The sequence below is a fragment of the Enhydra lutris genome, unplaced genomic scaffold (genome assembly GCF_002288905.1).
Source record: "Enhydra lutris kenyoni isolate GAN:26980312 unplaced genomic scaffold, ASM228890v2 scaffoldscaffold68, whole genome shotgun sequence".
In the NCBI taxonomy this organism is placed as follows: domain Eukaryota; kingdom Metazoa; phylum Chordata; class Mammalia; order Carnivora; family Mustelidae; genus Enhydra; species Enhydra lutris.
The window spans coordinates 8884481-8955139 of record NW_019154152.1 but is presented as its reverse complement, the minus strand read 5'-3'; the positions used below and the strand labels follow the sequence as shown (position 1 = coordinate 8955139).

General features: G+C 44.3%; 8 protein-coding genes across 8 annotated transcripts; 1 reads left to right on the top strand and 7 right to left on the bottom strand.

The window, feature by feature from the left end:
- The first annotated feature begins 8339 nt into the window (after positions 1-8339).
- LOC111159294 (olfactory receptor 52D1) lies at positions 8340-9296 on the top strand. The gene has a single exon (XM_022521707.1). It carries the CDS (start codon positions 8340-8342, stop codon positions 9294-9296), a length of 957 nt encoding a protein of 318 aa, XP_022377415.1.
- Positions 9297-13218: 3922 nt separating this feature from the next.
- LOC111159368 (ubiquilin-1-like) lies at positions 13219-14862 on the bottom strand. Its single transcript, XM_022521776.1, has one exon. The coding sequence runs from the start codon at positions 14842-14844 to the stop codon at positions 13219-13221; it is 1626 nt and encodes a 541-aa protein (XP_022377484.1). The 5' UTR covers positions 14845-14862.
- Positions 14863-24036: 9174 nt separating this feature from the next.
- LOC111159601 (ubiquilin 3) lies at positions 24037-26270 on the bottom strand. The gene has a single exon (XM_022522139.1). The coding sequence runs from the start codon at positions 26268-26270 to the stop codon at positions 24303-24305; it is 1968 nt and encodes a 655-aa protein (XP_022377847.1). The 3' UTR covers positions 24037-24302.
- A 4192-nt stretch (positions 26271-30462) lies between these two features.
- On the bottom strand, positions 30463-32721 carry LOC111159634 (ubiquilin like). The gene has a single exon (XM_022522182.1). It carries the CDS (start codon positions 32506-32508, stop codon positions 30664-30666), a length of 1845 nt encoding a protein of 614 aa, XP_022377890.1. The 5' UTR covers positions 32509-32721; the 3' UTR covers positions 30463-30663.
- A 2026-nt stretch (positions 32722-34747) lies between these two features.
- LOC111159557 (olfactomedin-4-like) lies at positions 34748-40471 on the bottom strand. The gene is made up of 7 exons (XM_022522087.1): positions 40345-40471; positions 39577-39639; positions 39176-39328; positions 38142-38264; positions 37804-37957; positions 37255-37414; positions 34748-35656 (listed from the first exon to the last, which is right to left on the bottom strand). Exons 1-7 carry the CDS (start codon positions 40411-40413, stop codon positions 34996-34998), a joined length of 1383 nt encoding a protein of 460 aa, XP_022377795.1. The 5' UTR covers positions 40414-40471; the 3' UTR covers positions 34748-34995.
- A 1972-nt stretch (positions 40472-42443) lies between these two features.
- On the bottom strand, positions 42444-43464 carry LOC111159353 (olfactory receptor 52Z1-like). Its single transcript, XM_022521749.1, is given in 2 exon segments — positions 42444-43388; positions 43390-43464. Coding segments are annotated over 2 exon segments (1020 nt in total).
- An 8869-nt stretch (positions 43465-52333) lies between these two features.
- Positions 52334-53293, bottom strand: LOC111159473 (olfactory receptor 52H1-like). The gene is given in 1 exon segment (XM_022521980.1): positions 52334-53293. A coding segment is annotated over 1 exon segment (948 nt). The 5' UTR covers positions 53282-53293.
- A 5771-nt stretch (positions 53294-59064) lies between these two features.
- Positions 59065-60001, bottom strand: LOC111159293 (olfactory receptor 52H1-like). The gene is given in 2 exon segments (XM_022521706.1): positions 59065-59488; positions 59490-60001. Coding segments are annotated over 2 exon segments (936 nt in total).
- Between the last annotated feature and the right edge of the window lie 10658 nt (positions 60002-70659).

Genomic DNA, 70659 nt, shown 5'->3' with positions numbered 1-70659 from the left:
GCTCTCTATTCTGTTCCATTGACCTATGTGTCTGTTTTTGGGCTGGTACCATACTGTTTTGATGATTACAGCTTTGTAACAGAGCTTGATGTCTGGAATTGTGATGCCACCAACTTTGATTTTCTTTTTCAACATTCATCTGGCTATTCAGGGTTTTTTCTGGTTCCATAAAAATTTTAGGATTATTTGACCCATTTGTTTGAAGAAAGTTGATGGTATTTTGATAGAGATTGCTTTAAATGTGTAGATTGCTCAAAGTAACATAGACATTTTCGCAATATTTGTTCTTCCAGTCTATGAGCATGAATTTTTTTTTTCCATTTCTTTATGTCTTCCTCAGTTTCTTTCATGAGTACTTGATAGTTTTCTGAGTACAGATTCTTTGCCTCTTTGGTTAGGTTTTTTTCCTAGGTATCTTATGCTTTTGGGTGCAATTATAAGTGGAATCGACTCCTTAATTTATCTTTCTTCTGTGGTCTATAGAAATGCAACTGATTTCTGTGCATTGATTTTATATTCTGACACTTGACTGAATTCCTGTATGAGTCTGGCGGTTTTGGAGTGGAGTCTTGGGTTTTCCACATAAAGTATCATATCATCTGCAAAGAGTGAGAGTTTGATTTCTTTGCCAATTCAGATGCCTTTTATTTGTTTTTGTTGTCTGATTGCTGAGGCTAAGACTTCTAGTACTGTGTTGAATAGTAGTTGTGATAGTGGACAGCTCTTCATGTTTCTCAGCTTATGGGAAAAGCTCTCAGTTTTTCCCCAGTGAGAATGATATTTACTGTGGGTTTTTCATAGCTGGCTTTTATGATACTGAGTATGGACCCTCTATCGCTCCACTGTGAAGAGTTTTGATTGAGAAAGGATGGTGTACTTTGTCAAATGCTTTTTCAGCATCTTATCATATGGTTCTTGTTCTTTCTTTTATTAATGTATTGTATCACATTGATTGATTTGTAGATGTTGAACCAACCTGGCAGCCCAGGAGTAAATCCCACTTGGCTGTGGCGAATAATCTTCTTAATGTATTGTTTGATCCTATTGGCTAGTATTTTGGTGAGAATTTTTGCATTCATATTCATCAGGGATATTGGTCTGTAATTCTCCTTTTTGATGGGGTCTTTATCTGGGATCAAGGTAATGCTGGCCTCATAAAATGAGTTTGGAAGGTTTCCTTTCATTTCTGTTTTTTGCAACAGTTTCAGGAGAATAGGTATTAATTCTTCCTTAAATGTTTGGTAGAATTCGCCTGGGAAGCCATCTGGCCCTCGTCTTTTTTTGGGTGGGGAGATTTTTGGTTACTGCTTCAATCTCCTTACTGGTTGTGTGTTTGTTTAGGTTTTCTGTTTCTTCCCGGTTCAGTTTTGGTAGTTTATATGTCTCGAGGAATGCATCCATTTCTTCCATATTGTCAGATTTGCTGGTGTATAGTTGTTCATAATATGGTCTTATATTTATTTGTATTTCTTTGACTTTGGTTGTGATCGCTCCTCTTCCATTCATGATTTTATTAATTTGAGTCCTTTCTCTTATCTTTTTGATAAGTCTTCCAGGTGTTTATCAATCTTATTAATTCTCTCAGAGAACCAGGTCCTAGTTTCATTGATCTTTTCTACTGTTCTTTTAGTTTCTGTTTCATTGATTTCTGCTCTGATCTTTATGATTTCTCTTCTTCTGCTGGGTTTAGGCTTTCTTTGCTGTTCTTTCTCCAGCTCCTTTAGGTGTAGCATTAGGTTGTGTATTTGAGACCTTTCTTCTTTCTTGAGAAAGGCTTGTATTGCTATAGACTTTCCTCTCAGGACCACCTTTGCTGTATCCCACAGATTTTGAACAGTTATGTTTTCATTATCATTCATTTCCATGAATTTTTTCAATTCTTCTTTAATTTTCTGGTTGACCCATTCATTCTTTAGTAGGATGCTCTTTAGTATCCATATATTTGAGTTCTTTCCAACTTTCTTCTTGAGGCTGAGTTCTAGGTTCAAAGCACTGTGGTCTGAAATATGCAAGGTATGATCCCAATCTTTTGGTACTGGTTGAGAGCTGATTTGTGACCCAGGATGTGATCTACTCTGGAGAATGTTCCATGTGCACTAGAGAAGAATGTCTATTCTGTTGCTTCGTGGTGGAATGTTCTGAATATACCTGTGATGTCCATCTGATCCAGTGTGTCATTTAAAGCCTTTATTTCCTTGTTGATCTTTTGCTTACATGATCTGTCCATTTCAGTGACAGGGGTGTTAGTGTCCCCTATTATTATTGTATTATTACCCATGTGTTTCTTTGATTTTGTCATTAATTGGTTTATACAATTGGCTGCTCCCCTGTTAGGGGCATAGATATTTAAAATTATTAGATCTTCTTGTTAGGCAGACCTTGTTAGACAGACCTAGTGTCTTCCTCATCTCTTATTATAGTATTTGGCATCAAATCTGACTTATCTGATATAAGGACTGCCTCCCCAGCTTTCTTTTGATGTGCATTAGCATGGTAAAATTTTTTCCACCTCTTCACTTTAAATCTGGAGGTGTCTTTGGGTCTAAAATGAGTTTCTTGTACGCAGCATATTTCTGGGTTTTGTTTTTTTATCCATTCTGATACCCTGTGTCTTTTGATTGGGGGATTTAGCCCATTTACATTCAGGGTAACTATTGAAAGATATGACTTCAGTGCCATTGTATTGCCTATGAGGTGACTGTTACTGTATATTGTCTCTTCCTTTCTGGTCTGTTACTTTTAGGCTCTCTCTTCACTTAGAGGACCCCTTTCAGTATTTCCTATAGGGCTCGTTTGGTGTTTGCAAATTCTTTTAATTTTTGTTTGTCCTGGAAGCTTTTTATTTCTCCTTCTATTTTCAATGACAGCCTAGCTGTATATAATATTCTTGGCTGCATGTATTTCTCATTATTGCTCTGAATATATTATGCCAGTCCTTTCTGGCTGGTCAGGTCTCTGTAGAGAGGTCTGCCGCTACTCTGATATTTTTACCATTGTATATTACAGACCTCTTGTCCTGAGCTGCTTTCAGGATTTTCTCTTTGTCACTGAGACTTGTAAGTTTTACTATTAGATGATGGGGTGTGGACCTATTTTTATTGATTTTGAGGGGGATTCTCTGTGCCTCCTGGATTTTGATGCTTTTTTCCCCCTTTGCCGTATTAGGTAAATTCTCTACTGTAATTTGCTCCAGTACACCTTCTGCCCGCCTCTCTCTTCTTCTTCTGGGATCCTAATTTTTTCTAATATTTTTTCATCTTATGGTATCACTTATCTCTTGAATTCTCTCCTCATGGTCCAATAGTTGTTTGTCTCTCTTTTGCTCAGCTTCTTTACTCTCCAGGATTTGATCTTCTATGTCACTAATTCTTTCTTCTGCCTAATTTATCCTAGCAGTAAGAGCCTCCAGTTTTAATTGCACCTCATATTGATTAGGTCCTCAGCCATTGGTATTGCCTCTTGTTCTTTTTTTTTTTTTTTTTTTGAGGTGAGTTTTTCTGCCTTGTCATTTTATACAGATAAGAATAGATGAATCAGAGAACAAAACACTAAAAGGATAACAATGAACCCAGAAAAATATACAGTAACCAAATCAGAAGAGACATGAAACGGGAGGAAGAAAAAAGTAAAGAAAAAAATATAGATATAGATATAGATTGGATATAGATATAGATATAGATATAGATATAGATATAGATACTGGTGAATAGAACAGAGCCACACACTTGATTTTGGGGGTATTTTGGTCTGTTAGAAGAAACTGCTTTCCAAAATTCTAAAGAAAGAAATATATATATATATATATATATATATATATATATACACACATATACATATATACACAAAAAAAATTAAGGTAAACACAATGAGGTGATGCAATATGACTGTAAAGATGAAAATTTAAAAAGATTTTTAAAAAGGAGTTGATATGATAAGAAGTTGGTTGAAAAAAATGAAAAAAATTAGGAAAGAATGTAATCAGACTGGAGACTAGAACAAAGCCATAAGTGAGATTTAGGGTATATTTTGATCTGTTAGAAGAAACTGTATCCCAAAATTTTAAAGAAAGAAAAACGTATATGTATACAAAAAATAAGGTTAAATACAACAAAGGGATAAAATGAAAATTTAAAAACATTTTTAAAAAGTTATTGATAAGATAAAAAAGTTTAAAAATGTTAAAATGGAAAAGAGTAAACATTTTTAAAAAATAGAATAAGAAAAAAATAAAATTTAAAAAGTTTAACTTTGAAATATTAAAGAATCATGGGGAAAAAGCCATGAATTCTATGTGTTGTATTTCCCTAGCTCTGAAGTTTTGCAGTTCTCATTGATCAGTGCACTTGATCTTGGCTGGTTGTTCTTGCTGATCATCTTGGGGAGGGACCTGTTGCAGTGATTCTCAAATCTCTTTGCCAGGGTCCAGGTTAAGCAATCTGCTCAGTTTTGCTCTTGGTAGCTTTTGTTCCCTGAGTGCCTTCTGTACATCTTTGGAGGACAGGAATGAAGATGGCGGCCTCCCAATCTCTGGCTCAGAGGAGCTGAGAGCTCAGGCCCCCTCTTCAGTGAGCCCTCAGAGAAAAGCAGTCAATCACTCCTGTCTCTCTGGTCTCCAGCCGCACTCCAAACTCACTTGGCCTATGATTGAGCATTTCTATCTCTGGTGCATAGCCCTATTTTGAGTCTCCAAACCAAGTAGATTCCTGCATTGCACTCCCACGCCACTCCCCCTAGGGGAAGAAGGTGAGTCTCCCCAGATCTGCCACTTGTAGTGTCCCTGCTACAACTGTGCCAGGCATCACTGTTAAAAGTAACCCTGAGCTGAAAGCCCCCTCCTTGGTTCTATCTCTGCAGATGGCTTCCCTGCTTCTTTACCCAGGAGCTCTGATGCACTTAGGCACCCCAAGTCTTTCTGTGACCCTGAGGGTCCGGAGACCACACTGTCCCCACGAGGGCTCCACCCTCCCCTGCCCCCGCTTAGCCTTTGGAGTTACATCCCTCAGTGAAGCAGATTTTTAAACATTCCAATTTTGTGCTGTGCTGTGCTACTACTTCCCAGGAGCCATCCATCCCCTCTACCCACATTCTATCTTCCCATATATTGCCTGAGATTCACTTCTCCACCCGTCCTACCTTCCAGAAAGTGGTCGCTTTTCTGTTCATAAAATTGCTGCTCTTCTTCTCTTCAATCTCCTGTGGAGTTTGCAGGTGTTCAGAATGATTTGATTACTATCTAGCTGAACTCCTGGGATGGATGATATTTAGATCTACTCCTCCACCATCTTGCTCCTATCTGTTGTTCAAATACTTTAAATGGGTAATGATGAGTTGGAAATTTCTAGGGCATAGAGTTTCCATAATATAAATTTAAAATTATCATATAGGACTTCTATTTTTAAATGACAATATTTACAGTATACTAGAAATTAAAACTTTTCTACTCTTTGAACTTTTAATGATAATTCTTAGACTCAACTCAAAGTTATGAAAGGGGAATGTAATGTTTTGAAAATTCTTTTAGGAAATCATCACATAAAATTATTTTTTAAAGATTTATTTACTTATTATTTTAGAGAAAGAGAGTACATAGGGGTGGAGAGGGGCAGTGGGAGATGGAGAGAGGATCCCTAGCAGATACCAAGCCCAGTGCTCCTAGTGCATAGCCCACTGAGGGGCTCCATCTTATGAACCTGAGATCATTACCTGAGCCAAAATCAAGAAGAGGATGCTTAACTAATGCAGGCAACTGGGTGTGACAACAACATAAAATTTCTGAAGAACATTAAATTGAAATAATTTGAGAGGAGGGAGGTATGTTACAAGGGAAGAGAATAGTGTACTCTCAAGTCATAGAAGAAAAATCAGTTAATCCTGGAAGGTGCTTTACAGAGGGAATCTTTCATGTAGGGACCTGATGGATGGCTGAAGTTCAGGTATCTGAGGGGATCCACCTAGAGTATGGTTAACATTTCTTACCAGGTCTGATTCCATGGCAAATGAAGGGGGCAATTGCATAGAACCCATGCAGAGAAGGGCACTGTGCTTTCCTTAACACTCTATGGTCACCCTCATGAAATTCTTGATAATTTCATTTTTGAGCTTGTGTTTTGTAGGTGAAGCCTATATTGCAACAATGTATGCATGAGCCCACCACCATTGTTTGCTGCCCATGAGCACAGAAGTCTGGCGGATTCACAGTGAGAGGAAGTTCAGCAAAACACACAAAATAAAGAGAAGAGAAGAAATGGAGGAAACAAGAAAAGAAAAGAGAAAGAAAGAGAGGAGAAGGGAGGATAAAACCTAAAACAAAATATACCAGATGTTTCAGTTCCTCTTTCCTAGAAAAGTCATCAAGGAAGATTTTCCATAATATTCCTCATGTTATCAATGCTCCTCCTCATTCTTTCTCTCAAAATGTGCATCACAGACCAAATCCCTGGAGGAGGCCAATTTGGTTTACACTCCTGAGCATCACAGACAGAGGCAATAAATAAGCTTGTTTATCAAGCCCATTCACCAGCGGAGGCTGGGACACAGAGCTGAGCTGAAGACAATCATTGAGCCCTGAAATCAGAGGGCAAACAAAGATCAGTCATTTCAGCCCAGATTACACATTCAGACCCTTCTGTTCCCTCCTACCACACCCACCTGATCCTGCACTGAAACACAGCTTTCACCTCCTTAACTAACTCTTTGTGTTCAGATACCCACCTTCTGCACAAGCTGTCACTCAGGCACCCTCTACCCACACAGCCTCACACTCAGCACACCCTCTCACAGAGCTCCAACTTCAGCGGGCTCCACCTGCAAATGCATGTCTTCCATACAGGTATGTTCTTCAAATCGGGTTGCCCAACAACTGTGTTCTATGACAGAACACAGAGTTAAATTTTTGGGGTCTAGGTCAGAGATGGGGACCTCAAAGGCCAGACCCTGAGACCCTGGGATGCTCGCATTATGGACCAGAATGGCACTCCCTCCGTATCCATATCCCATTGTTTCCTAGGGGAAAAAAAATTCTAACTCTACTCTAACCATAGGTTTTCTGTCCCTCACATCCCAGATGGTCACAGAGTACTAGTACCTTATAATTCCACTTGGAAACTTCCTTAATGGGCAAGAATGGGCTGGAAAGAATAGGGAAGGGAAGATGGTAGTGATTCCAGCTCTCTGCCCACCACCATCCAAGCCTTTCTCCCCGCTGCAGTCAAAGCATGTGTCAAGTCCAAGCCCAAGACCTTCATCAGTGAAGGTCTCTATACAAATAGGAAGGCCTCCCTAATTCTCTTTACATTTGGAATTCAGATAATTAGGAAAGTGTTTGCAGCCTTATGAATTGATATTTGACAAAATGCCTTGTTTGAGAGAGAGAGGAATTCAGATATTGGTCATAGTCATGGACATCTGGGTCAGGTAAAACTTGAAACTCGAATCAGGACCCCTAATTTCAGGACCCCCGGCAATGAACATGCTTTGTGATCTGGATGACATCAGTTTACTTCTCTGGACATTGTCTCCCTTCGATTAAGGGTGCAAAGGATTATGACACTCTATTTTCTCCAGAAGAGTGTTAGTAGATAAAGAGCTTGCCAAAAAAGGGGGCAATGATTTCGGGTGTTGAAATTTTTAACTCATCCAGACTACTTTTTGGTCAACTATAAACTTTGTGAAGGTAATAAACCATATGATGTCATTTCAAATTTAGAGTTGGAAAAAAGAAGTCCCAAAGAGGTTGTGGGATTATTCCAATGCCACATAAGGAACAGATGGGAAAGGAGAGAATGATTATAGAGTCATTGATTTTTTTTTTTCAAATTAAGACAAGCCAAAGAAGTAGAAGATTTATTCTCATTCACAGAACAATTTTGTTAAAGAATTAGGACCAAAATTCAAGTTTCTTAGAATCCCACACAGGTTTCTTTTAAGTAGACAGTGTGCTTACTAAAGGGGAATTTTTTGAATAGTAGCTAGCCTTCCACAGCAAAACCAGATTCCCTTCCCAGAATATCTTCACTGTGTCCCCAGGACAATAATTTTCTGCCTTAATCAGTTTCTGTCAGCCCTTGGTATGCTCATCAAGCCTCGGTATTCAGCCATCACACTGCTGGGCATGCAGGACCTTTAGCTGCCTTTGCCACAGTACTGACTGCTGTCTCTCAACTAGACTGTCTGATAGCATCTTTAAGATTCTTGAACAAGTTAATAACAAATAATTTTCTCAGCCTAAAAAATATTGTCTCACAGAAATATCATCATTTTATGTGAATGAACCAAAGAACTGATGTGGCAGGGCAGTCATACCATGACCCTTTGTATTGAGCCCTTTATTTCCATGCAGAATGGCAGCTTCCAACCTCAGTGATGATGGTCTCCCAGCCACTCTGTTCCTGACAGGGATCCCAGGGCTGGAGTGGGCCCACGTCTGGATTGCCATCCCCTTCTGTGCCGTGTATCTGGTAGCTCTGGCTGGGAATGCTGCTCTCATCCTGGTCATTGTGACAGACCGGGCTCTTCATGCACCCATGTACCTCTTCCTGTGTCTTCTCTCACTCACTGACCTGGCTCTCAGTTCTACCACTGTGCCCAAGACATTAGCCATTTTGTGGCTCCATGCTGGTGAGATTTCCTTTGGTGGATGCCTGGCACAGATGTTTTGTGTCCATTCTATCTATGCTCTGGAGTCCTCAGTTCTTCTTGCCATGGCCTTTGATCGCTACGTGGCTATCTGCAACCCACTGAGATATACAACCATTCTCAACCATACCGTAATAGGCAAAATTGGCTTTGCTGGGCTTTTCCGTAGTGTGGCCATCGTCTCCCCATTCATCTTCTTGCTGAGGCGACTGCCTTACTGTGGTCGCCATGTCATGGCACACACGTACTGTGAGCACATGGGCATCGCTCGCCTGGCCTGTGCCAACATCACTGTCAATATTGTCTATGGGCTGACTGTGGCTCTGCTGGCCATGGGTCTGGATTCCATCCTCATTGCCATTTCCTATGGCTTTATCCTCCATGCTGTCTTCCGCCTGCCATCTCAAGATGCCAGGCACAAGGCTCTGAATACCTGCGGTTCCCATCTCGGAGTCATCCTGGTCTTCTACATTCCTGCCTTCTTCTCCTTCCTCACCCACCGCTTTGGGCAGCACCGAGTCCCCAAGAATGTGCACATCTTTCTGGCAAACCTCTATGTTCTGGTGCCTCCTGTGCTTAACCCAATCATCTATGGAGCTAAGATCAACGAGATTCGGAGTCGCCTTCTGAGACTGCTTCACCTGGGGAAAATTTTAACGTGATATTTGAGCAGTTTGGAGATAAGGAAAATAAGTGGGTATGGTAGCTGTCTAGGTGCATTTACATGGATGGAGATCTCTGATATACCAGAAATGTCTTACAGGAGATGAAGCACTGGAAAAAAGGAGAAAGTTAGATGAATTGAAGGTTTCAAAAATTATATCGAACATACCATAATCCTGAGGCTCCCAGTATAACTCTGAAGAGCTCAGAAAGATGATAGTATTTTTACTCTTGGGAATATTTTACAATTAGGAATAAGCACGCCTTGGAGAAAACTCAGCAACTATGATATGCCAGTGTAGAATGTGCCTAACATTTTTTTCTTTTGCTGCAAATGTTTCTGTGACTTACTAAAGATCAAGTCAATTCCTCTTCTTAATTGAGTCCGGGCTTCATACTGGAATATTCTTCTGTGAGTCCAAGTTTTTAAAAAAATGAACATTTGAGGTAAATTTCATCTGATTTCCAATGCTTTGGGTAGCCATGAAGAACACAAAGTCTAAAGTTAGAGTACCTGGGTTTGAGTCCTTGTTCCTCTGCTTACTAGTTTTCTGGCCTTGAACATGTTGCTCAATCTTTCTGTGTCTCGAATTAACCAACTATCAAAAGGGTGATGTTAATATCTGACTCTTTTTTTTAAATATCTAACTCTTAATGCTATTTCTAAGATTAAGTAAGTTAACAAATGTAGGAAACTCAAGATAGTGGATACATGTAAAATTATCAATCAATAAATAAGAGAATCTTATATAAACTTGGAAATTATTAGCAAACTCATAAGTTATTTAGGACTATTTTTCATTACATTATTTTACAGGGTTATTATAATAACTATGTTATACAACATCTCTAAAATATTTAGATAGCGCTTGGGATATGAATAGTGATCATTAAAACTGTATTTCTCCCATCCCTCCTCTGGTCTTCCATTTGGAAGTCCCTTTCCTTTTAGCCATAAAGTTATCCCTCATTCAGGAATCATAGAGACTTGGTCAAAATCCAAATTGCTTTTTTGATAGCCCTCCTTTGCCCTAGTTACCTCAGTTCTAAAATACCCAAGTAAGTCCCCAATTACTGCTCCCAATAATTCAAAATGTGATTATCACCTGCAATTTAAATTAAGAGTCTGTGACTCAGAGAGGCTACTATTCCTAAGGTTATGCATCTATATGAGCCATAACTCATGCATTATCCAGAATGCAGTATGTGTGAGGACACCAACCTGCACGAACACAGAGCAACAAAAGTGAAGACCCTTTGTCTCTTGAGGTAGTAAATGGTAAAGAGACCCAGCAGTGTAATGATTTCAGGAACAGAGAAAAAATATATAAAAAGAAACTGAAGGTGGAGATGGGCAAGGGCACGGCTGTTCTGCCCTTGGAAATGCTTCTTCGTGGGTCTTGTGCCTGCTCCCCTTAAGATGCTGGCTTCATTTGATCAAAAGGTCCCCCTCAAAGGCAACTTGTCACCATTCACACTAATTATCTGTCATGAAACTCACATTTTCCTTAGAAGAAAGTGGGGATCAGGAACCCAGGAAGTTAGTATCAAAGGCAGGGCCAGGATTCAGGACTCTGGACTCCATAGTAATATTTAAAATCCTACCTGTGGACTAGATTTCCAGGACCACAGACCCATAAGGGACTTGATGGACTGGTAAGGAAATTCAGGTGCATGAGTAGGCAAATGATGTGTCTGGTATTGGGCCACAAGTCCCATAGCTTGCAACCTAGTGCTCCCTCATCTCACCTACAAATTCATTAACCATTCATCATAACTCTTGGGCTATCCTCCTCTTCTAGCTATGTCTGTGGCCTCAGAGGAGGTCAAAGGAGAAAGGCCAAATGGATAGCGCAGAGACAAGAAGAGGAGAGGTGCAGGATCCCACAGAGGATGACACCGTAGCACAGGGATCTAGCTGCGACCTATACTCTGGACTGATACCCTGTGGATACAGCACAGGGCCTTCTTCCCCATGGTTTTCCCTTATTGACCAAACTCCAAGTTTCACATACCATAGATAACAGACAGGTGGAGGATTCTGTAGCCCTGACAGCAAGCTCCACTCCCTAAAGCTCTGGTTTAGGCTTTTTTATCATCCTGAAGCTAAAATGCAATAGTTCCTAGAAGAGAAGGGTGATGTGTAGAAGCCAATAGGCCTTCTAGACGACTGCAGGTAGCAGGATCCAGTCCCTAGGAAGACTATTAACCTTATTGCCAAGATCTCCCATCCCACTCAGGTGTCTAGCTACAGGAGCCCACATGATAAAGGAGAAAGCATGCTTCTAGAAGCCCAGGAGACTGCCCTGCCCATTACACCCACTTCACCCCCAGACTCCTTCTCTTCCCTGGGAAGAATTAGCGTACAACACTAATCTCAGAAATTAAGACCAAGATCCTGGTTCCACAGGAAAGTGAAAATTAAACTGTGTATCAGGATCATTGATGGGCCATGCAGTCCCAAAGATATTTTATGCGCGGTCCCTGACTGCCACAATCTTCAGGTCTCTGGGCTCATGCAGTGTCACAACAAAAGTCACAGTGTGCAGCTCAGAGATGTCCATCTTTCCAAGCCCCCAGGAAGCATGAGATTCAGTTGTTTTTCAGCCCAGGCTCCTAAGGCTGGCTCTGAATCTACGGTCTCTGGTGTCCCCAAAGTAATGTCTCCAATATGCTTCCCACCTCTCTTTCATCAGGTGGTATCCTGCTATAGTTTCACATGGCCCTTGGTCCTCTGGGGCACATTTTGTGTGCCTGTACTGTGAAGCACCTCAATGACTGATCAGAGTCTACAGAAGAGACTGGGTGGATTGGGAAAATATTGGGAACTTTCACCAAGACACAGGGACCCCAGAATGTAGAGTTGGAATGGGGCCCGGGGAAAGATGTTGAACTACATCTGGCCATGCTGAGCAGAAGTTCCTCTGTGACACCCAAGAGAAGGCTGGTAGGCCTTGGAAAGTACAAATAGACTCAAAGATGAAGGAACCACGAACACAGACATTAAGAGTCACAGCCAAAGATATGGTCAAACTCCCTGAAAGATTAATAGAGAAAGAATCAGTGTAACATACTCTCAGGAAGCACCGCTCTATAAAAATAAAACCAAAAAATGGATAAGAAAATAGATTAAATAAAACAGCTTAAAGAAATACAGGTCAGTATGTCAGATTCTGTAGAAAACTGAAAAAAAAAAAAATGGGAAGACAGGGAATGAGAAAGTTTTGAGAAAGCTTCTACACCATCCTGGGGGTGTCTGACTACAGAGGATGGGGAGATGGGGTCACTTTTGAGAAATTCAGGGATGAAAGGAGAGAGAAGTTCGGTGGCTGAGAGGGCAGCAGAGTCAAGGATTTTACAGTGTGAAAGGAAGAAGCCTGCCCAGGAGGAGAGGATGGGGCTTCAGAAGTGGTGGGGGTTCACCTCACAAAGCACGGATCCTGACACAAGTAGGTAAGAGAGAAAGAGTCCGAGCTGAGACGGGGGTTGGCCAGGCTTTCTATAATATGGAGAGACTAGGTCTGAAGATGGAGATATTTGGTGAAAGAGAGTGTGGCTTCCTGGGGGAACAAAATCCAGGATTCTTTCAGAGTCGTTCTGGAGTTGGACCAGAGGTGGCTTGTGATGATGATGACGATGTTGGTGAAGAATTAGATTGTTGAAAACACTCAGAACATCCCCACCTCACATTTAAATTTGGAAAACACTCTGAGATTAGGCGTATGAGAATATGTGCAGCCCAGACCCAAGACCCTATAACAGGATCAATCTCTTTCCCAAACAGCATTCTCTTCACCCACCTACCCCCAAACTGACATCACACATGAGATCCAAGCAATTTTTTTAATGTAGAACAGGCTTGGGCAGTGAGGGAGGGGGCTGTTCAAGTGTGCACATGATCTAAGAGGAATTCAAAATATGTTACTTCCCCTCCCCTCCAGTTCCCCTTCCTTTTCCTCCTTCTCCACTGTGGGCATCCACTGGAGGGACCTGGGCCTCTGGTACACCCAGCAGCTTCTCAATGGCAGCATGAATGTCTCCTGTGGCCATGAGGGCCTGTAGATTGGCATCATGATTAGCAAAACCCATGGCCTTCAGATGCTCCAGTTCTTGCTGGTAGCAGCCTTCAATGAGGAGGGATGAGGATAATGAGGCTTGTGTGGACTGGGAGCAGGCATTGGACAATGCATGGAGAAGCTGAAGAATGGCCAAGGTGGGCTGCACAGAATCTGCTCTCTGAATCTGCCCTCCACCCCTGGTTTTAAGGGGTTCTCTAGTCCCATGTGACCTACCTGGGCCCCATAAGCAAGGTTCCAGCCCAGGCACCTCCTTGGACAGTGTCTGCAGGCCCTTTTCTATCTGGATCAATGCCTGCAGTGCACGTGGGTTGGTCAGGATGGGAAGTAGTGGCATATGATGTTGCAGGGGGCTTCCACTTGCCAACTGGTGTAGCAGAGCTGGATTTTGCTGCAGGACATGCAAGGCTCTACGCAAGGCAGAGGGTGAGGGTCTCAGCTGACTGGTGAGAGGGGCTCTCCCTACAGGCTGCTGAATCTCCTGGGAGAGAAGATCCTGACTTGACTTGACATCTGGCACACCAGTCTCACATCCTGAATTGGCCTGATTTGAGGCCACGCCCCTGGCCTGGGTAACATCTCCTACCCTGACCTTCTGCACCAATGGCCTTGCTGGGGCCAAGGCTGTGGGGATGGTGGCAGTAGTGTCAGTATCGATGTGAGCACTGGCCACCTCTTTGCAAAGCTCTGAACCTGGGTTGTGGCCTTTGGAGGTAACCAGTGGGGCCAGAGTGAAGAGCATGAGCTGCTGGATATCAGAGCAGACTGGACGCATGGCATTGTCACCTCCTGGCACTACCTTCAGTGCCTCTAGCCCCCGCTTATCTTCCTGCAGGAGTTCCTGTTGCCGGGACGGGTCCTGCAAGGTTTCCAGAGCCTTAAGAGCTGGTTCAGGTTTCTGTACTAGCCTTGAGGATTGGGGAGTATGGCTAGTATTGGCTGGTTTCTCATTTGCCAGGCCTTGAACCACAGGGCTTTCCAAGAACTGCACCACAGACTCAGGTGCGGCCATCAGGAGTTGAGCCAACTGGCCAAGAAAGTCGGCCAGCTCAGGAGAGCTACGGGCCAGCCGGCCCAGCCTGGCCAGCATCCCAGCGCTCTCCGAGGTGGATGGTTCAGAACGATGCATGCAGTGGCCAGCAGGGCCTGACAGAGTTCCAGGACCAGGCAGAGTTCCTTTCAGACGGGTCCTCACCACCAAGTGGACTGTAGTGCCATCCAGGATGCCACGCTGGCTCAGGATGTCTTGATCCCGGAGGATCTTTCCAGTGAAGATGAGCACCAATCGGTCGGTGTCACAGTGAAGGCGTTTGGAGATCTGTTTCTTAAAGTGGTGGACACTGCTATTTTCTGCCAACATAAATTCCTGGCAGTCCCGTGGGGTCTTGACAGACACTCTGATGATGTGTGAGGACAGCTCCCTACCAGATACCAGCCGGCTGTCCCCTGCTTCTTCCCTAGCCTGAGCCATATTTCTTCAAAAGAGGAATGCAGGACTGCAGGACCACTCGAGGACCTGTCGAAGCCCAGGTGCAGGAATAAACACACCTTGGTGCAGGGACCAGTAGGTGTTGAGGAAGGTCCACTCACCCACGACCTCCAGACACTGCTTCCTAACGTAGCCTCGAGGTCACCTGGCTCCCAGAGAGGTGTTGGCTGTCCTTCTCCAGGGCCAGACTTAAGGGATATGACATCAGTGATGATGTCACAGTTAAGAAGTAGACCCTCATGGGGGAAGGGCAGAGGTCTCTCCTACCTGCCAGAGGTTGGCTCTCTTCACAATTTGACTTCAAGAGCAATAGAGAAAAATTAAATGTTTCTGTCTAGAAACCTGCTGTGCACCAGCCTATTTCACTGTTGAAAATCATACCACCTGAGATTGGTAAACGAGTATAGCTAAGTAGGAAAGTACGGGTCTGAGAACTGGCTCAGGAAGTGCTGGTTCTAGTCACCTACCTTGCGATGAATGGGCTGTATACTGACCATGGCCCAGTCAAGGCCACAAGTTCCCTTGTTTCCATATGAATAGAATGAAGATGTGTACAGTTAGTCCATTCAGCTTCAGCGGGAGCTTGAGGGCAGCTTATGTCTCCAAGGCCCACCAGGCTGAGTAACTCATCCACGCAGTTCTAAGGAAAACAGCATCATGTTCCCAAAGAAATTCTGGACTAAGTTGTTCTCAAAGACAGAAACTATGATCTCAAGTCTCCGGGATTAGAGCTAAGGCAAAATAAGTTATAAGAAAGTAATAATTTTACTCTAGGTCTTTATGACTTAATAGTGGTTAGATTTAAGATCTATTTGAAGAGAAAAACTGTCGCTTGGAAGCTGACATATTTCAGCTGCAAAAGCAGAAAAGTGATGATTTTCTAAGGCATTGTTTTGGCCACTCCAAGCAGGTGGGACTCCAAGTAAAGTCTGTCAAATCTGCACCAACTGTATTTTTTTACATGAAGATGGATACATCAGACTGCCAGGCATTTGCCATTATATCCTTGACACTTCTTCTGGTTCTGGAATTTCCAAGAACTACAAAATTAGCACTTGGCTGTCTACAATAGCACCTTCAGAAGGTCGTGCAGGATGTGGAAAACACGAGCCTCTAGAGCCCTTTACTACAAGGTATTGATAGATGTTCTTAAACCTGGGCCAGTCTGAGTCAGTGTCTCCTGTACCCAACTGATATTAAGACTCTGATAAGTTGTAATTCCTGAGTCTAAAAGACCTTCTCAGTCTGAGGAAACTTCATAGAGTGAGCCTTGGGGCAGGCTGGCAGCAAGCAGTCTAGTAGGCCTTTCCCAGAAGGCCCAGATCTCAGAACAACTTCTACCACACAAGTATTATTAGCAAAACCAATTCCTTTGGGGAATTTTCTGAGTTTCACCCAGCAGAACTGGATTTTCAAACTAATGTTCCTGGCTTTTCATTAGTTAATAAATTAATACATAACAGGAGTTGAAGAACATTCCAGGGGAGAGTTATCCAGAATCGCTTTCTCATATCTCGAGTTTCCAGGGTGGTGTTGCCTCCTGCATAACCTGTGAGGTGAAGCATCCCTTCACTCCTCTCTTTCAGGCTCTATTGTCAGGACCTGGAATGTCTCCTTCCCAAGCACCCACTGACAGCCCTTGCCAGTCCATTTACACCCTGTGTCTCAGGGAGGGAGCCCTGCACATGCTGTCCACTGAGTTCTTCAACACAAAAATCTCCTTCATCCTTCCTGAGAAGCCAACATCACTGGAATGTTTTATATTATACCTAAATTCCTTTCATAATTGGAAAATAAAATAAAACAATCAACTTGCAATTTATTTAATCAATTGAAAACTTACCAGTTAGGACAAAAAAAGGGGGAATGCAGACTCGCTAGAGGAAAATAGTCCTGGTTTAAAGCCACTCCTACCACTTAATAACTTTCAACTAGTCATTTACCCCTTTTAAGCCAAGATTTCATCATCTATAAAATGGTAGTTCTTCACAGATTTGTTTGAAGATTGAAAGAGATAATGCATATAAAGTTCAATCCAAAGTATTTGACACAGAGCAGACATCTGTCAAATATTGAGTATGATTTCAACAGTAGAGTCACTGCCAATCCTCAGCACATCCTGTGGTCAGGTCTGTAACTAGACTGAGAGACATGGAGAACAGATGTTGCCTGTCAGGATTGACCAAATGTCCAGAGACATGTTCAGCTGCAGATGCTGGAGAAAATTCCAAGCAGACTGGGGAGGGGAGTGTGGTATCTTTTTTTAGACCCAGGACTCCCAACTAGATTAAACGCTGACTTTATGCACCTGATTTAAAGTTTATTGTAGTAAGATCTAATTTCCAGGAAACATATTATATCCCCATATTTTTCAGAGATTGACTAACGTTTTCTCATTCCGAGAATGGTTTTATTAGACATCAAACTACATGAAAAGCTCAGCATTTTTTAAAGATTTCTTTGACAGAGAGAGCACAAACAGGGGGAGTGGCAGAGGGAGAGGGAGAGAAGCAGACTCCCCACTGAGCAGGGCGCCCGACATGGGGCTCAACTCCAGGACCCTGAGATCCCAGGACCTGAGCCAAAGGCAGACACTTAACTGACTGAGCCACCTAGGCTCCCGGAAAAGCTCAGTATAATATGCAGTTACAGTGTTTCTTGTCAGCAGTTTGCTTCCGAAAGATCTAGTGAGAGTTTAATTTTTTTTTTTTTTTTTTAACCAGAACTGTCACCTGGGAGAAGATGGCTCCTGGTGGCCAGGCTAACTGAACAGGAAGTGCTATAGGGATTCCCATTAAAAGAGAAATGCCTGATGGGGAGCCTGAGAGGCTCAGTGGGTTAAGCCTCTGCCTTCAGCTCAGGTCATTATCTCGGGGTCCTGGGATTGAGCCCCGAATCGGGCTCTCTGCTCAGCAGGGAACCTGCTTCCCCACCTCTCTCTCTCTGCCTGCCTCTCTGCCTACTTGTGATCTCTGTCAAATAAATAAAGTCTTTAAAAAGAGAGAGAGAGAAATGCCTGATTCTGTTAGTGAGCTGTGCTTTCCCTCCTAAATACACTGAGTAGGTTTGAGCCAAGTATGGTTTGTGATAATCTCATTTCTTTAATTAAACCAAAAAGACCCTCTGATGGGAGTAACAAAGACTACCTCCATGTTACTTTTGCAATAAAATCCAAACTCCTTATCCAGCTACAAAGCCTCCCCTGGTTGGATTCCTGCTCATCTCCTGGACTTCCTGCTGATGATTTTCTCCTTTTCTACAAAACTTGGCCACACTGACCTCCCTTTTATAAATACACTGGCCTCCCTTTTATCTCTGAAACAGACCAAGTGCCTTCCCATCCTTAAAGCCATTGCAATTGCTGTTCCCTAAGGCTTTAATGCTTGTCCACCTAATCTTTACAAGGCTCATCCTTCTTACCTTTCAAATCATCTCTTCACAAAGCCCTTCCCAACCATTTTGTATCTTATCAGTCTATTTTAGTTATCTGCATAGAACTTACCATTATGTCATTATTTCTTCTTTACTGTTCATTTATGTTTCCGTGTCCCTTTACTAGAATATAAGCTCCACAAGAACAGGGACCTTATCTTATTTGCTTTTGTAACCCCATTGCTAGCAAACACTAAATAAAAAACATATAGGAAAGAAGAAAGAGAAGGTGGGAAGGAGGGAGTTAAAGAGGGAGAAAGGGAATTTGAATTAAAGACACAGACCCTAATTTATTGTCATGGCAGTTCATGGTGTTTTGCTCACCTAAATAAATGTCCAGCAATAGGTGAACGTGCAGCAAGCATATATGACAATCCTTGGTTGTCCTGATGAATGGAATCACATAAGACAGTGAATGAACTCCTGTCTCTCTCTCCACAAACCTGTTTCTCCCATAGAATTCTCTATCTCGGTTAGTTTTACAATCAAGACAGCTCATGGCAGATAAGAAGCTCCACTTACCACTCCCCCCAGCCCCTTCTCCCTTCTCAGACCATCATTCATTTAGTTGTTCAGGCCAGAAACACAGGAATTGCCCCTGAGTCCTTTCTTTTCACACAACTAATTTATCAGTAATTATTCAGGACTCTTTCTTCGACACGTGATCCAACTCTAATCACCTCCACTCTTTTTTTCTTTTTCATTTTTTTTCTTTCTCTTCTCTCTCTCTCTCTCTCTCTGTCTCTCTCTCTTTCTTTTTTAAAGCTCCACACTGGGTGTAGAGCCAAATGCGTGGCTTGAACTCACAACCCTGATATCAAGACATGAGCTGAGGTCAAGAGTCAGCTGCTTTACTGACTAAGTCACCTAAGTACCCCACCTTGACGTTTTAAATATCCTCCTAGCTGGTTTCCCTACTTCCTCTCTTGGTCCATTAAAGTCACTACTTCCCATAGTAGCAAATACAGATCAATTAACCTCACCTTTATACACAAAACCACCAAAGGTTTTCCTGTGATACTTGGATTCATCTAAATGCCTTACCAAGTCTAGAATGCTCTGATAATTTGGCCCTGGGCTGACTCCCTGACCCATCTCTGAAACACCCTGCCCTGGGCACAGCACCATTCCTATATTCTGGAACACACCCTGCTCCTGTCTGTTTTTTTTTTTTTTTAATAAGATTTTATTTATTTATTTGACAAAGAGAAAGAGATAACAAGTAGGCAGAGAGGGAGAGGGGGAAGCAGGCTCCCTGCTGAGCAGAGAGCCTGATGTGGGGCTCCATCACAGGACCCTGTGATGATGACCTGAGCTGAAGGCAGAGCTTTAACCCACTGAGCCACCCAGGTACCCCCTCCTGTCTGCTTTTTAACTGACATCCCATTCGTCTGGGAACTTGAGGTCCTGACTTTCACTTGCTCACTCCCTTTATTCATCAATGTGCTTAAAGGCTCTCTGGAGTGATGTGCTTGGTGATTACAATCCTGGAAGGGTCCACCTGTCAATCTCTGTCTCCTTACTCTGTTTCTTAACCTTCTCTTTTCTTGAAATTCCATTATGTAGTGTATCTGCCTCCTCTCTTTTGGTTTCACAAGGCAGGGCTGTGATCTAGAATACCTCCCATCTCTAGCACCCAGGACAGAACCTGCCAGAGAGAGAGTGTTCAATTAATGTTAGCTGGATAAGTAAGTGAGTCCCTGATTCTTCCCTTTCCTTAACCTTGCACATCTAATCTTATCACAAGGGTGTGTCAGTGCTATCTCCAAAAATTCTTCAGTTGTCCACTTCTTGCCATATGCCCTTGTGGACGGCATCAGTCTAAGGGCAACCCCATCCCCTACCTGGATGAAGGCAGGATCTTCTGTCTTTTGTTTTGTTTTGTTTTTTAAAGATTTTATCTATTTATCTGACACAGCAGAGAGAGAGATAGCAAGAGACAGAATACAAGGGAGGATGGGCGTTTGGAAAAGGGAGAAGCAGGCTTCCCGCTGAGCAGGGAGCCTGATGAGGGACTTGATCCCAAAACCCCGGGATCATGACCTGAGCTGATGGCAGACGCTTAACGACTGAACCACCCAGGTGCCCCTAGGATCTTCTGTCTTGACTTGCTTTCCACCGCTACCAGCTTCTCATTCATGCTCCACAGAGAGGAGAAAGAAATCCACACTCCACCTTTGGTGCAAGGCAACAGAGTCCTGCAGCATTCTGTCTGCTCTTTCTCCCACCTCACTTTGAAGAATTCTCTCCCCATCATTCTCACTAATCTGGACACACTGGCCTTCTTTCTTTTTTCTTCAAATGTGTTGAACTCTAACCTAACTCAGGGAACTCCTTTACACTTTCCCTCTGCCTGGAACATTCTTCCCCCAGCTCTTTGAATGTCTGGCTTCTTCTTATTCTTCAAGTCTTTGCAGAAACACTCCCTTCAGAGAGATACACTCTGACCACTCTTTTTTTTTTAAAGATTTTATTTATCTGACAGAGCAAGATCGCAAGTAGGCAGAGAGGCAGGCAGAGAGAGAGAGGAGGAAGCAGGCTCCCTGCCGAGCAGAGAGCCCGATGTGGGACTCTATCCCAGGACCCTGAGATCATGACCTGAGCTGAAGGCAGAGGCTTAACCCCCTGAGCCACCCAGGCGCCCTCTGACCACTCTTCGAAATAAATATTCCTCGTCCCTCTAAGTGCACTATAAAATTACCTGGTTTATTTCCCACATGAAATTTATTGTAATTCAAAATTTATTTTGCAATGGAATAGAGATTAAGAGTGTGGCCTCTAGAAACATGGGTTCAAATCCCAGCTCCAACTCCACATCCTAGCTGTGCAACCTTGGGTTAGACATGTAACATTCCTATGCCTTCCTTTACCTATCTGTAAAATTGGTTAATACTACCAACATTATAGGGTTGTTGTAAGAATTAAATGTTAATAGGCACAAAGTTTATTGAACAGTGCCTTGTTCTCAGTGAGTGCTCTGTTAGCTGTTACTTCTATCTCATTTGTTTGTTGGAAGTCTCTTATCTCCACTATTACTGTAAACAACTTAGGGCAAGAACCATATCTATCTTGCTGACCATTGAATTCGTAGCACCAAGCATAGTTTCTGGCATGTAGGAAGTATTCAGGAAATATTGGTTAAACTAATGAGTTGCAAAAGATTCCTTCATAACTTGGAAAAAAAAAAAAGAACAGGTGCATAAACTCACTTCCTGTTGTTTGAATAACGCCTTGGTCTTAACTTCTTGTCCTCCTGCCTGGCTGGCTATGTGATATAGCATTACAGACAGCAATGCTTCTCCTCTGCCTTCTCCCCCTCCTTCTTCTTCTTCTTTTTTTTTTTTCCTTTCTAGCACATCCCTTGGTGTGAAGAAAGGTACATCTTTTTTGGTGGGGAGCCAGCCACTAGACCCAGTATCACCCAAACTGACCCTGCTTCTCTTCTGCATGTACACAATGCCCGTTGTGGGTCCTTCCCAGGCGGAGGTCCTGGATTTCGATCTCCTGACAGAGGGTGAGAGTCACAGCAGGGAGCAAATGGGACATCTGGAGAAGCCTGCTGTTTTAGTCACATCAACCTTCTTCCCCAAACTCCAGCAGTCCCCGTTTCCCCAAGCCCAATCCCCGTCCTGGTCTACACTGTACCAGTTCACATCTGCTTCGTCTCCGTAACCACTTTGTCTTTTGGTTGCTTGTCTCCCCACTCATAATTCGCCATTCATTCAGTCAGTCTTTACTGAGTGCTTCCCATGGGCCAGGCCCTACATTAGGTGGAGCCCTAGGCCGATGACAGTGGCCTTCCCCATCCTGGGAACCCTCTTCTCCTGGACACCACCATGGAGCCAGAGATGCGGCTGAGTTCAGTCTCTGATGAAGCTAGAGTGAAGATTCCAAACACCCAGTCCACTGTCCATGGCTCTCCTGACATATGGCCTGAAAACATTCAGTGAACACTCTCCTCCCTAGTCAGGATTCCCACTTGCTTAGACCCAGATTCCCAACTGATGCCTGTCCTGGGATTTACTTCAAATGAGCCCTCATACATTCTTTGGCCCAGAGGAAAGGTGAATGAAAGCAATCTTTCCCTGAGGCTTTTTCTCAGACCTACCTGGCCTTTGGAAGATCAAAATTGGAGATTGCATGGTACACCTTCCCCAGTCAGAGGCAGTCCCACAGCAGCTACCTTACTGGTTCCAGGAAACAGAGAGGCAAGACTTGTCCCCTGCCTTCCCTACTAGCATTGCCATAAACAGCAGTTCTTTGATCTGAACAGCTCCCCTCACTGAAGTGAGGGAGGGAAGAGGTGGTAGAAGGGGAGGTCGAAGCATCCTGCTTTACATAGAGATTAAGACCCAAAGCAGTGGCAAAAAGTTGCCCCCAAAGCTCATTTCATCTCTGATGCATGCTGACCACTGACAGGTAAGACAGGTTGGTGCAAGTGTCCTGGGTCCTGGGTGGAGACTGTCTCTCCAAGTTCCTAAAAGAACCTCCAGCCCTGAGTCTCTGATGTTTAAGCACACACCATGACCACTTTTACCACAGCAGTCCCCTCCCTCAAAGCCCATTTTCTTCCCTGGACAGCAATAGAAGGTTGTTTGTGTTTACATCTCCATTCTGAGATCAGCCTTTAGCAGACCGTGTTCTGTGTGGATGCTTGAACACATATACAGAGCTGGGTCATGTCAGGGTGTATTTAAGTATGAATATGCCCTCTATGCTTGTGCATTTCTCCGGAATATTTATTCCTGTGGGTGAGGCCTGGTTTGCTCACTTGATTCATGAATTGTATCACTTTTACCCTGGAAGTACTCGGATCATAGGAAGCACCCCTGAATGCAAACAAGACTTTAGTCTGAGAGGCCGAGAGCACCTCCCGTGTGTTGAACACAGCTTGCCTCAGCACTTTTGCTCCTTCTACCTCTTCTCCTAGGATGCTCTCCCTTCTCCTATCACATGTCTGGCCACTTCGTTCTTACCAGTTTTAAGATTTCGGCTTGGAGCGCGGACTCAGGAAGCCTTCCCTGTCTCCCCAGACAAGATCAGGCCCACGTGCTTCTCCTCAGCTCCCGCTCTTTGCAGCACCTTTCACAGCTTGTTTTCTGTATAATAAGGAGTCTTCACATACGGTTTGAAGGCTCTGTGTCCCCAGACCATCGCCTCCTGAAGGAGGATCATGTCTCTGTGTCACATTGCCTCTCTAACTGCGAGCAGAGTGCTGAGCACGGGGTGAGTACTCCGTTTCTGAGTCAGCAGCTGCAAGAAAGATGACATCCAGGACAAACTGTGTCCGTCAGGGACAGTAATTTTGTAACCTTGGCGAGATTAAGGTATCTTAGAGCTCAGCCTGAATTCTTGAGGCTCCCTATCTACTCATGAATCAACCCCCGATCCAGAAAGTGAGAGGCACCTGTGGGATCGTCTTCAGGGGTGATAGAAAGAACTAACCATGCTTACTTTGCAGGGGCACTCATGTTCCAAGAATAGAGTATAGGGTGGGAGCTCCTACAGGACGCAAGATCTGGGGGACCTCTGGAAGGACGCAAGGGGAGCTGCGGGTCTCAGCTCACCCTCCTTTGTTCTCCATGAATCTTTGAACCTCAAACCTTTGAACTTTCCCTCCCACCCATGCAGACCTAGCTCTCATTGCTGTTCTTCTCCCATAACATCCCCCTCCCCCCGCTCCAGCCCACAAAGAATTGGGACTCAGGCTGCAGCACACACTGGAGATTGGATGTAATTGCATCTCAAGATAGGCATAAGCAGAGCTCAGACTGGGGTTCCAAGATGGTACAGTGGCAGGGGTGGTTGGGTCACTCACAGCACCCCCACCCTGTTTCTGGCTCTCATTCTTCCTCATTGACTCTGGAACAACATTGATTCCGCAGTAAAGGGCATCATAGTGGATTTGGTTCATAGTGTGCAGCTGCATTCAAGAACGGGGGAGTTAGGGTAGTGGGATACGGGGAAAGAGCACAGAGGAAAAGATATGGTTTGAACAACAAGGGCTCCTATGCCTGCCTCAGCTTCTCCACAGCAGCATCCACATCACCCCCAGTGGCTATGAGGGCCTGGAGATTGGCTTCGGGATTCAGAAAGCCCATTGCCCGCAGTTGCTCTAGCTGCACCCGGAAGTGAGTCTCGGGCTGCAGCTGCTGGGGATTGGTACCAGCTAGAGCTTGCAACATCTGGAGGAGAGGGATGGAATGGAGGCCCAGCTCCGCAGAGCCCTGTGCTGGGGGAACCTCAGAAGCTGGGGCTAGAGAGGGATCCTCCTGCGTAAGGGTGCCCTCTCTAGACTCTGTACTGCCTGCCATACTTCCCAGGCCTGCCAGGCAAGGCATGAACCAGAGCAGGAGGCGAGGTGCTTCAGTAGCCAGGATCTGCAGACCCTGCTCAATCTGGAGTAGGGCTTGCATGGTGCGAGGGTTTGTCAAGGCAGCCTGAAGGTGCAGGAGCAGTGGCAGCTGCCGGCGCATCTCGTCCTGCAACTGTGAGACCTGGCTCATGCTGGGAGGCCTCAGTGATCTTGGATAAGGTGGTGGGGGGAGCCAGGCATGCTCAGGCATCCCAGGGGAAGCTGCCATGGGGGAAGGTGGTGAAGGAACAAATGGCAACCTGTTGGCCAAATGCCCCAGCCCTAAGATAAGGTCAGGCATGTTAGTGGTGTGGCCAGCGGAGCCGTTCCCTGTGCCGCCTTGGCCTCCATCTTGTCCAGCACTCCTCTCTGGGGGATATCTCAGGAAGGATGGGCAAGAGGACTTTCCCTTGATGGCTACTGACTCTTTGGGGAGAGGCTGGCCTGACTCATTTTCCTGGGAGGAGGACGAAGTTGGGGGGATTCGATTTCCTGGTTGTGGTGGTTCTTGGTTTGGATTGAGGGTGGACGCAGTCCCTTGCAGATAGGTTCCCAGGGACTGGGGGGTCTCATGTAATTGCTGAAGATAGTCATAGAGCCCTATATTACCCAGAATGTTGGGAACCCTATTTCTAGTTTCTGATCCATCCTGGTCCCCAGGATGCCTGCCTCGCCTGCCACCCGTGCCTCCATATGTGGAAGCCCAGGGGTTGGGGAGAGGGTCGCAATTCTCTGTCCTCGAAGGTTGGCTGCTGCCGCTGGTGGCATTAGCAGTAGTGGCAGTAGCAAAGGGATTGCCACCGAACTGCTCCTGTACTGCGTTAAGCATTGGGTCCATAATATCTGTGTACATAGTACGAAGCACATTGTAGCCCCCAGGGATGCTCTCCAGGTTACTGAGTGCCCGGTCCTGGCTGCGCATCATCTCTTGCATCATGGCTGGGTTGCGTAGGAACTCCAGCGTCTGGCGCATGATTTCAGGGTTGTTGAGAATATGCCCAATCTCGGGGTTGTGCTGCATCAGCTGCTGCATATGGGGGTTGTCAAGAACCAGCTGGCGCATCAAGCCTGTGTTGGATAGCAGACCCTGGATGAAAGGGTCATCAATGATCTGAGCCACAAACTCAGGGACAGAGACGTGCTGCCACATCAGTGAGCTGGGCTGGTCAGAGAAACTACCCGAGGTCAGGCCTAGCCCACTGAGGCCTGTGAGAAGACTTAAACTAAAGGTGGGTGGCCCATCTGCTGGGTAAATGGAGCTTGGTTGAGGGAATGAGCCAGGGCTGGGGGCTGGTGCAGGGACTGAAGCCGCCGGACACTCAGTGCCCATGGTGCGGCGTTGCATCTTGATGACCAGGTGGACGGTGAGGCCATCTCGAACTCCACACTGTGCCAGTGAGTCGGGGTCCTTGAGGATTTTGCCAGCGAAGATTAGGACCAGCTGATCAGGGTGGGCCTTAAAGCGCTGGGATATCTCTTCCTTCAGCTGCTGGATGGTGCAAGTGTCTGTAACTGAGAAATCCTCCTTGTCCTTGGGCGTCTTCACTGTCACCTTGATGAGGTGGGGATCCTGGATCAGTGCTGGGCTGCCCTGTGGCAGGGCCTCTCCACTTTTGGCCATGGTGGGCAGCAGGAGGCCCAGGTCTGTGGGGACACAGCTGGGGGATGAGGATGGGGTACAAAGATCATCCTTTGGGGCAGTGGCTGAAGTAGGAGTATGGGAAGAGGGCCTGGGGTCTCAGGGCGGGGGCACAGGGAGTATGGAAGGGACAATAAGGGTCTCGGGATGGGATGCTTGTGGAGATTTATGGGTCTAAGAGGTGTCAGGTCGGGAGAGGGAGACTGGATGACCTGAGAAAGAGGTCTATGGTTGGTGAGTGAAGGGCAAAGGTGGGAAGAAGGGTTTGGGTTGGGGCATACATACCAGTCAGCTGTGGCCCCGTCCTGCCTCTTATACAGGGCTCCAAACCGCCCTCATCTTGCTAACAGCCACCCCTGAAGCCTTCTGGGCCGGAACTCACCCCATCAGGTCACCTCTGTGACCTCAGCACTGACATCACAGCCTTACACAATGGATTCTTGAGACCTCTCCAAGGTGCTCTGTATCCCTAGGAACTCTGCCACCCCTCACTTTACCTCTTCTATTTCCTTTATCTTGATGCCTTCTTCACAGTGAGGGACCTAGGCTGACCCTTCCATCACAGGCTAAGAGGCCTACTTCCACACACCTGTGTGGGCTGTGTGGAGACTCAGCCTTGGATTGTGCAATTAGGAAAGGCTTAGCCCGCATGTCCTTGTGAAGACCCAAATTCAGCTATACCCAGAATTATTGTTCTTCCTGGCATTCTATGTTTCTATCTTCTCTCTGATTCAACATTAACCATGAATTTTTTATATATCTTCAGCATATTGACTTTTTGATGGGCAAGATCTAGAGTATGACAAATGGACCAAAAATGACACAAAGTTTTTAGTTTACTTTTTAAAACTATTATTGTTGTTCACCAGAAGAACTCAAAGTATAGATTGGCTACTTACTGAGATTTAAAAAAAAAAAAAGACCAAGGGATAGAGTTGTGTGTGTGTGTGTGTGTGCATGTGCGTGTGTGTGTGTTTTAAAGATTTTATTTATTTATTCATGGGGGGGGAGGCAGAAGGAGAAGGAGGCTCCCCAGGAGCCTGATGTGGGACTCGATCCCAGAAACCTGGGATCATGACCTGAGCCAAAGGCAGACACTCAACCAACTGAGCCACCCAGGTGTCCCAGGGAATAAAGTTTTAAACAGAAAACCCAAAGTTCAGAGTTACATACATTTAAGTTGTTTATCTTATACCCAAATGGACATGAAGGGAGGGAGTTCACTATTGTGAGTCTGCAATTCATCAGCATTGGCAGGGTATTTAGAATCATAACATTAGTGGGTATAGTAACAGGATAAAGGTATAAAAAGACTAAGGCATGGGAACTACATATTTACAAATCTGGACTATTAGATGTGTTCCACAAAGGAAATGGAGGAGAAATAAAACATTAAGTCAAAAAAAGGAGAGAGGGGGAGAACAAAGCAAATGAAGAATAGTTTCAGAAAGGAGAGAGTAACTGATGGTGTTGGATGATGCTGGTAGGTCAGGAAGATAAAGGCTGAGAACCAACCACTGGGTTGGACAAGAGAATGGGGACCATGATGAGCCCAGGCTTGGAAGAGAGGAGGGAGCAGAAATCTGGCTGGAGTGGGTTGAAAAGCAAGTGGGTTGGAAATGAAGTGGATTCAATCAGAGTATTATACCTAAGAGAAAGGTTATGGTGGCTGTGTGGAAATGTGAAGATAGAGATGCTTTTGTTTTGTTTTTTCTTAAGCTGAGACTATTTACATCATGCTTTTATTCTGATGGGAACAATACAATGAGGAAGGATAAAAGATGCAGAAGGGAGAGAAAATAATTGCAAGACTAAGCTATTGAGTAGGTGAATTGAAGAGATTGGGATCAGTGCCCAAGTGGAGAGCTTGATTTTGGACCACAGACGATTTATTCATAACAGGACAGAGCACAGAGTGTACAGGCTCAGTGGACAGCCAGATTTCAGTTATGGCAAAATGTGGGGATCATATAGAGGAAATGTTATAAAGTAGGGTTTTGCTGTTGCTAAATTATGAGTTCTAAATGGTAGGTGGAAAAGTTCAGAGAATTGATGACCAATGGAAAATTGGGTCACATGAGGGATTTTCAGAGCATATTGGGATAAGAATCAGAAAGATGACACAATAGAGCTTGGGCTTTTCAGGTAACCTGAGGCAAGCAGGGTACAAAGATTAATTATATTAATTGATTGGATAAGGGGTGCCTGGGTAGCTCAGTCAGTTAAATATCTGACCCTTGGTTTTCACTCAGGTCATGATCTCAGGGTCCTGGAATCAAGCCCCACTTTGAGCCCCGAGTGGAGCACCACATTGGATTCCACGCTCAGTAGGGAGTCTGCTTGGGATTCTCTCTTTCCCTCTCCATCTGCCCTCCTCCTGCTTGAGCTCTGTAAATAAATAAATAAACAAACAAATAAATAATTAAATAAAATCTTTTTTAAAAAGTTGAATTGATTGGATGGAGGCATATTAATGAGAAGGTAGAAAATCCAGTTTAGCTATAATTTGTTCTTAAGACCTTTCTGCTAGTTTGAGGAGGGAGTGGGAGTCTGGCAGTAGATCTGCAGGAGCACTTGGGAGTTTTGTGGATTCCCCTTCAGTCTTGCTGATGGCAGCGTCAGGGCTGGAAGAAGGGTAGTCTGTGAGGAGCACACGAGATTTCTTTGGGTACCCTTTGCAGACCAGATCTGAACCCACATCACCACCTCCACTGCTCCAGATACCACCATCTCCCACCCGCTCCACTGCAAGAGCTACCTCACATTAGTGTGCCTGCTCACAGCTCTACCTCTAGCACAGTCTTTCCCCACTTGGCAACCAGACCCACACACTGAAACACCTGCATTGTTTGCTTGAAATCCCTCAGGGATTTTCCACTGCATTCATAGTAAACTCCACAGTCCTCACCAGACCCTACCAAATTCTTCCTGATGTCCTCTTTTCCCTCCCATTGTTCAGGTCACTCGACTCCAGCTATAACATCTCCTTGTTATGCTTCAAACACATCAAGAATATTCCCACCTCACACTTTTACTCCTAGGTAGCCTTCTTTGCCTGGAACATACTTCTCCCAAGGGAGTGCGTGTTCAGTTCTCCCAATTTCTTCTGGTATCTGATCAATTATTGCCTTTCTGGAGAAGCCATCCCGGATTACCCTATATGTAGAAGACCTTATCCTGCTTCATTTTTCCTCATAGCCCTTATGCATAGGTTAAGTAGAAAACAATCTTCTCCCCACAAAAGTAAACTCTTAAATAAAGGAACTTTATTTGGTCACTGTTATTTCTTCAATGCCTAAAACAATATTTGATTTATGAAATTATTTGTCTTATTTGACTTTATTTGGTCACTACTATTTCATCAACACCTGAAACAATATTTGACTTCTGTGATTGTTTACATACCTATTGGCTGGGCTGCTCTTGAGGAGGCAGGAAGAGGAAGGGTTGGAGTCCTGGCTGACTACAGAGAACACAAGCTACAGACATTAGATACACTGAAGGACGTGTATTCTTGGAAGTGGCCATGCCCCCGGATGCCTGAGTTTTGGTGGGAATATGCAGTCAGGATAAGCAACTGTATCTCTCTGTGCTAAAGAGAGAATAGTAACAGTCCAGCAAAGTCCTACAACTCTGACAATGGCAGTTAGTAAGAGATTCCTAAAGAATATAAATACTTACCTAGACCTGGCTGAAAGGTGGACTTTTCCTACTCTGGCCCACCAGGCCATTCTTCTTCCAGTTTCAAACTTGAGCAATTTGGACTTGGGCAATTGAGGAAGTCTTTGTGACTACATATGTATCTATAGTAAATTTCCCTTTCGTATGAGTGTGTTATGACTCTCTTCCCCTACACGTAGGTCTATATACATGTTAGGTATGCTGTGCATGCCTATGGCCATGTGTGCAGTGTGTTGAATGTATGTGGCTGTATCCATGACTTTTTGGCTATGTGACCTTGTGTATGTGTGCATAGCATATGCATGTCCCTGGGTATGTGAGCATGGTATGATATCTGAGTTTGTGGTTCCATGTATGCAACTATGATTCTCTATCTCTATAATAATATATGCATGTGGTATGTGTCTACACTCATGTATGTATTATAGGTGAGACAGGGATATCATACACAGTTCCCTTTTTTTTGTAAAAGAAACAAAGCCAAACCTCAGATGGGGGCATGTGGGAGTAGCCATTTTATTGACAGATCTTCTACCCATGGCCAATGGTCTGTTATTCAGTGGAGAAAGCTTTGTTTGGTTTGTTCTCTTCCAGGACTTCTGCTGGATGGAAGCATCAGAAGGGGTAGAAGAGGCAGATGATGTGGTCAACTGGGTCAGCAGGCAAGTAACAAGCAAATACAGAGGCATGGTGGTTAGAATCCTTGGGATCTCTTGAGTTTGCAAATAGCAGCACTGGTGTCCCCCTCAGTAGCAATGAGTGCCTGCAGATTGGCATGGGGGTTTCCAAATCCCATGGCCTGTAGAGATTCCATCTGCTGACTGAAACGCATCTCAGGGGCTTGTGGGTGGTGGGAAGGGTCTCCAGCTAAGGACTGTAGCCTCTGCAGGACTGTTCCAGATTTATGGCAGCATTCAGGATCTTTGGGTTCAGCAATATCTGGCACATCCCAGGCCCAGGGCACTGTGTCAGGATAGCTGCAGCTGGGCGCAGGAAGCCAACCCAGGCCCCATAGGTAGGGTGCAACCCAGGATAGAAGAAAAGGAGCCTCTGTGGCCAAGAGTTGCAGACCCTGCTCAATTTGCAATATTGCTTGTGTTGCTTTGGGGTTGGCTAGGGCTGTAATCATGTCAGAAAGCTGTGTCTGCTGCTGGAATGTGGGCAGCTGCTGCCTACACTGTTCATTCAGCTGGGGCATACTTATGAACAGCATCATCTGGGCTGCCCAGTACGGGTTGTTTAAAAGCAACTGCATCATGCTTCCCGTGATCTGGGAGCTGGTCTGCTCATCTGAAGGCTGGAGATCATCCTCTAATTTCTTGTCAGAGCTATTTAGAAGGATGGTGGCATCTTTATCCTCTGCCTGGGGCTGCTGGGTGAGCTCTATGCTAGGTAAGGCTGGTATCCCAGTTGGCTCCTGAAAGGGGCAGTTAGGACTCTGGCCCTTGCTGGAGATAGTGGTGGTGTAGGCACTGGGAGTATGGTTCACCCTGTTAGGGCTAACATTGGCTGAGGTGATGGAGGATAAACCACAAGAACTAGTGTAGATGACTCGGGTTGTAGGGAGCTGTGGGAGCTGGTCCCGCCGTTCCTGGGGTGGTGCTGGAGATGGAGGTGAGGATTGAACTTGTTCCAAAACTTGTCCTTCCAGGAGAGCTCTGAAGGGGTTGTCCCCAAAGGGATCTTGTGAGCTGTTGAGCATTTGGTCATTGCAATCCACATAAGTCTGACCCAGGGCATTGTCCCCACCTGGCCTTGTCTCTAAGCCCGAATGTGACTGTGGGTTCAGTGGATACTCAGGATTCTCTTCAGGTTGCTGGATCTGCATTATCTCTCGAATCATGGCAAGGTTTCTGGCCAGTTCCAGAGTCTGCCATAAGATCTCAGAATTGTCAAAGATGTGGGAGACTTCTGGATTCTGCTGCATCAGTTGTTGCATGTCTGGGTGTTCTGAGATGAACTGCCTCATGAGATCTGTGTTAGACAGAAGCTGCTGGACACTAGGATTCTGTAGCATCTGGGCTATGTACTCTGGACTACCTACTTCTAGGTCCTGGCTCTGCACTTTGGGTGCATCAGGTTCCACAAGGAGGGATGATTCCACTGTGGTGTGACTCACACTGGCAGGTTGGTATACCCCGTTGCTGTTTCCTTTGGTGTTTCTGTCCTGGTGGCTGGGCTCTTTGGTCAGCAGGTTCTGGGAGGAATGGGCTAGGGATCTGGAGCTGCATTTGGACTTTATGACCAAGTGAATGGTGTGGCCATCTAGGATGCCCCTCTGGCTCAGCGTATCGTGGTCCTTAAGAAGGCGGCCCATGAAGACCAGCACAAGTTGGTCCATCTGGCACTTGAAGTGAGCAGATAGCTTCTCCTTGAATTGCCTCACTGAGGTGTCATCCGCTATTATAAAGTCTTCCTGCTTGCCTGCTGTCTTCACTATCACTCGGGTGACCCTTGAAGAGATATTCTTGTCTGCAGACAAACCTGAAGGATGCCCACTCTGGGCCATCCTGGGTGTTCGTGAGATGACATGCGGCATGGACCTCAGTGGGAGGGCCAGTGGTGAGCAGGTTGAAGCCGGGGCAGAAGGGGTGAGGGAAAACGAATGTTTCTGCTGGCCTTTGTCTCAGGTGTCGTGTTCTTAGCCCAAAGGCTAGTTTCCTTGTTGCCCAAATAGGGAAGAGTGACCAGGCCAGGTATTTTGCGATGTTATACCCCCCACCCCAGCTCTCCAGATGTGGCCTAGCTGAGGCCTGTCCGTGGCTACTGATTCATAGTTGGTACTAGGTGGTCTTAGTAAAGATGACTCCACCCAGGGCTGCCCCTCCCTTCTGCCCCACCCACCAACACCGTAACCTCTTCAAAAAAGGGATATTGTGATGTCAACTCTAGTCTCACAGTCTGCCAGGACCAGCTGGGGAAGGGAGACATATTTGTGTGAGTGCATGTGTGGGGGTGGGTCACCACATCTCCATAATAAAGTAAAATGAGCTCTTTCTCCAGAAATGGATGACAAAGTTCACAGGATGGAACTATTAAAAAAAAGTAAATAAATAAAAAAGGATGGGGGGGGTTGCACCTGAGTGGGTCAGTGGGTTCAACTTCTGCCTTCTGCTCAGGTCATGATCCCAGAGTCCTGGGATTGAACCCCAGCTCAGCGGCAAGTCTCCTTCTCCCTCTCCCTCTGCCTGCTGCTCAGTTGGCTTCTGCTCTCCCTCTCTCTGTATCAGATAAATTTTAAAAATTTTAAAAATCTTTAAAAAAAAAAAAAAGGCCAGATTTTTTATGTGAGGTGTGTGAATTGTCTGTGGTGCTATGTGTGCGTCCCCGTTGGGATAGCAGGCTTGTTATTGAAAATTGGGTTTGTCAAAGCCACAGATAAAACTGCATACCAGTAAAAATGGAATCTCTCCTATAAAAAGTATCTTATTATTTTTGTTAGAGAACTCAAAAAATGGAGGCCTTACAAAGGAAAGGGGAGCAAGGACAAAGTTCACAAGTGGAAGAGGAGATCATGGTTTTCTGTGACTCTAGGTTTAGGGACATTGGATTTCATCAAGTGTGCTCCCATGTGGAGAAAGCTTTCCATTATCCTAAAAGCAGGAGCAAGGCTAGCTTGGGAGGCTCCCTGAGGGGCATTTCAAATTGAAGGTGAGTGAATCCTTCCTTGCAAAATATTTTTTATTCACCTATCACTTGGTCTTGCTACATGTCATTTTAGCAGAACTTTTAGAAAGATTTGACTCAGTGTCTTAGCCCCATCTTCAGGGCCCACCTTTGTGTCATAGCATTAGCGGGAGAGATGTCTGTAAATCAAGAGATGATGGTGGAGGTGATTCATGGTAAAATTCCTACCAGGACAGGTTTAGGCAACTAAAACAGATTCTCAATTCCATGCAGGTTTGGAGGATAGTGCTTGGTCTATATTTGGGCCACAGATGAATATGTCCTTAGTGAATATGTTAAAATGTGTATTTATGTCTATGTAGATGGAAATATTCTACATATGAGGAAGAACCCATAAGTCTGATTGGATGCATATTTGTGAATGTATGTATATGGGGAAGTATAAGCATGAGACATTGTGCATGAAGTATTCTGGTATCTTCTGTGCGACTGTGAAGACTTTGGGGTCTGGAATCTGACTCCATGGAAGGCAGTTGAATGGTGGGGGATCTATAAGTAACAGAAGTGGAGTGTCTGGGCCTCTGTGTTCTCTGTGTGTTGAAGATGAGCGAAGCTATTACAGACAGTTGGCCAGGGGACTTTCTGTGTCACACTGAAAGATTCTCTACTGAGAATGTCTAGACCACCAGCTCAGTCCACATCAGACCTTCCTCATGCTTAGCCATCAGCTGCTTACCTCCTAGAATGGGACTCAGGCCTAAGTACTTCTTTCAATTGCACTCAAAGTGAGATCGATTAAGAACAGGGAAACATTGATTTTCACACCAAGACCCTGCCTCTCTTCTTCCCAGGTACCCTGCAGGAGGTTAAGGATAAGAAAAGGGACTTCTATATCCCATTCTAATGTCAGTTGCCCTGGGTCTCTGCACTGGGATCAGAGACTCTCAACCTAAGATTTACTAACTAAGCCTAGTTCTTGGAATTTTATAACTGTTAGAGCTGGATTCCCTGTTTTCAAAACACAGAATAGATTTAAAAATTAGAGTGAAGTTTCTACAATTCTAGGATTCTAGAAAAGAGGTGTTTGTTAGTGTTACTGTTAGCACTTGTTTCCCAATCAAACCCCATCAAATCTACCTAGGCCATTACTAAAAAGAACTTTAATATGAAGACTGAGTTATCAGTTTTACAGAATTATCAATTATAAAGATTATCAATGATAAAGATATAATCAACATTTCTCATTCAGTAGGAGTGATGGCCATTTTTGGGGGGTTGGGATTCATCTGGATATGAGGAGGATGACCTGATTCTCCTGGTACTCTTCCCCAGGGGTCTCAGGGCCTTGAAGTTTTCTTGGGTATGACAGGATGTGATCAGGAAGAAGCCAAGAGAGCTTTTAAGCTGGTCGTTTTGATTGCTTGTGCTTCAGGGTCAGGAAGCTGAGGTCATAGTTGATCAGGTAGCCATCATTATAGACATAGAGCTTGTGATCCAAGGGGGAGTAATTGATGCCATGAAGCGTTTCCAGCATCTTATCCAACAGGATGCTGAGATGGCGTTCCCGCCCCGTGGTGGTATCGAAAGCATAGAAGACCTCCTCTTGGCGGGTGCTCAGTGGGCGTAAGGCATAGAGCACTCCACAGGCCATGAAGGCTCCTGACATGGCTGGCTTGTACTGGCTGGTGCGCCAGGTTTTCTCCACTTCTAAGGTGCTGGTATTGAGACGACTCACAACCAGGTTTCCCTTGCTCTCCTCAGTGGCATAGAGTACCCACAGCCCCTTCTCATCACCAGCAAAATCTATGTCTTTCCAGGGCACACCAGCATAGGAGAAGCGGTTGTTGTAGGTGGCACTGGGCAATGTGCGTTGCAGCACCAGAGTGTTGGAGGAGAGATTCACCTTGGCAATGTCACGTGTGCCATAGTAGTTGAAGTACATGAAGTTCTCGTACACAGTATTACCACTGCCATCACCATAGCCCATTTTCCTCTCCACAAAGTCCTTCATCAGTACCAGGTCATCATAGGACTTGTACAGCCGGTAGTAGTCAAAGTACCTAGGCCAAACCCCACACCAGAATCATCAGGGTTCACAGTGCTAATAAAAATGATCAGGATAGTGTTCTAATTAATAGTGGAAGTTTTGGAATCAAACAAAACTATTTGTAATCTTTCTTTTTTTTCTTACAATATACTGGGACCAAAAACAACTGTTAAAAATAAAATGAGTAACAGAAATAACATTGACATCAAACTCAACGATGCCTCATGGACACTGTGACTGCATTATCTCATTTAATTATAGAGAAAGCACCAGAACTTCAGTTGTATTCCCATGGACTAGGAGACTGGTCCTCAGAAAGACTAGGTAATTTGCTCAAAGTCACTCAGCCCATAACTAAAATCTGTAAAAATAATAACAAAATAATCTATTTCATTGATATTGGGATTGACCTAAATAATGCTAATAAACCAATTAGTAGAATATTTATCTCAAAGTAAGCAATTATCAAGGGATAGCTATTATTTTCTTCTTTATGGAGCCTCTTCTATAGCTAGACTCCACTGCCTTCCACCTGCCCCTGAGACACCAAGTGCCCCGGAGCAGGACATAGTTCTGGAGCTGGATTTGGGAGACATATGCTCATAAGGTCACTTTGGAAAGTTCTTTAAATTATCCCTGAATTCTGAGTGTTGTCTTTGCTTGACTTTGGGCAGTAAGTTCTGCCTTACCCACAGAGAATTTGAGATGATTTAAAATGCAAAGTCACGTTAATGCCTTTACCTTGTACAAAGCACTTATAGGAATTGGAAACAATGTTATCAGTAACACTAATCCGAGGTGAGCTTCCACCTTCCGAGGCTCTTTGAAGTGACAGGTTCAAGCCATGTTCATTCTATCCTACCATAATCTCCTGCTCAGTTGGATCTTTCTCATACTCCTAGATGGACTGACTTTAAACACCCTGTTTGTATATTGTACCTAGCTGCGTAGCCAGGCTGCCAGGTTACTGAAGGGCTCATTCATCATCATCTCATGGATTCAGTTAGGCTTCTTCCTGATCACATCCTGTCACACCCAACAACCACATCATGGATTCCTGTCATCTAAGAGAACATGTATCAGCACAGACTATGCTGTTCACATTTTTCTATGGACTCTCACATGATAACTTCATAATTTAACTATCCTCACTTTCCAAAGGGCTAGAATGGATCTGAGACATTAAAGCATTTTACAAGCTCACTTAGCTTAAGTACTGAGATTCAAACTCAGCTTTGAGTCCATGTCATAAGTAGGTTCAAGTTCATCCTTTAAACTTCTTCTAAGAAGAAGCTAGGATTCTGAGGGCAAGGTGGAGAAGAGTTTGCTCTTGATATGAGATCAGGCAATATGTAGAACCAGTCTGTATTACAATCAGACTAAAAATTTCAGACACATAGGTTTGTGAAGGAGCTCAGGGTCATCTGAGTCATCCTTAATCCTGACAGGAGCTCTAGGAGGTGACTTGTCAGGCCTAGGCTAAATTTGTCCAGGGGCATACCTAAAATGGAGAGAGGAAGCTCTGCTGGGGGCACAAAGAAACCTGTCATGGTAGGGTAGAGTACATTTGGAATGAACCTGGTTGCAAAAGAGAAACCATCCTTAACTCACCTGTTATCTGAACCCAGAGGAGCCACCCAGTAGAGGGAAGAGTCTAGATCGGGCGCTGCATCTCGACCCCAGACACCTGCCTTGTGGGAGAAGCCTCTCCAATTGAGTTGTACCACAAGGGGTCTGCTAACTTTCTGGAGGCCTGCGTGGGCACAAGAACCTAGAGAAGAGAGCAGGCAAAGTACAAACTAGGAGTGCAGCACACAACCCACAGGGAGAGGAAAATGAAAGTGTAATAGCCATGTGTGCATTTCAGTGTGTGTCCTTCTGCCAGAGGGCACGCACAGGTATGTAAGAAGGTCTGACCTTGCACAAATAGAGGATAGTGCACACGTGTGATTATAGGTGTGTTTATATATATATCTGTGTATACTAGTATGCCTATATGTGAGAGTGTACCTATCTCAGTCTGCATCCCTTAGTGATGCACCATGCAAGGAAACAAAAGATCTTTGCTGCTCAACCCTCAGTACCCCATAGTCAACCCTCCATTCCCAAATCCTGTCGTTGGGGAGATGAGATCTTAAGAAATTCAGGCTGAGGCCTCACCAGGGGGCACAGGTGGATCAGAGGCCTCTTGACACTTCTCCCTCTCACAATCGCTGAGCCGGCCCTCGAGGACATCCAGCTCCTGGCGGTAAGCACGGAGGCTGCGCTGGTCAGAGTCAGCCAAAAGCTTGAGTGTGAGGCTGGCATTAGCCACCTATGGAAATGAGATGCCAAGGATATGGGTCATGGACTGTTCCTAAGAACCTAAGTGAGGCTCCCATATTGCTCAGCTCCATGTCTTTTTTCCCCAGAAATAAGTGATTTTTCATCAAATTTATGAGATTAAATAAGACAGGGGACTATGGAGGGGAGAGGTATTCTCTAATCTATGCACATACCTGGCTCTGGAGTTGAGAGAGGAGGTCCTCAGCCTCATTACCTTCATCCTTGGCCATAAGCTGGGTCACCAACTCCCGTGCTCCCTCAAGTTCCAGGCGCAATAGGCTATAGGTTGGGGCCTCCTAGGAGGAAGCAAGGGCAATGGGATTCACGGGCTTCAGGGCATGGTTCATTTCCAGAACCTGGTTATCCTGACCTTCAATGGTGTGAGAGTACTCACTGACCTGGGTGCAGGGGAATGGACAGGCAGGACCCCCAAACCTCCATACCTGTGTCTCTTCCTTCCATTCACATGCCCCCCAGTGCCACAGAGCCAACAAAATACTCTCAGATCCATCACTTTCATTTGTTCCCCTAATAGCCCTTGAGGTGAGGATTAGTATCTCCATCTCACAGCTGAGGACATGGTGTCCCTCTTTTCACCTCAGGAAAAAATCACTATTTCCCCCATATGCCCAGCTTCTCTTTCCCCTTTCCTGATTACAGACACACTCTCAAGAGTGTCTTAGTAAGTGAATGAATGGACAGATTCCTAGCTTCCAGGCCCTCTCCCACCAGCCTTCCCCAGGGCACAATGAGTGCCCATTCCAAAAAGCAGCTGCCCACACCACATGGAGGATGCCACATTTCCATTCACTCAGCCTTACTTAAAGCATTGACTCCAAGCTCACCAGCCTGGCCCACAAGTCTATCTAGATATCAACTCCAACTCTTTTCTGTCTCCTGTGCACTGGCCATCCCACTTTTGTCTTCTTTTGCTATACCCTCTTCCCATCTCCCACTGCACCTGTATCCATGAATTGGCCTCTTAATGGAGGAAGCACATCCTACACAAGCCTCTCTGTACTATGACTGCCACTGAGAATCCTAAGAATGATACCTAATTTTTCCTTCATACTCAGGATTCATCTCAAAGATGAGGGCTATGCTTCCTTCAGCCATTTCTCTACCACTCCTGCTCCTCTTCATGCTGGATCCAGGAGAGAATGTGCTCACGTAACTGCCAGCCCCAGCCCGCAGCTCCAGCACTTACCCTGGATAACTCCTGATCATACTTGTCCATGAGCTCCTGCGTTATACTCTGCAGCTGCTCCAGCTGATTCAGGGGAATGAGGTTGTTGGGTAGGTGAACTACACAATGGCACAGGCCATCCTCATCCACAGAACCTGGCACACTTTTCACCAGCTGCAAAAGCAAGTCCATGGGCACATTAAGTGTGATGAAACATGGGGCACAATGTGCTGTTTAGGAACATGAAGCAGGAGGGTTGACCCTACTCTGGGGTGTCTAAGAAGAGCTCTCTTTGTACAGGAGGTTGTTCATGACTGTTTGAGTCTCCTTCTGCCATGAGGTGCAGTGACCCTTCCCTTGACTTCCCAGAACCTCACCCAGCACCCTTCCAGTTCCTCGAAGTGGGGCCGTCCTCACCCTACCTCATGCGCTGGCTGGTTCTTGTCACAGTTCACAGAACTGGGAGTAGACTCTTCCTTGACGCTCTGTGGGAAAGAAGAAAGCTGATTTGAAAACAAGTCCAAGTCTTAAAGGACCAGTTTAGGGGCTCCAGTACCTCTGCTCTGGAGACTCAGTAGATCCCCACAAGTTCATTTTGTCATGAAGACGGCAGGAACAGAGAGTTCCAAGTTGTCAAAGAAGGGAGATAAATGTTCACAGTACATGAGGCACCAGAGTCCAGACTGATATTTAGCGCTCACAAGAACTAGAATTTTTTTTTTTTTTAGATGAAAACTAGAGGTTCTGAGAATTAAAAACAAACAGCAAAACAAACAAAAAAAACTCAACTGGGGTTCCCTTACAGATTCTTCAAGAATCAAGATGTGTGGCCCCTGTCCTTCCCTGAATAGTCCTGCATATAGCCTATCTGGCCCTGGGAGTTAATTTAGCTATGTCCTCAGTCTGCAACTCCAGCCCAGTGGTTTAGCTTTTGGGGATGATGCAACAAAGGACACATGCCTAAAATAGCCCAGACTGGCCTCCCTCAGGTCTAGCATCCTTCAGACAGGAAAAGGGTGGCAGGTTTTCGCAGAAGTGAGGCCCATAGAAGAGCAGGGTGGACAGAGCAGAAATCCTCCTTTCTCATCTTCATACTTGTTTTTTCTCTCTCACCCTAAGCCTACCCAAGCCCAGCAACAATCAGAACAGACTCGGTATCTCATCCTCCTCCCCAAAAGCCAGAGCTGTACCTGAGGCTGTCCTGGGAGCACCAGGAGCAGCAGCAGTAAGGGTATCTGGAGGGCCAGGGTGGGCTTCATCTTGCTTCTGCTGTGGGAGGGGAGCAACACCTTTGAGTTCCCCCGAGGCTTTTATCTCCGTCTGGGTAAATGGTCTCAGCAGGAGAGATATAGATTTCAACATCTGAAAGGACTAATCACGTGAGAAGGTTTGGGAAGGACAGGGTGGGGCATGGGAAAAAGAGGGCTGTGACACTCTTGTGCTTCCGTAGAGGGGGTAGAAATGACTTTTTTACATAAACAGGGTTTCTCTCCTCTGTCCTTGTCCTGCTGGGCCCTCCTGTCTAAACAGAATAAGGCAAACCTGAGACAAGCTGTGGGGGCCTTGGGATGGGTCCCTTTCAGAAGGGTTTATGGTCTTTTTCTCAACTTTAAGTGAGAAATACTCCAGAGGAATATGCAACTGTCCATCTCCAGGACAGAAACCATTTACTTAACCAAGGGCTCTTGGATGAGGGCCAAGCTGTATACCTGGGGGGACTGCTTCAGCAGCCTTGTGCTGGCCTGCTCTGCTATGTGCCCTCTGCACACTTAGAAGTCTGTCCTCTTCACTGTTCTAAGCACTCTAAACATTTCCTTCCCACCTCACTATTCAAATGGATCTGCTAATTAGACCTCTTGATGCCAGCAGCCTCCACTGCCTGTCCTTCAAGAGAGCCCCCTCCCAATATCTTCTTGTCAAGTCTCTAGTCCTTTGGGATCTCCCCTGATGTGCCCTAAGGAAAAGGAAGAGTTGGTTCCTGAGTCATAGCTCATTGTTCCTAGTGCTGGCCACTCAAAATTCTACTTTCCTCTTCCACTGTGTCTCTTGAGTACTTCCCAGGCAGTGGTGAGTCTCAACACCCCCAAGACCTAAGGGGACATCAGATTTCCTATGAAGACCACATTTTCCATTCAGAAATGTGTATCCTTTATTATATCCCTACTTGTCATTGCTCCTCCAATTCAGATATCATAGGTTTTTCACAAAAGGATTTGCTAATGAATACCCTCCTTTAATGCCCATTGCACAACACATAATACCCAGTAGAGAGAGGTATATGAAGTGTGTACTTCTCATTCTAGGGAGAGGACTGGAGAGCTGAAGTGAATGTATGACCCCAGGAAGACATGTGCTGGGCTCTGTTGGGCAATCCTTGATGAGAGATTTTACCCACATCTTGCTTCAGAGTTTTCACCCTCTGATTCCCTGCTCCAGACCTGAATCCATTCTCCATCAACTCCTCTGGCCTGGCCTTGCTGTAGCCATGGATCTAGGGGAGCCACAGAGGTTAGGGAGGTATGAGAGGAGTGAGTTGGGAATTAAGCTGCATGGAGTGGGAAACCTCTTGGAGAGGAGGAAGTGTGCAAGAACACAGAGCATGAAGCATGACAACTGGACCTGGGTCCTCTGCTTATGTTTTGCCAAGGAAACCTAGTAAGTGGGACCAGTTTGGGAAAGCATGGGAAAGCTCGGCATGGGAGCAGAGAGGGGAAATAGCTCAGGTGGGCAGCATGGGGCAGTCCAGAGCCGGAAGCTCTTCCAAGGTTGACAGTATGAATCAGCCAGGTCAGAGGCTGCGTCAGTTTCCAGAGCTCTGTTCTCTTTGGTTCATGTTGTGCCATTTCCTCAGCCCCTCCCGTCTTCACCCATTCAACAAACATGGAGTTCCTGCTTAATGTCACACACTGGACAAAAGACCCCACACAGAGCCACTTTCATTAATCTGGTGCTGGCTGGGCAGAGTGATGGAGAAAGATGAGATGTTGATCTCCATGCCAGGACCTGGGCCTCCTTGTTTGCCACCGCCAGACCCTACATGTTCTGTTTGTGTGAGATGCAACTGTGGAGATCGATACACAATTAGAAAGGGTAGGAAAAGTCTAGCCACACTGGCCTCAGGCAAGCAGAGGGGAGTTCAGTGTGCATTCTGTTCCTGAGCAGGCAACAGTGCTGGAGGACCAGAGTGCCACATATTAGCGGATGATAACAATACCTTGGTTAGAGCTCTGCTCTGAGGCATCTGGCACCCTTTGGCCATGGGAGGGCACATGCCTCAGCAAACAGGTGCTCAGTCCCTGCTATGGGAGGCCATCTCAGCGCCCACATCCCTTACTGCCCTTGCCCAGCAGAGCCGAAACAAGTGCCTGAGCCTCTGAGCGATCTGCTGGGTCCGTACTCCATAGACCACGGGGTTAAGGGCTGGGGGCACCACCACATAGAGGTTAGCCAAGAGGATGTGGATATGGCGGGGCACCGTGTGGCGGCCGAAACGGTGAGCCAGGAAAGAGAAGAGGGCAGGCGTGTAGAAGAGAGTGATGACGCTGGCGTGTGCTCCACAGGTCCCTAAAGCTTTGCAGCGGGCCCCATGGGATGGCAGGCGACACACAGCATGCAGAATGAGTGCATAGGAAGCAGCTATGAGCCCTACGTCCAGGGCTGGGGACAGCAGCGTGGTGGCAAAGCCATACCAAATGTTGGGGTGCGTGTCACCACATGCCAGCCGAGCCACACCCATGTGTTCACAGTAGGTGTGGGGGAGCTCCCACTGCCCACAGTAAGGCAGTCTTTGGAGCAGGGCCACAGAGGGGACCATGACACAAGCACCACGGGTCACTGCAGCTGCAGCTACTATGACCACCACACGCTGGGTCAGCAGTGCCCCGTAGCGCAGAGGCTGACAAATGGCCACATATCGGTCCACAGCCATGGCCAGGAGCACCGAAAACTCGGCAATGAAGGTCACGTGGGTCACAAAGAGCTGAGTTAGGCAGGCGGCAAAGGAGATCTCACCCGACAGGCCCCAGAGCACAGCCAGAGCCTTGGGTACTGTGGACGTGGCCAGAACCAGGTCAGCGGCAGCCAGAAGCCCCAGCAGCTGGTACATGGGTGCCAGCAGTGTCCTGTCAGCTGCCACCAGCCCCAGGAGAAGGCCATTCCCTGCCACAGCAGCCATGTACAGCAGGCACACAGGCACTGAAAGCCACGCATGCAAGGCCTCCAGGCCCGGCACCCCCCAGAAGGACGAAGGGCCCAGGTCCAGGGAGGAGCACAGTCTGGTTGAGAGTGGGCAGTACAGGATCCAGTCCCATCTCCTGGTTCCGCTGGGGTCTGTCCCTACAGGGTGTGAGGGAGGCCTGTGAGAAGCCAGCACTTGCTCTCCAGGGATTTTACATGAGTGGGTATGAGGTCAGGGCTGTGGGTGCTACAGCATTTGCCGAGAGCCCTGTGCTGACCTCTGGGTTCCCTAGCATCCGTGGATTTGCTCATGTCCGCATGTGGTGAATGAAGGAATTTGGTTGCTGACATGTGAACAGACTTACTCCAGGACCCACAACTGGTAAATAAAACTAGGATTTCTCTCAAAGCTCACCTGACTGAACTGGGACACCTGGGTGGCTCAGTTGGTTAAGTGTCTGCCTTGGGCTCAGGTCATGATCCCAGAGTCCCGGGATCCAGCCTAGTGTCAGAATGGGGACTTCCAGCTCAGTGGGGAGTAGACGTCTCCTTCTGCCCCTCCTCCTACTCCTGTTTTCTCTCTCTCTCTCTTTCTGGCGATCAAATAAATATATAAAATCCTTAAAAAGGAAAAACAAAAAACCAAAACTCACCTAACTAAAGATCACACTCTTCTGACAGTCTTTCTCAGGTGGAGTGTCTCCTCTTCAGCCCAGCCACATGGCAGCATCAGAATATGCATTTCCTGATGGCTTGTCCCAGAGGAAGTTGTCTCTGTCATCCAAACCTAATCCTACCAACATTCTCTGTGTTCCTTCCACCTCTGTAAATCAAAGCTTGGAGAGATGGAATGACTCTTTTTCCTTCCACTCACTGACTAATGCTCAGACAAAACTCCTCTTCCAAAGTCCTTTTCCAGAAGCCACTTTACTAGCTCCCCTACTGTCCCAAACAGCCTATTCCTTCCAATTTGTATAATATTTCATCCCAGCGACCCATGGCTTTGACATCCCTCCCTCCAGCTCTATTCATACTTCAAAGTACCTGGGTCATGAAAACTAATTCCTTCTTTGACCAGTGTAGACATTCATCCCATGACTCAGCTTTGGGGCTCTTTTTTATTCTGTTCTTTGTCCATGGACAGACCCATCAGATTCTGAAGAAATCAGTCTGGAAAAGTTCTGATCACCCAAAGAACACAGCAGACCATCAAGGTGGGGCTGCCGTGGAAGGGACTGGGGCTGGGTGCTACTGTGGCAGTGTAGGTGAAAATGGTGGGGGAGGACAGACTTTGCTCATCTGGGTTTAGGTGGATAAGGAACAGCCTACAGAAAGGATATAAGCCAGAATGTGCTTTCCATGCTCTGCCTGAAGACCGCAGTTATGTCCATGAACTTCATGAGGTATTGCATTTGGTATTTTAAGCTATTTTGGGGAATGAAGAACCTGGGGGTAGGTGAACAGAGAATAGGGTGGCCCAGAGTGGCAGAGGGGTTGTGGGTAGGGGCTATCAAGCATCCCATGCTCTGTGCCTGCTCCAGACTTCTCCACAGCACTATCTCCTGGGCCTTGTCTCACACTCCCACATTTTGACTCCTGCAGAGAAGAATCAGGTAATAAACCAGGATAGAATTTCCCAAATTAAAGTCTTATTGGTTCAGAAACTAGAATTTCCTTCTGAAGAATAAGGCTTTGCCAAGTCATGGGGTATGGTCTTGCCTCTCTCACTGTGGGGGCCCTGGGCTCCCCTGGACTCTGAGAACATCCTTTCAGGAATAACAAGACACTCCCAGCCTTTCTGAGGAAAGAAACATGTCAACTCCCCAAGGCCTGGGAACATCTCTCCCAAAACCACAGGCCAAACATAACCTGTACCAGGCAGGGGGCCCATGAGAAAGTCCTGAACTCAGGGTGGAGACCCTGCCAGCATACTTCCTTATGGCAAAATTCCAGGGGAAACTACCCCACATGGTTCATGTCTACAGTCCACAGCTCTGCTCCTTCTATTTCCTCTCATAGGCTAAGTGAGGGGGAAGAGGAGGCAGCTAAGAACCCTCCTCCCACCCTTCACCTTGGTCTCTGTTGTGTATCTGGCTATAGACAAGGGGCTGCTTCTCATCTCCCAGTGCCCACTCTGCTCTCCACCCAGTGCCTTGCTTCATGTCCAGGCCTCACACAGCTCAGTGCCCTTTCAGAGTCAAGAGTTCACAAGGGACATGCTGAGGGAAGTAGTAGAGGCTCTGCTCACTGAGAGCTCCCAAGCAGGACACTTTTTCAGAGCCACTGTCTGGAGCCTGCAGCTGCTCCTATCTGCCATGCATGCAAAGCCATCCCACGGTGTGTACCCCTTTCTATGATCAAGAAACCATCTGCAGAAAGGCACACACACAGCTGGGACAAAGAACAACATCTCCTGGATCCCAGTCCAAGACTGTTTCCTGACCTGGAAGCCCTGCCTTGTTTCTCACTCAACAGCAATTTTCTTCTGGGCAGGAAAAGCTACTCTGTCACGCACACAGCTCATCCGACGTGGGTTTCCACTCCCACTCTGAGGGGGTCCTCCTTCTGACTCCATTCACACATGCACACCTTCTTCCAGGCATGAGTCACAGGGGGCCGTGAGGGCACACAGACCTGCGAGATCCAGCCACAGACTGAGACTCACCTCCCTCCATCTGCCGCCTCCTCCACAGGTTCCAAGCCAGAGCCCATTTCTCCCTCTCCCCGCCCTCTTAATCCTTCTTACCGTGCTTGGTTCTCTTCAGAGTGGCTCACAGACTGTGTCCTGCCTAAGGGGCTTGAGGGACAAGTATTCCCTCCAGGGAGGAGCAGAACAAGGAACATTAAATGCAGCTGGAGGAAGCAATGACACAGAAAGAAGGCAGAGAGGGGGAGTCAAGAACTGAACTGAACTCTGGCAGCAAGTGTTCAGTCCCAGCTCTGTAATATGATTTGGAGGGAATTGAATGAGCCCTTTGGCCCTTGGTTTAATCAGAATTCATGATCCCCATGCTCACCGTAGAGAAGGTGGGAGTGAGAGGGAAGCCAGGAATAATGTTCTAGTCTTCCTTGTTCCCAGTACTCCCCCCTCAGCACAGTGATTAGGATCTAGAGTGGGCTCCGAGGCCACATTATCTAAGTTCAGACCCTCGTTCTGCCACATACCAGCTGTGGGACTTTGCACAAGAGACTCAGCTCCTCTATACCTTTACTTGCTTTACCTTAATTGGGGATAAGAATAAATGCACCTACTTTACAGGAATCTGTAAATAAGAATAATCTGTAAATAAGAATAAGTAAAATAACATACGTAAACAACTCTGGGACTTTGGAGAAGATGGTAGAGTAGGAGGATCCTGAGCTCACCTCCTGCCACGGAGATGCCTGGATAACAATCACATCAGTGGAATCAACCCAGAGAATCACCCAAAGACCAATAGAATGGACTCTCCATAGGGAGGAGGCCACATCAAAAATAGTTTTTGGCTAAAGTATATGAATTGAATTTTGCAATGCTTTTTTCAACCAAGAAAAAACAATAAAAAATGAATAAAGGAAATTTGCTTGAAACAAAGAATAAACAAAAAAGATAACATGGGAGCTGAACTAAAGAATATTGAAAGCGTGGTGGTCCTGAACTTGGCAAAAACCAATGGCTAAAAGTGAGACTGAAAGTATATCAGATTAGAACTGATCAGACAAAAGAAAGAGCTTCCCTTGACAATGGAGCCAGGAAAAGGGGGTTGAAAACAAGATTGCTTCCTAGTAAAATGGAGAATGTGGGGGTGTTGACTTTTAATCCCTGTTCCTTGTCTCCAGCCTTCAGCTTCCACATTTTTCTGACCCGGGAACAGTGCCAAATGAGTGGTGACATCTCACACCACTTCTCAAACTTACCAGCCACGCTGACCTCCACCTATGCTCTCCTTGGCATCCCAAAGTTGTTCTCTGAAAAAAGGTGTGAACAACACATTTCCATCAGGACAAAGAGGTTTCGTAGACTGTCCCATGGGGAATGGCACTGCTAGCAGGACCTTCAATGCTGGGATCACTATGGGATAAATCCAGGTAGGGCATAGGGGGGAGAGCTCTTCAGGAACCCCCACACCCTGTCTAGGGTGTGACTGATCTTGGCTGAGAATTCCTGCTGCCAGTGGGCCAGGAGCTCTCACCTTGTGCTGGGGAGGTGGGAATAAAGATGCGGAAGGGGCGTTCAGCCTCCCTGTACCCAGGGCTGCTCCAGTCCCTGCTATTCTGGCTTGTCCATTCAGTAGTCAGTGCACCGGTGACCTGGGGACTCCAAAGGTGCTTCCGGGGCAGGCCTGGGGGACAGCAGGTGTGGGTGGGAAGGATTTATGTGTCTCTTCTCTGCCCATCAGGGGCATGGACCCTGTGTCCCTGGTTGGATCCAGAACCTGTGAGTCACAGCTGTGCACGTTAATGAGGGATTCGCAGAGGTCTGTAGTCATCTCTGCTGACTCTCCTGGTCTCCCCTGGTTTCCATGCCTGATGCACTCAGGCACTCAGATCCCGGGAAAGGAAGACACAGAGCAGGGAGGTCTCAGCAGAACCCCTGGGAGGGGCACAGCACACGCAGATGGAGACTTGCTTCATGCTCCACAAAGAGCACACCCAATTGCCCCCTAGACATGGACAGTCTCACTGCTTAGCATTGTTTCTGCCCCTTAGGCTGATATGCAGGCAAAGCAGCATGGTGGGAAGAGCCTGGGCTGTTGAATTGGGCAGACATGGGGTTGAATAGGTTCCACAACTACATACACTGGAGCAAGTGTCTCATTCTTCTGACCTAGTTTTGTTTTGGTTTTTATTTTCCCTTTCTACAATGACGATTTGTGGACATTCCCGGAGAGGTGGTGGGAAGACTAGAGCAGCATGCTCCATGAAGACATGGAGCACCAGAGTGGTGCCTGAGCTTGGGAGAGTAACACAACATTACTCAAGGTTGTGTGGCTTGCAGAGTCAGCTTGAGGACAAACTCTGGCTCTCTGAGATGCCTGCTGGCCCACAAAGGGCAGCAGGTGAACCCTCGTAGTGGACATTTAGTTTCACAACTCTCCCCTTTCTCGAAAATGCTTTCCTTTCCATGTAGAGGGCATAAGAGGATGTGGTAACACCACATATTTCAAAATATCTGGTTTGTATTTGTTTTTAGACCTAGTTTGAATGAATTCTGTGGTATTTATAGTGTCACACAGCAAACTTAACATGTTCCTAAGAAACAAAAAAAAAATTCTTATACTGTTGTAATCACCTGTTTTAATATTCTACAACTGTTCAATAACCTCTTCTCATGTCCGGCCTTTCCCTCATGGAGTGTGTGTGTGGATACACTGGAACTGGAGGGTGTGAGAGCAGTTGCTGAGATACGGCCCAGAGACAGAAACAACAAGTCCACTCTGCAAACATGACCATTTACTCCTACGAGTTCTAAGTGAGGAATCCATCCTGCACTGTTGTTTGTGGGAGTTCTTGACTAGGCAGGCTGCCCGTTTTACAATGACTACATCAATCACATCACATGTACAAGGGAGTAGTTAGGGATACAGAAGCCAACTCCCAGAACAAATAAAACAAATAAATTAAAGCAGGTAAAGCTTATTTCATTTCCACTTGATGAATGTACAGATATTGCTAGCATGAAAATTATTTTATGTATATGTGATATCAATATGGCAGTGATATGAAGAAGAACTAGTCTTTCAAAAAGTTGCTGACAAACCCAACCATCTCTGAACTGTTATAAAACTGTGGAGGTTACAATATCAACACATGTCGTCTAAGTTCTAAATTTGGTGTAGAAGTGTGTTCTGAGGGAGCAGTGAAAGGAACTGATAAACACTGGAGGAGCTGATAAGATTATGGAGCTCACATTGGAGTACTTGTTAGGAAAAATAAGTCAGCTAAAGTGAATAACGTGGTGAGTGCCATGAGCAAGAATTTGGAATTGCATTAAAGTTAATGTGTTACATTTAAGATGACTCTCTTTGTTGTGTGATAGGACAGAAACTGATCAAAAATAAAAAGGACTGCCTAATGAAGATTAATTGTTATTGTGGGGAAAATTCTACTGAGATGTGTGAACCATGGACTGAAATTTTAGTGTTTGTGAAAAATTAAAAACTATTTTGGTCTCCACCCCCTTTTTTTCTCTTTAAACTATTTAAATTTTAAAATTTTATTTATTTTATTGAGAGAGAGAACACAAGCAGCTGGAGGGGCAGAGGGAGAAGCAGACTCCCTGCTGAGCAGGGCCCCGATGGGGGACTCAATTCCAGGAGTCAGCTGAAGCAGACCCTTGACTGAGCTACCCAGGCACCCCATGGTCTCAGCTCTTAATGAAATGATGGGGCAGTCATATTTTCTTATTCGACTATCTTTGGTATCCTTAATATGCTTAATAATCTCATGCCATATACATGCCATATATTTTTCACTAGTGGATGAATTTTAGAGGTAAATAAGCAAGTTAGAAATTTGGAAATTTCTATAAAATTTCAGAGTTTCTATAAAACGTTATGATGTCAGCCATAAAATAAAAATGTCATCAATAAAATGAACAGTTGTATGTTAGGCATCTGCAAAAATTCATCACTGAACCACAGACAAATTTAATAGAATGTATTAGATATTCTTTTCCATTAAACAAAATCCACATGGAGGAAATTAAAGGATTCTAGGTCCATTTCTTTTATTGAAAGATCATTTGAATTTAATGTAAATGTATAGGATAAACTGTTGGAAGAGACTACCAATGTATGGAAGGTAAATAATGAACACTGAGTATTGCTTGCCTAATTTTATTTTTTTTTATTCTATTTATTTACTTGAGGAAGAGTGAGTGAGATGGAGCAAGAGAGGGAGAAAGAATCTGAAGCAAACTCTGCACTGACCACAGAGCCTGACACGGGTCTCAATCCCACAGCCATGAGATCATGACCTCAGCTGAAACCAAGAGTCAGACACTTAACCAATTGAGCCACCCTGGTGACCCCATTGCCTAATTTTAAATAAAAGATACAAATAAATGTCCTTAAAATGATGAAATGATGTACTTAAGTGATGGCCTTTAAATTCATGTCTTCCATCATTGTTAATAGACCTTTTGGAGACACATTCCCCTACTACTAACAGTAGAAATGCAAAACCCAGGCAAAGAATAACCAAAAAAAAAAAAAAAGGCTTAATCATGATAATTGCCTGCAGGTACCCTCACATCAAGCCAAACTATGTTAGATAAAATAACAAAAAACATGCAAGCTCATTTGATACATTAAAATTTTAAATATGATATGCATGGCAAGGCATTATTTCAGAAGTATATATAGGCTTTTACTATGAGGCTTTCACTATTCCACTCATAGCTTTTTATTTAATTATAATTGCAGAATGACAAACTTTCACTATATAATATAAATGCTCAGTAAATGTCACTATGCACACTTTCAAGAAACAGTATGCACATTTCTGCAAGTCTTTCATTTGTTTCCTGTGTTTATTCTAGTAATACTTATATTTTATGCCTTTGAATACAATAACAGACATGATGTGGGTTGTATGTTTCTATTCTAGCTCTGCATTTATTTAACTGCCTTGCTGTGTGCTTTGGAAAAATCATGTTTATTCTTCAGGGTCAGTTTCTTCCTCCTAGAAAGAAGTTTGAATAATTCCAGTCCCATGGGACCTGGCCATGCTCCTCCGACTCCTTCTCTGCTATTGCCACCTCACTGTGCTCTAGAAACACTGGCCTCCCTTCTATTCACAGTCATGTCGTGCTGTTCCCAGCCCCAGGTCCTTTGCCTGTGCTGTTGTCTCTGCCACTGTCCTCATCGCCCATGTGTGGTGCATCACTGTATTCACTTCATTTTTCTATCAGTTACATTCTCTTTGAAAGCAAAGAGTTTGTTCTCTTCTGCCTTGTGTGTCACTCTCCAGAGATTATAAGCTCCCTAAAAGCGGGACAGAGTCTCTCCATTATTAACTGTCATAACCTGAATACTTAGAACCTTGTAACAATACAGTGGATACTCAACAGATAATTCCAAATCAATGAATAATGAAAAAAAAGATTATTGTAAGAACTCTAGATCTTTCTTTGAATAAGATATACACTGTTGTCTCTAGTGAAATCTTTGTGCAATTAGATCTATCTTACCACACATGCGTTACTTTCCTCTAGAGTTCCTCTGTTGATCCCCCCTGTGCTGCACTGATGTGTCTGATAATTGATTCTCTCTCCAGCTCAGGAAACACACCCATAGCTAAGAGCCCCACAGCCTCCATCCAGTGGAGTTGAATGTCTACTTTACTGTCCCAGTGAACTGGCTCGACATCTCCTGACACTATCTCTGCAGCTCCCTTCCTCAGTGTGTCTTGGAGTCAAGAAGCTATGCTCCTCCACCAGCACCAGGGCTATCAATGCTGACATTGAGAAATCTAAATTTCTCTCCTCCTCAATGCAGCACTGCTGATAGACCTCATTGCTCATAGCACTTAACTGAAGGACTTCATGTGTTGGGGGCATTGAATGGAAGCTACAGACATACACCATGAATAACTATTGAATATTATTGTAAATTTCCTCAGTCCTTCTACAAATCCTCTTAACAATGCATTATTCATTAATATAAAAGAGAGACTTTTAGTCTCTTTTCTTCAGGGTTTCTGCCTTAACACATTTTTCTCTCCATAGTTCCATATCTTAATTTCTAAATTTGTATTGCTTTGTCCTTTTAAAGTAAGTCACCTCTATGTTTCTGCCTCTTTTTCCTGGTCATAACCTGTGCTCCTGCATATTCCACAAACAGGTCATCAAGGAATTTTTTATACATAGAACATCTCCCTCACATAGCTCATACCATTTTCCTGGTATGCAAAAGCACCTGTAGGCAGTCTCACCTTACATAGAATTAAGTTTTTTCTCATTCCTGCTACATTAATATACTCTAAAAAATGTTGTTAGCTTTCCCACAGTACGTTGGAACATCATTCTGAACTTTTGGTAGAAAACAAAAGTATGAACCTATCTCTGATCTGCTTAGTCTTCACTCCATAGACAATGGGGTTGAGCGCAGGTGGGATAACAATGTAGAGGTTGGCAAACATGATGTGGAAGGTGCGGGAGACATTGTGTCCAAAGCGATGGGCAAGGATGGAGAAAAAGGCAGGTGTATAAAACATCAGGATGACACAGACATGGGAACCACAGGTGCCAAGGGCCTTCTGGCGGGCATCCCGGGAGGGGAGACGGAAGACCGCACAGAGGATGAGGATGTAGGAGACAGCAATGAGAATCACATCTGAGATGACCGTCATGATGGGAACACCAAAACCATACCAGATGTTGATGGAGATGTCCGCACAGGCGAGCCGGGCAACACCTATGTGCTCACAGTATGTGTGTGGGATGATGCGTGTCCTGCAGAAAGGCAGGCGTGTGAGCAAGAATACATCTGGCAGGATGATGCAGAAGCTTCAAAAAGAGATGCCCACTGCAATCTTGATGATGGTCTTGGGGGTCAGAATAGTGGTGTATCTCAGGGGGGAGCAGATAGCCACATAACGATCAAATGCCATGGCCATCAAGATGGCTGAATCTAGGACAAAGCTATAGTGGAGGAAGAACATTTGTGTAAGACACCCTGGAAATGTGATTTCTCGAGCCCCAAGCCAAAAGATACTGAGTGTTTTGGGAACACCAGCTGTGGACAAGACAAGGTCAGTCATGGCCAGCATGGAGAGAAAGAAGAACATGGGTTCTTGAAGGCTACGCTCCACCACGATGAGGTAGAGAAGGGTGCAGTTTCCCACAAGGGCCACGATATAGATCATACAGAAAGGAATCCCAATCCACACATGGCATTGCTCCAGGCCTGGGATCCCCACCAGAATGAAGGGGCCTGGGTTATAACTGCTCAGGTTGAAAATGATCATGGTAGAACACGATGGCACAAGTCCCAGGGCCTGAGGATGGAGGGTAGTAGAAGATAGAATTAGGATCACTTGAGTCACTCTCACCTCCAACTACTCATCATTATCAACTCCTAAACATAAGGAGACCATATCAGTTATCTACAATAGAACCCCTCTGGAGTAAATATAGGCTGGTATCAACACAGCTGCAGGTAACTTGCATAAACCAGGATTGTCTCAGATATACTGAAATGCAGAGTCATTCTGCCCCTAGAGAATATGTTCCTTCCTCTGGCCACCTCTGTTGATTTACACAACTTTTCCAGGCAACCTTCCTGACTGGCCGCCTTCACTCCTCTCATGATATAGTATACCTCTGACACAAGGTAAAAATTACAGTGTATACTTTTTCATGGTGGTAAAAATTCTGTGACTTTATAGACATTATTGGCTGCTTAGCCTTGACAAGATCTTGATAGGATCTGCTTGTTCTGTTGTGTGGGATATCAAAATTTGCTCCAGGATACACATTGGCTCTTTCAAGGCTCCCAGATGACTACAACTCTTACATCTGTGAGGTAAACACGCTTTTGGATGAGGTAAACATCCAAAAATTTGGTCAATTCAACAATACAGGCTGAGTTCCTACTTTATGCTTGATAATATGTGGAACTTCAATAAAAATTAGAAAAGTTCCATATATATGAGGCTTATGAATCCCTCCTCCTCCCACACCCCCCCAAAAAATAATTTTCTAGTACCCTATACACTATACAACAGTATACCATCCTAATATTTTGACTTAATAACACTCCTAGTCAAGATTTCTGTCCAAAAGGACTGTTTCCTTCCAAACCCATATTCTATTGGATAGACCCCTTATTCTCTCAGATACGCAGGCACTTTCTTTTTTTTTTTTTTTTAAGATTTTATTTATTTATTTATTATTTGAGAGAGAGTGAGAGAGAGCATGAGCGAGGAGAAGGTCAGAGAGAGAAGCAGACTCCCCGTGGAGCCGGGAGTCCAATGCGGGACTTGATCCCAGGACTCCAGGATCATGACCTGAGCCGAAGGCAGTTGTCCAACCAATTGAGCCACCCAGGCATCCCCGCAGGCACTTTCTTATTTACAATCTCGAACTTTTTGATCTGTACTTACATTCTTTCATACATTTTACCATAATAGAATCACCAGCCCATACGTCTACAAAACACACTCCCCCAGCAACCTGCATCACACATACACCTCACACACATGTGTGCACCACACACACGCACACACCACACATGCACATACACACACTATACACATCATACAAACACAAGCACGCATACTAAGAAAAATAGAAACAACATATTTCATGATTGGATTTTGGTACTGTCATTTCTTGTGTAAATTCCCAGAATTTGGAGTGTTGCTCTTTTAAAGACCAAGTTCCCATGCCTTCTTCCTTCTCCAGCAATGTGTTTGCATGGAAAGTTATTCATAAGCTACACTTCACCAACCACACAGCAAGGCTCAGCTCTCCTTGGAGCAGCGCTGACAGGAAGCTTGTGATGCTCATGTTCCTGCACCTCTGAGTCCAGACAAAGCTCACGCTCAGCCTCCTGCAGACCCACACGTTTTCACTCATTCTTATACCCAGTTCACCAGACCCGCATCTGCCAGACCAATACTTAACACTCTCCACTCTTCTGCTTTTGGTAAAACAGAAGCCTAATGTTCTCTTCTTTTCTTTCTGACCTTCCCTTATCTATATGTAAAAACACTTCCTGAAGCCACAGAAAGCCTCCTGTACAGTGTCTCCGTTATTTAGATTCTGGGTTCTGGGAACACATCCAGAGTTCAGAAGGTGGCCGCTTTTTTCAAGAAAAAAAAAAATGGGATGTTTAGCCAAGATTGCAAAGCAGCAGTGTCTGGCCCAAAGTAAGCATGGGCTGTCATACTTCTTTCTAGAGATCACATTTGATATCATCTGTATCAGCCTTTACAGTCAGACCACACAGTAGAGAAGAGAACAGAAAGATGCATCCAAGCTAACAGGAGTAGCCCAGGCACACACCCAGACACCGGCACACTTAGTCCCATTCTTTAGGTCTGGGCGGTGGGTCCTTCTCACATGTGTGACCCAGACCTTTGCAGACAACAGTTACTTTGACCATGCTTAACCCAGGTGTATAATTGCATATCTCTTCAAATATTTTGCCATTCATTTGATGGAGCATCTGTGCAAGTCTGTCTTGACTCTCACCAGGGCTTCTACATGGGAATCGTTCCAGAAAATGAGTAACAGTCTCAGTGCATGGCTCCTGCAGACTGAGCCCTGAGTGTTCACCCCCCACCACCTTCCATCCAAATTCTGGGTCAGGCCACACCCTTCAAACAGCCATTGCTCACCTTATCATGGGATTGGGCCACAGAAAGAAGAACAGTTGTGCTGACAGACAGCCAGAAAGTCTGCAGAAAGGGCTGACACACCAAACAAAAAAATATGTAGAGGGGAAAGCAAGAGATTGTGGACAGATCAATTCCCTGCTCGTTTATTATTTCTGGCCAATGTTCAATGTGGGGAAAAGGTAAATAGAGAGGACCTGAGGGACCCTGGCATCCTCTCACTCTCAAGGGAAGAGCATCAAGATGTTATGTGTGCCCAAGCCTGGGAGTTGATACTGCCTCTGGGTGTTTATTTTTATTTTGCATTGCTCATGAGCTGGTATGCCTGTGGGAATAGGGCTGTGCACTTGCCCACCTGTCACACCTAGGGTTCCAGCTCATGCCCTCACTCCTCTGACAAAAGGCTTGGACAAAGCACCTACTATCTGTTAGGAGGTGATAATATAGTACCAACCTCTTGAGATTAGAGAAGGGTTAACAAACCAGGTAGACCAGTACTTGAGAAAATGTCTAACACAGTGGAGACTCATCACACATTTCTTAGGATGATCACATGGCCCATGCCAGGTGTTCTCCTGCTTTTTAAAGTGGGGCCCTGGCATTGGCCTTCATGGGCTCTACAGTGGATCTTTTCTTACCCTGGGAGACGAGTATATATATAGCTGTGAGCATGAACACTAGAAAACAGGAAAGTTGGTTGTTGGTGTCTCTACTGGGATAGGAGTGGAACAGATCCTGGAGGCTCTTTCCTTTGATGGCCTAAGTCAGTATGTTCCTCTTGGCGATCCAGTGGCTGCTGCTTTGCAATCTTGGCTAAACACCCATTTTTTCTTGAAATCCATCAGGTCCCAAACTGCATCTACCACCCACCCCTGGACCTGCACTCGGTGCTCCTAGGCTCAGCAAATGTCACCTCACTACTCAGGAGGATTAGAGGGTCTTTGTGTTCCCTCTCAACATCTCCTCAAGTGAGATCCTTCTCTGTCTCATTGTCTAGTTACCTTCACTTCTTACCTACATCACTCTATGGCTTTCTAAAGGATCAATTTATTTCCCTTGTGTCTCCCTCCTGCAATTTCCTGTCTGCACATTGCTCCTCTTACCCTGTGAGTCTGATCATGTCTGCCCTTTCTTAAATCCCATTTTGTCCTCGCTCTGAGTCCAGACACCTGCTTCTTTCTTTAGTTTTTTTTATCTTCATCCCCATCTTTGTCATGTTTTCCTTAATGGACACAGCCCAAATGAAAACTAATATCACTTTTATTGATAAAACCAATATGAATAATAAAGTACCTTCCTGTGGGAAGTCCCTTAGATGTGCCGCTGACACTGTTAGGAGCTTGGAGGCCCAGGTCTCAGTGTGTACCTGAGAGGCTCTTATCCCCCAAGTCAGCTCCCAGACTGATGTGGTTTGGAGTGGTGTTGGGTTCTGGAGCTGATGGTCAAGAAAGAATTCTTGAGATGTTTTCTACGCAAAAAGGTGGTTTTATTAAAGCATAGGGAAAGGATTTGTGGGCAGAAAAAGCTTCTGATGGCCCAGGATTGTGAGGAGCAGCAGATTATATACCTTGGAGTAGGGGGATGTAGGATAAGGGAAGTTCCAAAAGGATTTTCATATGCTGAAAAAGACCCACAGGATACCAGATGCCTTGCTATTGCCAAACTAAGGTTGTTTTTCCCTCTAGCAAAGCATTAACATCAAGACAGTTGGGAACCTCCTGGGGGGAATCAGTACACTCTGCCTGCCTCAAGTATTTGTCAAAGGGATGCAGGCAGGTTATAACTGAATCTACGTTTCCTTCTACCTTTGTTTCTCGCTTCAGTTCACCTTCCTTCCCACCTCCACTTGATTGGCTTCTTCTCATGATTCCCAGTTGTTGGAGCAAATACCATTTTTGGCCATTATTGAAAGGAAATTTAAGATGTTTTACTGCTCTATACTGGGAAGAGGGACATAAGAGTCACGTAAAACTACATCCTGTAAGAATATGATTAACTACTGGTACCTTCTCTCTATGAGTTATCTGATGATAGCCCCTTCTGTTCTTCATGGCAGGAGTGGTTGTACTTCTCTGAACATCTCGTTGTCATCTAATTTATATACACTATGAATTATGAAACCAAATCATTCTTATCTCTCACACAGACTACAGCTTAAGTCTTCACCCTTGTGCAATAAGAATACAGAATTCATAATAGAGGGGAAAGTATGTTAATCATTTTCTTATTTAAAAAAAATATTTATCACTGTTTTTTTCCTGCCTCCACTTTGTATTCTATTTATGCTTCATGGCATTTTTTATGGTGTTTAAAATACATCAAATAATTTTGGAGAAAAATATATATGCTTTTTGTCACACAGGAAAAGAACATACAGTCAAGCCGTAGTCTCTGAGTCCACAAAAACAATCTTTCTTATTAGAATTCTATGTTGAGAGTTACTGTAGAATGGTGGATCTAATCCCATGTGAGTGGGGTGGGAAAACAGTAGAAGTAGAGAGATCATGTAGAACTCTGGTGTTTCCATTCAGGGGAAAATGAGGAATGTTGAGATGAGTGTGGGGAGAGAGGAGATGCTCACACTCAGTGGGAACTCCAAGAGGTTGTATAGAAAGAAGCAATAGCCTTTGAGGGCATCTTAGAGCTGCGAGAAAACCAGTCAGCAACTATTGTCGACACCTGACAAACACCAAAAATAGGTAGACTTTGACGAATGCAGTGACTGAGTGACTCCCTCTGACCCAATTATAACCATGCTAAGTTTGAAGAGAGAATGAATCATACAAACAAAGATACATGGTTAGCAGTAGCTGACATCTCTTTGAAGATATGAAGAGGAAGAAGAGACTTGCACCCTCAGTTCTTCCAAATGCCCAGGTTTCAATCCCACATCTTAATCTGTACCTATTTCTCCTTCTAATTGACCACAGGAAGTTAGGATTATCTTTATGTTTAATTCTTAGGGGACTCTGGACACTCACATCTCATTTGGCTTTCTCAAGATTGAGTGAAAAATGAGCATTAGGTTCTTGATTGTCTTCATCCTTTGTCCAAAGTAAATGCCTGCTGTCTTACGTTTCATGATTATTTGCCATTCATTTATATTATAAACATTCCTTATGCACCTATGACATGCCGTGACCCTTGTTCGATGTTGTCTAGAAATGAATTGGAGTAACCAAATATACTCATATATACTATTTTCTATACTCAGATTTTTTTTTTTTTTTGCAATGGAAATACCTGATTAGATTCTCTGCCTGAAATAACAAAGAAGGAGAACCATAGCTCTGATTAATAAGGAACTTTTTCATCTGTCCCTTTTCTGGACCCTTGGCCACGGATTCATTCTCTGACCTAATATACACTAAGAACTTGCCCCTACCCACTCAAACTTTAGAACTTTATCACTAGCAACCCTGGGGAAAGAGCAAAAGAATGACTTTGTCCCAGATTTGCTTGGTCTTTACTCCATAGACAATAGGATTGAATGCAGGTGGGATGACTACACAGAGGTTGGCAAAGAGGATGTGAAAGGTACAAGGGACATTATGCCCAAAGCGATGGGCAAGGATGGAGAAGAATGCTGGTATATAGAACATGAGGATGACACAGACATGGGAACCAGAGGTGCCAAGGGCCTTCTGGCGGGCGTCCCGGGAGGGGAGACGGAAGACTGCACAGGGGATGAGGGTGTAGGAGACAGCAATGAGAATCACATCTGAGATGACCGTCATGATGGGAACACCAAAGCCATACCAGATGTTGATGGAGATGTCCGCACAGGCGAGCCGAGCAACATCTATGTGCTCACAGTATGTGTATGGGATGATGTGTGCTACAGAACAGTAAACGATTTACAAGGAAAACACATGGAACAAAAACACAGAAATTTCTGAAGGAAATTCCCACAACAATTTTGATAATCAACTTGGGGGTCAGAATAGTGGTGTATCTCAGGGGGAAGCAGATGGCCATGTAGCAATCAAATGCCATGGCCAGGAGTATAGCTGAGTCCAAGACAAAGCTGTAGTGCAGAAAGAATAACTGGGTGAGACAACTAGGAAAACCGATTTTCTGGGGACCAAGCCAGAAGATGGTAAGGGTTTGGGGGACACATGTGGTAGACAATATCAGGTCTGTCATGGCTAGCATGGAAAGGAAAAAGAACATGGGTGCATGAAGACTCCGCTCCACAGCAATGAGGTAGAGAAGGATATTGTTGCCCAAAATGGCCACGAGATAGATAAAACAGAAGGGGATGTTGATCCAGGCATGGTACTGCTCAAGGCCAGGGATGCCCGAAAGGGTGAAGTCTTCTGTGTGGTAGTTACTCAGGTTGTACATGGCCAGTGTGGTCTGAAGAATAGCTTCTGTATCTGAAAAACAAATTGTGTATAATGAACCTGAGTAAATTGTATGGTAATTCTTCCTCCACCCTCTCCTTTGGGCCAACTCTCCTCCCTCCTGTCTGCTAAGAGTGAACCTCCTAGTGTTAGTAAAAGCTATGCTCATTTCTTCAAGAAAGATTCCCTAGACACAATATTCTGGTAGTAGTCACTCAGTGTTTCTGGAATTTTCTTCATACTGTTCAAAATGTTATTTCCATTTTAGAGATAAGTGTCCCTTGGATCAATGTAATTCCTTGCTATACTGATGTGAGTAGAGAAAACCACAATCTAACCATATACAGAGAAAGAAACTAAGAAAAGTGGGGTACGATGGGAAAATAAGGAGATAATTAACCATGACAGACTCCTACTGGAGGCTAGGCTTTACACAGTATCATCTCACTTAGAATAACTTTCTTAGATAAGTATTTTCATCCTCCTCACTTATTTCTTATTGTTTTGCTATAGAATCTAACACTGTGACATAACCTTACCCGAGATCTCATCTTGCATAACAGACACAGCCAAGATCATTCCAGTCCATAGCTAATCTTCCTTTAAGCTGTCATGCCATGCCAGGTGATTTCTCGGGGGACGACACACTGTTAGATGCCAAGCACTGAGAAGAGACCTGGGATATAGGGGAGTCAGTATGGAAAACCTAACTCTCAAACAGCAGTGTGTCCAGCACACTAACATACGTGGGATTTGCAGACCAGAATGTTCTTTGAGATTGATGTTTGGTGCCTCACCATGGAGAACAATATGGAAAATGGATATGCCACTCAGCCTACAGCCCCCTCTTAGCACTGAATGAGGAATATTAAAGTGCGCCCTTGATTATTCCAGGGGGACCTCTAGCGGAAGAAAAATGGAATTGATGCATTCTAAACCCCAGGCCAAGTTAAAAGGAAACGAGCAACCCCTAAAACAAAACTAATATTTTTGGAAACCTTCAGTACACTATACAAGTCTAAAACTTTTTAAATGAAATCACTTCTATAATCCTCTTAAAAACCCTACAAGACAGGTAATAACGTTGTTTACATTTCGAAGATACAGAAACGGAGGCCCAGAGAAGTTAAGTGACCTGCCAAAGGCCACATGACAAGCAAATGTTAGAGCTGGGAATAAAGCCTGGGGATTATGTTCATAGACTCTCGTGTGATAAAGGAAATTCTCTACAGAGTGTATGGCAAATGGCAGATACATGGTATCTGTAGAGCAAAAGATATAAAATTAAGTCACATGAAGAAAACACAGACAAATCCCTTATGAACCTACAGACAAATGCTGTGTGTGCAATCTACAACCACAAACGCAATGACAACACGAACACATGGGATGCAGATGCAGAGAACAAGTTGGTGATCAACAGAGGTGGAGGAGGGGGTTAGTGAAATGGGTAAAGTTGGTCAAATGCACAAAATTCCAGTTATAAAATAAATAAATGAGTCCTGGGAATGGAATTACAGCATGGTGACTCAGGTTAATAATAATATATTCTGTTTTTGAAACTTGCTAAAAGAATAGGTCTTCAAAATTCTCAACACACAAAAAAATTGCAACTATGCATAGTGATACGTATAACTAGACATACTATGGTAATCATTTCACAACAGGTTTAACATCCTTGTCAGACGCCTACCCCAAACTTTTCCCTCGAAGTATGATAACATCATCTTTTTTAAAAAGATTATTTATTTATTTATTTGACAGAGAAAGAGAGAGAGATCACTAGTAGGCAGAGAGGCAGACAGAGAGAAAAGGGGAAGCAGGCTCCCTGCTGAGCAGAGAGCCCAATGCAGGGCTCGATCCCAGGACCCTGAGATCATGACCTGAGTCAAAGGCAGAGGCTTAACCCACTGAGCCACCCAGATGCCCCTGATAACACCATCTTGAATAGCTTCATTTTGTTCCTGAAAGGTCAGGTACCCAATTCTAGGACTCTGTCTTGAAGAACTGTAACTTAGAATTCTCTGGCCTCATTAATCGCACATTTACACATGCTAACTGTGTATCTGTTCAGGGTTCAGTGATTACTAATTTGTTCTTCAGCAACCTTGAGCTCTCCAGGGTATTGACTTTTTCACTACTTTTCATTCACTATCCTGGTGTCATTGCATTCCTCTTTTCTAGGTTAAATGCTGATTCATCATGTCAACCACTCTCTTATGCATATTTTGCTTGTCCTTGCTCCACTGACCTCCCATAATGTATGTTTGCAAAACTCAACTCCTAGATTCACCAACCTAATAAGTCCTTCAGATCAAGATGGAAGGCACTTAACTAGGTATATTTGTGTTTCCATAATTTCATGATCATTAATCTTAAGCTTAACCACAATACTGCCCAATGACTTAACAGCATGATCTTTTCAGCTCAGTGTCCCTGGATAACTTTTTTCTTGCTTTTCTCCAAGCATATCCACCAACCCCAACTCCCTTTTTCTCAATAGATAATCTTTCATTTTACTTAACACAAAAATTTGAAGACATTGGATATGAAATCATGTAACAGTCATCACGTCTACATGTATATGTATATACACATAGACACACACATTTATATATGTACTCTGCTTTTTTTTTTTTTCTTGTTATAATTGGGAAAAATATCTCTTTTGTATCCTGGCCCCAAAAACCAACCCATTCTCTCTCAAATCTTCCCAATATTCATTACCATTCATTCACATTCTTGTCTTTGTCTTCAATCTATGCTTTTAAATTTTGTACTCTTTCAACATTTAAACAATTAGAATGGCTAGAGTATTTTCTAGTCTGAATTACACAGAAACAATTATATTCTCTCATCATAGCTAGATACATAGCTCTCTACACCACGTACATGCTTCTCATGTGCTACTTACACTTTAACCCATGCTAATCTCATTTCTGTCCTCACCTTTCCACCAAAGCAGTTTTTGCTAACATTATTAATCAAGTCCATGTCCCATCTGAGTCCTTGCTGAACTTTTAACCAGCATCTGACATTATTCACTACGTTCCACCCCCCATCTTGAAACATCCTGTCAAAGTCTTATCACAACGCTTTGGGTTTTTCTTCAACCTCACTAACATCTCATATCATCTTTCACCTGTCCTTCCTATTCTATGTATCTTACGGCCCAGGGTTCCTCAAGGCTCTGCTTGAAGCCCCCTATTCTTCTCTTCACACTTTTTTTGATTTAAATCATCAACACCTAAGATCCCAATTAATAGCTATATGTGACACCTCCCAGTGTTTTACATCTCCCTTACAGCTTACAAGACACATATTTTCAACTCCTTTCTGGATATCCTCTTATGGATCTCAAATGTAATTTTTCAACAATAAAACCAAATCAACAAAATAAAAAAATAAAATCAACTCCCAACAATAAAATCAAACTCCCTCACATATCATCACTAAACTTTTGATCCATACTGCGTCCAATAATTCAAGGAATATAAGTATCATGGACTCAATAGAGGTACACAGCTAAAGCTTCTCATCTTCCCAGTCCAGGACTGTTTCCTCTCCTGGAAGTCCTGCCTTGTTTCTCACTCAACAGCAACTTTCTTCTGGGCAGGAAAAGCTATTCTGCCACGCACACAGGTCATCTGACCTGGGTTTCCAGTCCCACTCTGAGGTGGGGGGGTCCTCCTTCTGATTCCATTGACACATACACACTTTTTTCCTGGCCTGAGTCACAGGGGGCCGTAAGGGCGCACAGACCTGCATGATCCAGCCACAGACTGAGACTCACCTCCCTCCATCTGCCGCCTCCTCCACAGGTTCCAAGCCAGAGCCCATTCCTCCCTCTCCCTGCCCTCTTGATTCTTCTCATAGTGCTTCGTTCTCCTCAGAGGGGCTCACAGACTGTGTCCTGCCTAAGGGGCTTGAGGGACAAGTATTCCCTCCAGGGATGAGCAGAACAAGGAACATTAAATGCAACTGGAAGCAGTGACACAGAAAGAAGGCAGAGAGGGGGAGTCAAGAACTGAACTGAACTCTGGCAGCAAGTGTTCAGTCCCAGTTCTGTAATACGATTTGGAGCGAATCGAATGAGCCCTTTGGCCCTTGGTTTAATCAGAATTCATGATCCCCATGCTCACTGTAGAGGAGGTGGGAGTGAGAGGGAAGCCAGGAACAATGTTCTAGTTTTCCTTGTTTCCATGTACTACCCCTCAGCATAATGGTTAGGCTCTAGAGCAGGCTCTGAGGCCACATTAACTAGGTTCAGACCCTCATTCTGCCACATACAAGCTGTGGGACTTTGCATAGGAGTCTCAGCTCCTCTATGCCTTTATTTCCTTTACCTAAATTGGGGAAAAGGAATATTGTGAGGATAAATGAATGAAAAAAATCTTGTAAGGATAAATAAAATAACATATGTAAAGTAATTCTGGAACTTCTGGACAAGATGGTAGAGTAGGAAGATTCTGAGTTCACCTCGTACAGCCATAGCCCCAGATACACCCATATCAGTTTAACCAACCCAGAAAATGACTTAAAGTCATGTGGAACAGGCTCTCCACAGCAATTGTTAAGAGGAGGCCACTTCAAAGGCCTTTTTTGATCTAAAGTATATGACTTGAAATAGGAAATGATTTTTTCATCAAAAAACACTATGAAAAATGAATAATGAATAAATCAATTCTGCCTAAAACACAGCCAATACCCAAAGCATATTAAGTAGAATTGTTCTTGTTATTATAATTTTAACGTTTGTGTTATTCCTGAAACTAGTCCTATTGAGACCTTTTGATTTCATCCTTAGTTCTCGTCTCATAATGTGATCAATCATCCTGTAATATATCTTAAAAAAAAAAAAGAAACAGATGAGATAGAAACTTAAACTAATGATATTTGAAAGCAGAATGGTCTTGAGTTTGGGAAAACCAAATGGCTAAAAGTAAGGCTGAAAGGTTTAAATTAGATCCGATTAGATCAAACTAGGAACTTTCTCTGCCAATGGAGCCAAGAAAAGCAGGTTGAATACAAGACTGCTCCAAATAAAACAGAGAGCACGTTGGTGGTGTCCTTTAATCCTTGTTCCTGTTCCTCAATATGTACCTTCCATGTTTTTCTGACCCAGAAACAGTGATAAGGGAGTGGACACATCAGACCCAGTTCTCAAACCAAGCAGTCACACTGGACCTCCAACACGGGCACTCCTTGGCACCCCAAAATTGCTCTCTATAAAAGAGTGTGAGCTAACTCTTTCTAGCATAACAAAAAGGCTTTCTGAAGCATGCCCATGGGTATTGGCACTACTAGCAGGACCTTCAATGCTGGGATCACTATGAGATAAATCCAGGTAGAGCATAGGGGGGAGAGCTCTTCAGGAGCCCTAGACCCTGTCTAGGGTGTGACTGATCTTGGCTGAAGAATTCCTGCTGCCAGTGGGCCAGGAGCTCTCACCTTGTGCTGGGGAGGTGGGATTAAAGATGAGGAAGAGGCATCCAGCCTCCCTGTACCCAGGGCTGCTCCAGTCCCTGCTACTCTGGCTTGTCCATTCAGTAGTCAGTGCACCGGTGACCTGGGGACTCCAAAGGTGCTTCCGGGGCAGGCCTGGGGGACAGCAGGTGTGGGTGGGAAGGATTTATGTGTCTCTTCTCTGCCCATCAGGGGCATGGACCCTGTGTCCCTGGTTGGATCCAGAACCTGTGAGTCACAGCTGTGCACGTTAATGAGGGATTCGCAGAGGTCTGTAGTCATCTCTGCTGACTCTCCTGGTCTCCCCTGGTTTCCATGCCTGATGCACTCAGGCACTCAGATCCCGGGAAAGGAAGACACAGAGCAGGGAGGTCTCAGCAGAACCCCTGGGAGGGGCACAGCACACGCAGATGGAGACTTGCTTCATGCTCCACAAAGAGCACACCCAATTGCCCCCTAGACATGGACAGTCTCACTGCTTAGCATTGTTTCTGCCCCTTAGGCTGATATGCAGGCAAAGCAGCATGGTGGGAAGAGCCTGGGCTGTTGAATTGGGCAGACATGGGGTTGAATAGGTTCCACAACTACATACACTGGAGCAAGTGTCTCATTCTTCTGACCTAGTTTTGTTTTGGTTTTTATTTTCCCTTTCTACAATGACGATTTGTGGACATTCCCGGAGAGGTGGTGGGAAGACTAGAGCAGCATGCTCCATGAAGACATGGAGCACCAGAGTGGTGCCTGAGCTTGGGAGAGTAACACAACATTACTCAAGGTTGTGTGGCTTGCAGAGTCAGCTTGAGGACAAACTCTGGCTCTCTGAGATGCCTGCTGGCCCACAAAGGGCAGCAGGTGAACCCTCGTAGTGGACATTTAGTTTCACAACTCTCCCCTTTCTCGAAAATGCTTTCCTTTCCATGTAGAGGGCATAAGAGGATGTGGTAACACCACATATTTCAAAGTATGTCCTCCGTGGTTTGTATTTGTTTTTAGACCTCGTTTGAAAGAATTATTTTGTGTTTACACTGTCACAGAATAAACTTAGAGTTTACAAAAACAACAAAATCCTTATAATATTGTTATCCTTTGTTTTAATATTCTAGAATAATCCAATGACCTCTTTTCCTGTCCAGCCTTTCCCTCGTGGAGTGTGTGTGGATACACTGGAACTGGAGGGTGTGAGATACGGCCCAGAGACAGAAACAGTAAGTCCACTCTGCAAACATGACCATTTACTCCTACGAGTTCTAAGTGAGGAATCCATCCTGCACTGCTGTTTGTGGGAGTTCTTGACTAGGCAGTCTGCCCATTTTACAATGACCATATCACATACACAAGCCAACTCCCAGAACAAATAAAGCTGGCAAGTATTTTTATTTCTCTATGTAATATAACTGTTTATAGTAAACGCCAATAATGTACACTTTTAAGAAACAGTATGTATATTTCTGCAAGTCTTTCATTTGCTTCCTCTGCTTAATCCCATAATACTTATTATAATGTATTTTATGTCTTTGAATACAATCATAGATATGAGATTGTGAGTTTTGTGGTTTTTTAAAATTTTATTTTTTTAGGAATTCATTTTATTCTACAAAAGCCTTAATATATAATTTTGGAAAAGAAAAAAAAAACAACCAAAAACCTTGTCCTTGCCCATTGGTAGTTTTCTAGAGGCCTCTCTCTCTATATGTCCCTATACAAGTATACCCACCTTGGTGATTCAGTGGTCTTCTTCAGAAGAAGAAATTAGAGTGATGGTTTGATGGATCTTGACTTACTCTTGGATGTAGCCTCCCAGGTTTACACTTGGAAATAGTAAGAGGGCAACATGAATACACATTCATATCACATTCTTGAATTTGGCACTACTGGAAATAATGCTTACATTTGTATATTAATTTGTCTGACTCATGCCTATCCTTAGTTACTTTCCAAGAGGAAGTAAAGAATGTGTGATAAATTACTAGCTTTCATATGACAACAATAGCATCATGCTATGAGATAGTTTACAAGCCTCGTCTACTGATATTCCAACCAGCTTCTTAAATCCACCAAAGACAGTTTATGAGTCCTCCTATTTGTCACTGCCCAACCCCTACCACTCCCCTGGGAAATGCCATCATCTCTATGGATGATTCCTCCATCAACCTACAGATCAGACTTAACAGATCTTTTAAACACATGATTTCTTGCTTAGGCTCAGGCAATCCCCTCTGGCTGGCAGGTCCTGTTCCCTTATTCCTTTTTTTTTTTTTTTTAATAATTTTATTTATTTATTTGAGAGAGAGTGAGTGAAAGAGTGAGCGTGAGAGGGGAGAAAGTCAGAGGGAGAAGCAGACTCCCCATGGAACTGGGAGCCTGATGTGGAACTCAATCCTGGGACTCTGGGATCACCTGTTCCCTTATTCTTAAGGCTCAACAGCCTTGTGTTCTTCTACATCATCACAGAAATTAACTTTGCCAGAAACTTTCCTTGCATCTGGGGAATGGTTGGGTGTGCTTCCTTTGTGCTTCCTTAACATCCTATTCTACTCATTGCAATGCATAAGATTAGTGACAAAGTATCTATGTAGGTGATATGTTCTTTTGCCAACCTATAAGCTTTCTGATTGTAAGCAGCATGGGTAGTATTTGCTACATATCAATACTGTCAATTTCTATGCATTTTTCCCCTATAACCTGTACTTTGTGAATGTTACTGAACTGAAATTATGACCTATAAATCATTGCACATTTATTTTAATTTTTAAATTAAATTTTTTTTTTTTCAGTGTTCCAAGATTCATTGTTTATGCACCACACCCAGGGCTCCATGCAATACGTGCCCTCTTTAATACCCACCACCCAACCCCCCACCACCCTCCCCTCCAAAACCCTCAATTTGTTTCTCAGAGTCCACAGTCCCTCATGGTTTGTCTCCCTCTCCAATTTCCCCCCACTCACTTCTCCTCTCCATCTCCCAATGTCCTACTTGTTATTCCTTATGCTCCACAAATAAGTGAAGCTATATGATAATTGATTCTCTCTACTTGACTTACTTCACTCAGCATTATCTCCTTCAGTCCTGTCCATGTTGATACAAAAGTTGGGTTTTCATCCTTTCTGATGGAAGTGTAATATTCCATTGTATATATGGACCATATCTTCTCTATCCATTCATCTGTTAAAAGGCATGTTGGTTCTTTCCACAGTTTGGCAACTGTGGCCATTGCTGCTATGAATATTGGGATGCATATAGCCCTTCTTTTCACTACATCTCCATGTTTGGGTTAAATACCCAGTAGTGCAATTACAGGGTCATAGGGTAGCTCTATTTTTAATTTCTTAAGGAATCTCCACACTGTTTTCCAAAGTGGCTGCACCAACTTGCATTCCCACCAACCGTGTAAGAGGGTTCCCCTTTCTCCACATCCTCTCCAACACTTGTTGTTTACTGTCTTGATTTTTTTGGTTTGTTTGTTTGTTTTTGGCCATTCTAAGTGGTATAAGGTGGTATCTCAATGTGGTTTTGATTTGAGTCTCCCTGATGTCTAGTGATGATGAACATTTTTTCATGTGTCTATTAGCCATTTGCACGTTTTCTTTGGAGAAGTATCTGTTCATGTCTTGGCAAACTCAAACTCAACACACAAAAAACAGATAATCACATTAAAAAATGCACATATATTTTAAAACAAGTTCAAAATGACAGGTGCAAGGCATAAAATCTCCAACTTTCTTCCTTCTTCCAAGAGAAACATTGTAAACCCATTCCGTTACTTATTTTTTATAAAACCTACATTATTCTCCTGAACACAATAACTAGATCTAGTTTTCATTGGCTTATAAAATAAAACACATGTGTACAATCAAGTCTAGGTATATAACGCAAATGTCTGGCTAATATGGGGTAAACAGGATGATGGAGTGAGTAACACTAAAATCTAAGAGACACCAAATGAAATCACACACATTTAAATAATGGTGACATATGGAAGAGAGGGTTCAGAGAGTTTAGAGACACATTCATGGATCCCTATTTGCAGGATACAGCTCTAAATTATGAGGATGGAAAGATAAGATCCTTCAATTCCTCTGATGGAATGGTTTTAATATCACATAGTTAATATAAAGGAGAGAAATTTGAAAAAAAAAAAGATACAGACAACTCATATGTTGTCTTACTTACATGTGATAAAGTTAATGCTGATATTTGTGTAACTATTTTCTTTTAAATCCAACTAGAACATGGAATGTCATCTATCGTCTAATGAAAACAGAATGTTTGCAGCCAGTCTCATCAAAAAGAGCCATGGCAGCTGGGGGCACTAGATTTGACCTTGAGAGAAGAGAAACACCAAGCTTAATCTGTTTTCAATTTCTATAAACACTGAAGTGGAGGGGGATTTTTATTTTATTTTCCTATTTAAGTATTTATTTAAAATCAATGTTTAACATATACTGTATTATTAGTTTAGGGTTAGAATTTAGTGATTCATCATTTGCATATAACACCCAGTGCTCATTACATCAAGTGCCTTCCTTAATGCCCATTGCTTAACCCATCCCATCCTCCACCAACCTTCAGTCTCTGTTATGGTTTGCCTCCCTCTCTATTTTCATCTTCTTTTATTTTTCTTTCCTTTACTCTATGTCCATCTCTTTCGTTTATTAAATTCCACAAATGAGTGAAATCATATGATATTTGTCTTTCTCTTATGGACTTATTTCACTTAGCATAACACCCTCCAGTGGAAGAGGGACTTTATATGACAATGATGAGCTCAGAGTTAAACATGCTGATGAGATTCTCTTACCAGATGAGAATGGCAGTGGTAAGTAGTAGAATATTAACCTAACAACTAACATTTGATTAGTATTTTACAATCTGCTAAGCACAGGATCTACATTATTTGTTTAATCCTAATACTGGCCCTAGTAGGTAGGAATGCAGACACTAGGATTTATCAGAAAGATCATATACAAACATGAAGATATAGAGTTATAAGCAAAGAGGCCACAAGTCACAGAAATAAACGGACCCCCTTCGAGAGGAATGGCAGAAATATAACAAATAAATGGGCCAAAGAAAAAGGGTGGGAGAAAATAAACACTGTACAGAAGACAATTGCTGCTTGTGTTGCTTGTTCTAGATCATGCAGGAGTCATTCCTGCATGTTGGTGAACATGGGTTTGACTTGCTACCACAGT

Bases quoted from the DNA above. Each gene is read 5' to 3' on its own strand.
- LOC111159294 (XM_022521707.1), top strand. From the start codon at position 8,340: ATGGCAGCTTCCAACCTCAGTGATGATGGTCTCCCAGCCACTCTGTTC.
- LOC111159368 (XM_022521776.1), bottom strand. From the start codon at position 14,844: ATGGCTCAGGCTAGGGAAGAAGCAGGGGACAGCCGGCTGGTATCTGGT.
- LOC111159601 (XM_022522139.1), bottom strand. From the start codon at position 26,270: ATGGCCAAAAGTGGAGAGGCCCTGCCACAGGGCAGCCCAGCACTGATC.
- LOC111159634 (XM_022522182.1), bottom strand. From the start codon at position 32,508: ATGCCGCATGTCATCTCACGAACACCCAGGATGGCCCAGAGTGGGCAT.
- LOC111159557 (XM_022522087.1), bottom strand. From the start codon at position 40,413: ATGAAGCCCACCCTGGCCCTCCAGATACCCTTACTGCTGCTGCTCCTG. The intron at 39,329-39,576 runs GTAGGGTGAGGA...TTGCTTTTGCAG, and splicing joins AGAACCAGCCAGCGCATGAG to CTGGTGAAAAGTGTGCCAGG. The intron at 37,415-37,803 runs GTGAGGCCTCAG...TCTCTTCTCTAG, and splicing joins TGATCCACCTGTGCCCCCTG to GTTCTTGTGCCCACGCAGGC.